Source organism: Microcebus murinus, chromosome 1, assembly GCF_040939455.1.
Source record: "Microcebus murinus isolate Inina chromosome 1, M.murinus_Inina_mat1.0, whole genome shotgun sequence".
Lineage (NCBI taxonomy): Eukaryota > Metazoa > Chordata > Mammalia > Primates > Cheirogaleidae > Microcebus > Microcebus murinus.
This window is the reverse complement of record NC_134104.1, coordinates 37,708,025-37,780,113: the sequence shown is the minus strand read 5'-3', so window position 1 is coordinate 37,780,113 and position 72,089 is coordinate 37,708,025. Positions and strand designations below refer to the sequence as shown.

At 33.5% G+C, this 72,089-nt stretch overlaps 2 protein-coding genes across 3 annotated transcripts; one reads left to right on the top strand and one right to left on the bottom strand.

The window, feature by feature from the left end:
* Positions 1 to 26,429: 26,429 nt before the first annotated feature.
* On the top strand, positions 26,430 to 40,870 carry POU1F1 (POU class 1 homeobox 1). Its single transcript, XM_012743028.3, has 6 exons — positions 26,430 to 26,693; positions 29,507 to 29,656; positions 36,575 to 36,799; positions 38,830 to 38,994; positions 39,734 to 39,794; positions 40,660 to 40,870. Exons 1-6 carry the CDS (start codon positions 26,552 to 26,554, stop codon positions 40,868 to 40,870), a joined length of 954 nt encoding a protein of 317 aa, XP_012598482.2. The 5' UTR covers positions 26,430 to 26,551.
* A 4,689-nt stretch (positions 40,871 to 45,559) lies between these two features.
* Positions 45,560 to 71,762, bottom strand: CHMP2B (charged multivesicular body protein 2B). Of its 2 annotated transcripts, XM_012743027.2 has the most exons (6): positions 70,850 to 71,019; positions 59,489 to 59,580; positions 53,149 to 53,343; positions 50,497 to 50,599; positions 46,516 to 46,622; positions 45,560 to 46,322 (listed from the first exon to the last, which is right to left on the bottom strand). In XM_012743027.2, exons 1-6 carry the CDS (start codon positions 70,881 to 70,883, stop codon positions 46,209 to 46,211), a joined length of 645 nt encoding a protein of 214 aa, XP_012598481.1. In that variant the 5' UTR covers positions 70,884 to 71,019; the 3' UTR covers positions 45,560 to 46,208. The 2 variants fall into 2 exon arrangements, with proteins under 2 accessions (XP_012598481.1, XP_075857057.1); XM_076000942.1 differs by lacking the exons at positions 45,560 to 46,322; positions 46,516 to 46,622; positions 50,497 to 50,599; positions 53,149 to 53,343 and having other exon boundaries at positions 59,488 to 59,580; positions 70,850 to 71,762.
* Positions 71,763 to 72,089: the final 327 nt, after the last annotated feature.

Sequence of the window (72,089 nt, the reverse complement as noted above, 5' to 3'; positions counted from 1 at the left end):
AAATTGTAGTCATTTATTTGTTCTTTCATGTATTCAACAAATGCATTTTCACTGAGTGCCTTCTCTATGCTGAGCAATATTCTCTGTTCTAGCAATATATACATAAACCAAATCCCTTCCCTCTTGGAGCTTCTATTTTTAGTGAGAGATGGGGTTGAGGGGATTGACAAACAAAATAATTATGATTCATAGAATATTAGTAGGGATAAGTGCTATGGAGAAAAATAAAGCAGAAATAATGTAGAAAGAATACAATTTTAAATAGAATGATCAGGGAAGCATAATATAGAAGGTGAAATTTGAGTAAAGACAGAAGGGAGAAGGGTTCAGCAGCATGGTTCCCTCCAGCAAGGGCACTGCAGACAGAGAAATTGCCTGCCAGGGATTCTGCCTTGGATGCTCCAGGAAGCCTGAGTGAGTAAAGGAGGAGTAGAGAATATGAGGGTAGGGAGTTCATGGATAGATTGAGAAAAGGTTTTTGAGCTGTTGTAAGGACTTCAGCTCTCATTCAGAGTAAACTTAACAGCCACTGACAGTTATGAGCAGTGGATGGGCCTGGCTTATGGTTTAAGAGAGACCATTTTAGCATCCCTTTTGAGAATAAAATGAAAAGGGCCTGACCGGTTAGGAAACCGTAGCATAAATCCTTGTGGGCAAGGATGATAACCTAGACCGGGATGATAGCCACAAAGGTACCAGAAGGTAGAGCCTACAGGATTTTCTGATAATTTGGTAAGAGCAAAGGGGAATCTGAGATGACTCTAGTATTTGGGGCTGAGTAACTGAAAGCATGAAGTTGCAGATAAGAGTGGGTGAAGGTAGGATTTTTGAGGTTCATTCACTGGTGACAAGAACAGTTTCAATGAAGACGCAAAGATTAAGGAAGCATGTAGTGAATTTGAAGAGGACGGGAGTGTAGGAATTAGAGTGAGTGAGTTTGCCCAACACTTAGTTTTACTATAAAGAAAATAGTTTTATTGTAAAGGAAAGAAAAAGAATGGGGTAGCAGTTGGAGGGCAAAGAAGTGTCAAAACATTTCATCCATGGAATATGTAAGAGAATGTTTGCTTGTCGATGGGGCAAAACCTAAGGTAGGGAAATTTTTTTTTTATTATTTTAGCGTATTATGGGGGTACAAGTGTTAAGGTTACTTATATTGCCCATGCTCCCCTCCCCCCTCGAGTAAGAGCTTCAAGCATGTCCATCCCCAAAATGTTGCACATCTTACTCGTTGTGGAAATATTTTTAAAGAGAGAAGACAAAGTGGGCTTACCAACAGATGTGCTGTAATGCCAACGAAGCTTAAACTTCAGGAGGCCTGCTTTCACAGGCCACTTCCAAGTCCTTAGGAGGTGCTCTAGCAACACACTTACATAGTGACATGTTTTTTGAAAATTTTCACATGCAAGGTATTTTAAATACAAATGATTAAGACCAGTATTGCTCCCCATCTCAACTTCCCATCTATCTGTGGTAGGTGGTGTCAGAGTGGACATAGCTATCTTGGGGGATTAGGCTAGGTAGAAATATAATTGGGGGGATACATTTGGTTTGGGTTTAGCAAGACATATTTTTGTAGTTGGCAGTCACTTATGATCTAATGTAGAATGCTTGCAGAATTTCTATCTGCTTCTCTTACCACAGTGCTGACTCACCGGCATCCTGACATAGAGGTACAGGATCAGAGGTTACATCTCAATAAGAAAAAGACATAAATGCCCAGCACCTGAATTATGTTAGTATTTGGTGAGTAAGAAGTTTACCGTGTGTGGAATCAGAACGTAGTCTTTAGAAAATTCTTTGAATTATCACATATATAAAATTGGAGGTGGAGGATTTGATTCGCGTTGACAGTCACAAGTATTCTCCTGTCTGGGGTACACATGATAATACAATATGTATAATCATGATTGTACTATGTAATAAAAATTTTTTTATTTGTATATTTAGGCAATAGAAGTTAGAAATATATTTCTATATTAAGGCAATAGAAGTTATTTCTGACCTTGAAAAGCCAAATTGCTTCAAAATTTTTTAATCATATCAAAATCAATAATTCAGCAAGAAAAGATATGCTTTCTAATAGAAGTGATAAATAGATGGATCATTTGATAGTCAAACATAAAAAGAAGTCAATCATATGAACACATTGAAAATATTTAAATTTCTTCAAATTTTGGAAAAAAACAATGATATCAATAAAGAAACATGTAACTTATGACATCATTAACAAACTGATTACTGTCATCCACTCAGAGCACAAATATTTCCAATTTGTCACTTGCAAGAGTGAAATCTTATAACTCATATGTGAAAAATAAACCTAATAGATATTGTCTCAATTTGACAACCATCTTTAAAATTTATACAATGTTACCAATCTCAAGTTGGAATAAATTTCTCCAAGCTATCAATAATAAATTCAAATTTTGATCAATAATGCTAACAGAATGATTGGATTACTATTCCATTCACTTTAATCTATTTAAGTTATTCTAAAATATACTGTTGTCATATGAAGAAGCAATCAAAAAGTATGCAACAAAAATATGAGGAAAAAGCATTATAGAAATACATCAAACTATTAATAAAAATATTACTTTTTGAATTTAAAGATTCTTGTAGCACTCTCCAAACTTTTTATATTTGAAATGTGTTATGATTTTTTAAATTTTATCTTAAATATATATTCACATTTGTATCTGATTTTATATTTATTATTTTGTACTGACTCTTCCCTATAGAGGGTCCCCAAATTTATCAGCTCAAGTCCTACAAAAACTGGATCTATTCTGTCTACAATGTGTCCTTGAGAGGTTAAAAGGAATAGTATCTAGAATACAAGAAGAGAGGTTCATTATCTGAAATTGGAGTGGGTAGGCTACATGAACAAATATGCCAGAAAGTGGGTAGGAGAGTTGACAGGAGTTCCTAAAAGTTTCTGATTGCTTATATTTTCTCAATGAAATAGGAGGCAAGGAGGTCAGCAGAGAATGAAGGTAAGAAAGGAGGTGTTAGAACATTAAGGATTGAGATAATGGCATGAAATCATTTCAAACAGTGGGAAAGTGAATGAACTGGAGAAATGTTTGATTCCTGAGCAGCATTAAGAGCACATTTAAGGCTGGAGTTGATACGTTTGAAGGGAGACCACTCAGCATAGTCTGTGAGTTCCCTGTGTGTGGAAGGATGCACAAAATTGGAAGAGTGGCTTTATCTGTGTGATTTCATCAACCCTTGAGAAAAGGGACGGATAGTTGAAGAAGTATACCCGAGACTGATTAGAACACTTGATAAGAAAGCTCAGGTGTGTAAGGAGGGCAATGAGAACACAAGAAAGCAAGGAACAATCAAAAGTAGTGGTATTGATAGATTATTGGTCCTTTTGGGGCACAAGCAATGGTGAAGTTGAGTTACAAAAATACAGTATGTGACACATGGAAAGCTGGATATTTCTGATAGAGGTAACAGAGATGTTATGGTTGTTAGCAATGACGTAGTGAGTTGTGAATATTTTGGGAGGAGCAGGTAGAAGATAATCTTAAAGCTAGAATGAGGAACACAGGGAAAGCCTTCTTTATCTCCTGGCTTGATAGCACCTAAGGAATAGAAAAGAAAACTTCCCTGCAGAGAAAGCCTTGTTCCCACTGGATGTCAGCAGAAAGTGAAAGCCACAATAAGGGAAGTAAAATTATGTAGTAGAGAAAAATTAAACAAAACAGATTAGTGGTGCTATATTAATTCAGCCAAAGCTGACTAAGACAAATGTTGAAACGATATTAGGGATGGTTTTAAAACTTTTTCTATTCCATCCACTCCTATAGACATTGCCAAATTCCACACAGGAGTTGAAACTAAGGCTCAAGCAGCATAACTCTCACTTCCTGCCCTCCAGAGAGCCTACCTGCGAGGCCACAAATGTACATCCCAGAAGTGTGAGAGAGTTAATACTAATTCGTCCATCCTTGACCAGTGAGGATGGAAGTGCTTACATTTCCTGGCCAACAGTTCTCAGATGCATTCACAAATTAATTCAGAACCTGCTACAAGCGATCAGGGGCAACACACAACTCCATAAGGCATCCTTGATTGGCTTTTGCCCCTTTCTGCTGCACTATTTCTCTCTCACTGACATTCCCTAGAATCATTTCCAAATAAACTACCTGCCTGTGAGCCTTTGTCTCAGGCTGTGCTTTTGGTGGAAGCCAGGACAAGCATGTGATAGTAAATTTTGTATCTAGTTTATATGTGTGAATATATAGATAGAAATAAGGTCTTATTATGATCATTTTTGTCTAATTTGTGTAATTTTGTTTCAAACACTTAAGAGAACCTGATATATTAGTCATGTGGTTTTAAATTAATATTCCAATGAATAGTTAGGAGAATTTGATTAAATATGTCTAATAGAGTCAAGATGTTAAGCACTCGGCCAGGTAATGGCAGCTCCTCTTTGTACAACATTTATGCCCCCATACCCAGATACTGAAGATTTTGCAACAATTCTAATCATTAGGTATAAAGGGAAGTTCTAGTCTTCCTTGAAAATTTATAACAGCCCAGAAGAAGAGTAATCCAGGGAGCTAAATGTGTGCTCTGGGTCTCAGAGCATCAAAGTGGCACCGTCCTTAGGAATCCTCAGGGGAGGGATATGCTCCTCCAGTGGCCCCCAGTCTCTCCATGTTAAATTCAGTCTGGGGTCCCCCATAACATATGAACGCTTCACTTATTCCTATCCCCTTCTTAGTTTCTTGAAAGCCTAGGACCTCCACTTTCGTAGAGGTATCAGTTGAGGTCCAACTTCCATAGCATTCTGTTGTCTGCGCTCTCTCTCTGCTCTTTCTCATAATATTCTGAAATTTTTTCTAAATTATTTGAACATCAAGCAAATAGAAGCAGCCCGTTGTTTGTATACTGTACTCATCTGAAACAAAAATTGTTATTTAATTACATCATTCTCTTTATTCAACTTGCTCTCCCTTATGCAAGAAGCCCAGAACAAAGATTACAAAATACTTATGAGAGAAGAGAGGGTTAAAAGAATGATTTTTGTTATTAATCCACAATGGCAAAATAACCGACAAGGTGGGGTACTGGCAACAGAAGACTCAATCAATTTGTTAGTATGTTACCTAGTAATGAACATTTTATACTATTTTAAGTATTTATTTAAGAGAGACTCTCAGAAGTGGACTACTAAAGCAAAATTACAAAAACAAATATGCTGTGTTTGATACACCTTGGCAAATTAAACCCCTTAAAGGTACTCGTAGGAACCAATAAATACATATTTGCCTTTAATATAACTGGCATTATCTTTTTAAAGAATTTGCTGATTTATTAGTAAAAAAAATCTGACCTCAAAACCAACAGTAGACTCTCTTACTTTTGCTGCTTTCTCATAATATTCTGAAATTTTTCTAAGTTATTTGAACATCAAGCAAATAGAAGCAGCCTGTTGTTTGTATACTGTACTCATCTGAAACAAAAATTGTTATTTAATTACATCATCATCCATTGAGAATAGTCATCTGAGCAATTTACAACCAGGGTGTCCTCATTATCTGTAAAAGCCAAGTGTAATCAATTAAGTTAAATGCTTCAGTGAAGCTGAAAGAATTGCCCCCTAAATATTTATTCTGATCACTTGCCAAGAGTGTAATGTATACATAACTAAGGCACAAACTTCAGAAAGATATCCTTAATAAGATTTGTCTTCCTAAATCTTAGCATTAAGTAGTTAACAATGACCACAACACTTAATTATTATCAGCTAATATTGACTAATAATATGAATAGTAGATTAAAATCATTAAATTTGTCAAATAATAAGTAGCAGCAAGTTTACTCTCCTTCTAAATCATGTAGTGCATCTCATTTGGGCAAAGTTAAGTCCATAAGAATTACTGCTGAAGCCACTTTCCCTGTTCATTAACATTTAATAGAAATGTTTTTGTGAATGCTACATTTATCTTCATACGGCCAAGATACAATTGGGAAACCTACGAAGTATAAGTGTTTCTGAATTATTCTAATCTATATTTGTAAAAAATCTACATATCTAATCTTGATATCTCTTTGAAATTCAGGTTTCTATATTCAATTACCTACTGGCTATACATAGGAGATGCAAATTGAAAATATACGATATGGAGGCTTCATCTTTCTAGCCTTTGCCCATCTGTGGTGTTTCCTATTTTCTTGAGTGACTCCACCACCCTCCCAATTGCATAAACCAGAAACCCAAAAAATCATTTACCATCCTTGATGTCTTCCTTAGCTCCATCTCTATGCTCAGATCATGGCCATATGCTGTAACTTCATGCTGTCATCCAGTATTTATTGAAGATCTAAAGTGTGCTAGCCCAGTGCTTCATATAGACTTTAATGAATACGTGAATCACCTGAGATCTTGTTAAACTTGATCAGCTACCAATTCAGTAGTTCTGGAGCGGGGCCTGAAATTCTGCATTTTTAATACATTCTCAGGTGATGGCAGTGTTGCTGGTCCACAGACCATACTTTGAGTAGCAAGTTGCTTGAACTCTTTAAGAATGCAGGGATGATACAATGACCCCAAATTCCTGTCCGTAAGCAGCTGACATTCTAGTGAGAGAGACAGAAAACACACAAATGACAGAGGAAAAGAAATATTATTACTATGAAAAAATAAAGCAGAGAACAGGTGTACAGTGTGAAAACAGGGTAGGAAGTGATACTCGAGATATTTTGTAGGGTTCTCAGGGGTCAAGTGATAAGGTGACATTTGAGCTGAGACACATAAAAGCGAGAGGCTGAGTCATTTGGAAATATAGGGCTGAGGATCCCAGGCAGTTGCTGTCTGTCGTCTTCTCTCTATCTCCACCACCTGGGTTGAAGCACATTCATTCCTACCTCAGACCACTGCTGAAGGCCTCCTTCCACTTGTGCTTGCCTCTGACCCATTCTCTACACTATATTCTGAATGGTCTTTCTAAAATATAAATACGATTATGTCATTCTTCTATAATCCCTTGTTGGCTTCTATTGCTCTTAGTATAAAATATGATTACATCACACTTTGTTAAGAGTACTGCATTAACTTTTCCCCTTTTCCAATACTACCATGATAAAGTAAATAGAGGCTGGGTATTTTTTAATGTAGAAAAGATTCCTTTTAACTTTTAAATAACTCCCTGCTGTATCATTGCCATTTTTTAGATCAATACCAAATCTTTCCATGCATTGTTAAAATGCTCAACTGAATTTAAGACTTTTTTCCTCACTAATTTCTGTATTTACAGAGAATATATAGATTATTTCTACTCTAAATGCAAATCTTTTTATATTCAAATTTCAGTTTTTATGAGAGGTGGATGGGCAACAAATTTAGAACTTGTTTAAGCACTTGCAAATTCCCAAGGCCCCTTATTTGGTATGAGAAAATGTATTATTTGATATAGTTTTTAGTAAATCGAAAGCATAGCACTATAAGTAAATGATTTATCCTTTTAAAAGTATTATTTATTTTATACTTCTTTATGTGCTTCTATGTATGGTTAACTCACAGCTGTAGCCCTAGAAGCCAAAAAAATAAAAACAAAACAAAACAAAAACTTTAATATATGCATTATCAAGATCTTATTGAGAACAAAGTAATAGGCATACCAAATCCTATATTGATATCCACTTATATATCCACAGATACTTATCTCCTGACATATAGAATAAGTTATTCTGCATAAGAAGTATGTATAAAGATGAGCACTTTGGAAAATTGAGGCTTTTTGAGTCTAGTGTTTCTCCTATTTAAGTTCCATCAAATGTCCACAGTATTTCAAGTGGGATATCGGCCAAGTCAAAGAAAGTTGGGTTCTTTTACTTTTGTAGTTTTCATATCACTTGGCAATTTGAATACAAGACAATAAATGTACCCTAGCAAAACACAAAATTTAGAAATACCTGAATTGTATTATATAGGGCTCAGAAACTCAACTGCTGACTCATATGGTTTAAGTCAGTCTCTCTTTTCTGGAAACTTCCACAGAATACAAAAAAAAAAAAAAACATTAAAAAAGTTAATATCAACTTCAGACACACCAGGATCAGAATTCTGGGCTTGTTCCCTGCCTCCATTGTACTCTTTCCCTCTCTTTTCAATTTTAATTCAATTTAATTAATATTCCCAGAAAAGTTCTGACATTATAATTTCATTAAATACTGTCAGTTGTTTCATAAAACTTAATGGACTAAAAAACAATTTCTTAATTTTCATGGTATTTTGGATTGCCTTAGATCAGCTGGGTAGTTCTTCAGCTCCAGGGGGGTATCAGTTGAGGTAATTTATGCAAATGTATTTAGCTGGAAGTTAGTCTGTAGCTGGACATTTAAGTCGGCCTCTATTACATTGCTGGTACCTCTGCTAGGGTGGATAGAACTGCTAGAGACTAGCTGGTTCTATCTTTCCAACAAGATTCAGCTTATTGTATGGTACTTAGCATTCGCAGCAGCAAAAATAGAAGCTGTCGGGTCTCTTAAACCCTAGTCCTAGAACTGATATAGGATCAAAGCAAGTCACAAGATGAAGAGAGATGAAAGGAGGGAGGTTATAGACCCCATCTCTTGATGAGAGGAGCAGTAAACATGCATAGGAATAGGAGGATTTGCTGGTGCCTATGTTTGGAGACAGTCTACAAAAAGTAATTTCCCCCATAGATTTCTACATTTTCAACTTTATTTCTAACCATAAAATAAAACATATTGTGCTACTTTTTATTAAAGAAATTCCATACCTTATCAAATTAGTAGCAAAATTCATTAGTGGCAGTATACTGGGTGCTTCCTGGAGCCACGTAATTCAGAAACAGGTAACATTGATCTCTTGTCTAGAAGTGACTCCAGAATTTCTATGATTTACAACTCCACTCTGAATTATTCATGTATAAAATCTAAGTGACTTTTACCACCATCAATTTTCAATAACAAGCTTTATGCTTTATTCATGACTTATGGATAAATAAAAGCTAAAGTCAGCAAAAATAACATCTTTGGTTTATGCACAATATCTTTTTGTATTAGTGAGTTATTACTGAAATTCAATGGCTCACAAGAGCAGCAACAAATATTTATTCTTGCTCATAGATCTATATGGGGCAGCTGGGGCAGCTCTGCCTCAGGCTATGGGCCCACTGGGCTGGGATCCAGACTGTGGGTTGAGCTCCTATGAGCTCCACAGGTCTCCTGCTAGGACAAGCAGCTATTCTGGGCATATTATCCTTTTGCAATTTAACAAAAGCATAAGACAGCAATTAGAAATACATAATGTTTCTTAAGACCTACCTATATTGCATCTGACCAAAGGAGTTTCTTGACCAAGTCCAGCTTGGAATGAACCAGGGCAACATATTAGTATTTCACAGCCTCTAGTGCACTGCAAGATCACATGACAGAGGAAGTGAAGAAAGGCAAATAATATTCCTGTCTGTTACTTTTGTCCAAATCCGTTTTGTCCTTCTAATTGGAGTGGGAGATAGGACTGCTGTTGCCTAATAAGATAACTGATATTCATAATACTGACTTTGATCTATCTAGAAAACATTACATAATGTTCCAGAATCTTAGCTCTTTAAAAAATCAAAATGTTTTAAAAATGTTTTAACACCAAACGAATTGTATGTAATTTCACACACAAAAAAAAATTATTTCTTTCCACTACATCCTAGTATGGTGTCACTGTACCCAATTATAATTTCCTTCTTCCAATATTCTACTTAAACTTATAATTTCTTTACTCCAAAGTCTTATTCTTCAGGGCTTTGTCTATATTCACACTGTAAAACTATACTAGAAGCACATTCTAAGAAGAGTTATTTTTTTATTCTAAATTTCAAATTTGTCCAAGAAAACCCACTGTATTCTAAAATAAGCAAAGAGTAAGCCATCAAAACTGCCCAGTATTTCCACTCAAGATAGAACATATTCTATCATACTAAAATAGCATTTAATGTTTTTTAGTATAAGTTATTTTTCTCTGAATTTATAGTAGAATTAAGTGTTTAAAACATTGAATACCCCAAGTTTCACTCCAAAGGCAATTTATTATATATTTTTTAAATAAACTTTTGAATAATTATAGCCACTGAAATGGAAGCACATGGATTAAGTTGAAGATAAAACACATAGTACCCTACTCTCTCCTTTATTAACAAACTCTACTTCCTTGAACTATCTTTCTTGACATGCTTAGATAAAATATTACGATACCTACATACTTAAAATCTAGGAGAAATTGTATATAAGCTATATTATTGCATTTCACTAAATTAAAAAAAATATTCTTTTTTGAAGAAGAAGGGAATTAGGCACCACATAAACTATAGGTTTTTATATTCATCTTGCAGTTATCATTTCTCTATAGAAAACATAATGTCTCTTGTAAGACTTATCCTTTATAAATTAGTAACAAATTTTCATTGTAAGTTAAAAACATCAACAAATGTACAAAAACTCAAGAATATATTAACATATTAATATTAAAATAAACCATATAAAGCCCTGAATACAGGCACCCATATCAAGATCATTCAAGCTATTCCCTTTGTCTGGAATGTCCTTTCTTAACTTCCCCAAACTTGTGACTCCTCCTACTTATGACAATGCAAATTCAACAGCTGTAAAATTGTTGTTGATAATATAGCCTCCTAATTTAGTTACCTTAAACAATAATCTCTCCTTTCCCTGATGCTATGGCATTTGTTGATTATACCTTCTCTTTGGAATTTAGCTTAAGCTGATTTGTATTAGTAGTTATCTTTTTTAAGTGTACTATCTCTCCCAAAGACTTTAAGCCCTTAGATCTGAGGAACGGAGTCTTATATAACTGTTTGTATACTTTGGACCTCACATGGTATCCACTAGAAATTATTTGAAGTCAGAGGAATTCAGGATTAATTAATAAATTTTGAGGCTTCCTTAAATTATTTTTATGATGATTGGTAGAGAAATCACAAGCATATACTGGATTGTCATTATAATTTTTGTTCATGCAATTTCTTCATATAATTTGAAGGGGAAAAGATAAATCAAGCTTGTATTTTAGATCTAGGTTGGCAAACTGTTTGATAAAGGGCTAGATAATAAGTATTTTAGATTTTGTGGGCCATACCATTTCTGTCATAGTTGCTTAATTCAGCTGTTACAGTGAAAACATCAACAGATAATACACAAACAAATGAACATAGCTATGTTCCAATAAAACCTTGTTTATCAAAATGGGTAGTGGGCTAGATTTGGCTGTCTAAAGAAAGAGTTTTTCTAGTGTGTTGTTCTAGAGTGTTGACCAAGCTGTATTAAACTAAAAAACATATATCTTATTTTACTTGTACTTAAAATAAATGGTTGTTACATTTTTCTTGAAAATTGACATATGTAATTATAATTTATTGATGATTCAGTATTTATTCTAACAGCTTCATCATAGAGTATAATTTTTTTTAAATCAATAAGTACATTTGGAAACCTTCAAATATCATTTTAAGGATTATTTCAGGAACCAGGCAATACTTTTCACAACCATCTACCTTCATCCTATTTGTTCTAGAAAAACACTTAATATATGTCAGGGAGGGGAGCTTGTACCATGGGATGAAAAAGAATTCTCGACTCAAAGATTAGGATAGGTATTGAAGCAAGAAGTTTATTTTACTTTCCAAAGGAGGAAAAGGAACAGGACTAAAGAAAGAAGTAATGTCTCTGCTAGGCTGGCTTTATCTGAGTTCTAGGAACATAGTCTGGCAGAAATGGAGGTGGCCCACACACCCTTTTCTGTCTTCTTAGTACTTTTCAAGTTCTGTAAAACAAACTCTTAAAACAAGTTAAGCCACAGCTGGTTATGCAAACAAAGGGGCATTGTGTGTAGTGATTTTTTTTTCTTTTTTTCATGTTAGATGGTTTGCTAGCAATGCCACCCTTTCAATATGTTATTCTGGTTGCTTCTCTTTTGTGTGGCTCCAAATTTTCTGAAGAAACAATTGTATACCTTTCATCATCTCTGTATAATTCATAAAAAGTACTCATAAATCAAGATTTAACTTTTTATTTACAGATTTTATTAAAGAAAAATAATAAAATTGGACTTGTCTTTGAGAAAAGTTTATTTTTCTGACAATAATCAGTAGTCTTAGCTAAATGTAACACTTCATTTTATTTTCCTGGCTCTAGGTGTGTGATAGTGCCACCTGCTGGCTTACTTGAAGCAAATGTCAGTATCATGGAAAAAAAACAAGCTATGACATGTTGAACAATAGTATAAAAGTGGATTATGAGGAGCTAGAAAATAAAATACTAAATAGCAATAAAACTATCCATCTAGGACACTTAGTAAACTTTTTATAATAGCAAAATTTTTCTAGTGAGGAGTTGACAACTTTAGGTACAAGAATTAATTTTACTCAAATTTTTGCTTGAAATTTTTCTAAAATTTTTTATACAGTTCAGCTTTTTTAGAATATTCAGAATGAAATTTATCTGATGCACACTCATTAATAATATCAAACATCGGCCGGGTGCTGTGGCTCACGCCTGTAATCCTAGCTCTTGGGAGGCCGAGGCGGGCGGATTGCTCAAGGTCAGGAGTTCAAAACCAGCCTGAGCAAGAGCGAGACCCCGTCTCTACTATAAATAGAAAGAAATTAATTGGCCAACTGATATATATATAAAAAATTAGCCGGGCATGGTGGCGCATGCCTGTAGTCCCAGCTACTCGGGAGGCTGAGGCAGAAGGATCACTCAAGCCCAGGAGTTTGAGGTTGCTGTGAGCTAGGCTGACGCCACGGCACTCACTCTAGCCTGGACAACAAAGTGAGACTCTGTCTCAAAAAAAAAAAAAAAAAAAAAAAAAAATAATAGCAAACATGCCTTTAATAAGCTTTCCATTCTTTTTTCTGAGTCTGTGGTTACAATTCTAAGTCTATACTTGGAGATAGAGGGCCTAGCCCATCCTTGGCACCCTGTAATGTAGAATCTTTTGGTGAATAAACCACTCTTGAGGACTATACTCAGTACCTTTTAAAGATACATGGATTACCAAAAGCTAGTCCAATGAAATTTAATAAAAATGAATACAATTTCTGAAAAGTACCTGCGGATATGATTAAAGATTATTGCCTCTAAGAATATAGTGACAGCTTTTCTGCTTGTGTGTTATTAATGCTGACTCTGACTAAATAGCGGTGCTAGACCAATTCAAAGACTGAAATATCTGGTTGTTATTCACAGAAGTGTGACAGTGCCTATAGTGTGGTGAATGTGAAGGTCCACTAAATGTCATAACAGCCAAAGCCAGAAATTAGGACTGGAAAGCACAATAAGCATTTCTCAAGTCATGAAGAACCTGTCCTAGGAAATACAGAGACTCACGTGTAAATCCATTAAGCTGAATAGAATTTGCTCTTATGGGATACCTATTTAATACATAAAGTTTTAACACTTAGTTATATTACTTGCTATGAGATTATAGTTAAATTTAGACTCCACCAAACTTTAAAGCAGCTTATGACATGTAGTAAGTAACCCTTAATTCTGAAAAGACTCAAGTGTTTTCTGATCAAGTCTTTGCTGCTTATAACCACTTCGGTCCGAGCGTCGACTATAGTTGATAGCCACAGATGAACGCGCACAGCCCAGCGTCGACTTTAGCCAACAGCCATGATATGACTTTTCTAATTTTTCATTTATCAAAATAAAATTGTGAACATTTAAAAATAACATAATAAAAACATATATGTATATGTTACCTATTCTGATTTACAAGTAAAGCTGCCTGTAAAGTAAAACAAGCTTTCGGTGCTTTAAAGCTTTCCTCATCACGCAAGAGCAAAACAGATTCACCGTCAATGCACAGCACAAAGTATCGTGCAGATTATGAGTGCCGCTGTGGGCAAGCTTTCGCTGCCGGTGAGCGCCGTACTGAAGTGGTTAAGACTGCCAGTTAAACCAAGGGAGATATGCACATTAAGAATGAAATAGAGTATTTAGATAACTTTCTTAGCAATATTTATTTTTAAAAATACCTTCAAAGAATACTTAACATTATATATAAATGTGACAATGTTAATAGATTTTTCTTTCATTTTATAAATATATTTATTCTCTCCCTGACATTTACTATATCCACAAATTGGATATTTCCTGGGTTACATTTGACATATGATGATGGTTTGGCAAAATTTGCACTTTGAGAGGAAATTGTAAAGAATGTTTCAAGCAAACATGTAGATGGCCTGAGTCATAGCTTATGAAAAGGGGCTAAATAGTAGCTCTGGAGGATGCTTCATTCCAGGCATGACATTTGCAGAGTCAGGTTGTAAGATATCATGACAACATTGGTGGTTTGGTATTTTCACTTCAAATCGTTGTTTCACAGTAACATTTTGGTGTAGGCTTGTGTTATCATGAGTTTATTTATTATCTTATTCCACTGAGAGAATAGAGTGGTGTTAGTACTTGGAGAAGACAGAACTTGTAGACAACTCTTGGGCAGGACCCAAAGACTTCAGAAAGGAGGAACACAACTGCTTAAGAAGGTCCAGTCTATACCCAGAGCCTTGCACTAAAGATTTCTTTGTCTCAAGCATGGCATAAATGTAATAATGAAGGCTTGAAGTGACTACGTAGGTGGAACTAAAGGTGTCTCACCAGCAACCACCATGATGAGACGATTATTCCTTCAGAGACTGAAGCTCCTGGAAGAGAGTAAAGATGCAGATCTCTAAGAATTTACGTTTAATTTCCCACCAATCTTATTATATAAGATGGGGTCTTTGAGTTAAAAAGAACATGACTCTCATAAATTAAGAAATACAGTATTTTTTGTACAGCCAAATTTATGAATGGAAATTCATATATGCTTTGAAATCATTTCAAGGAACCTCATGGGAATAAATTATGCTTATCATGATTCTTTATTTTATGGTAGAGTATATAAACTTTTTGGTGCTTCAACCTGAGGGAGGAAGTACACTCTTAAAGTCCAGACACCTAATTGTTAGTTCCAGCTGGGCCACTTGCACACTGAGAACTTCATGAAGCTGTTTAGCCTCTATGGACTTGTTTGATTTGATTTCTTTTTGGTCTTTATAACATGGATAGGGCTGAGATCTCACACTCCTTCATACCAATTACTTTTCCCCAACTTGATCTCTGGGTGGTAGGGGAAGGAAGAGGGAAGAGGGGGGCTTTTAGAATAAATATTCCCTAAAGTTATACTATGACAGGTCATTGTTATTTAGAGAACTTGCTTTGCCTTGTAGATACCCAATGCCACATGTACTGTAACCCTTCCCGGGTGCATCCAGGAAGTGTCTCCCAGATCATAGATGCCTTCAAAAGGCACAGGATGGAGCCAGCTCCTAGTGATAAGAGAAATATAAAAGGAAATATGGAATAGGGTAAGCCAAAAGCCTCCCATCCACAGCTGTCTCTATAAGGTTTGCTTCCTTTGAGGATTACTTCCCACACCAACTATCCAACAATCTCTTCATTTTCCTCTACTCCGAACTTTCTTTAAAAACAGTCTGAGTTTTAGCTTCCAAGTTCTGATCTCCCTTTATTATTGAGTAATTGGTTTTGTATTGGCTAGCTCTTGATTTTTGTTTTCTTTACCAATGTCTTTCTTTTCTTTTTTAATTGAACCTCAGCGTTTCTTTGTATTGTACTTTCTGTTGAGCGCATATATGTAGTGTCAACCAAGATAGTCTGCCCTCCTTCAGTCTAGTCACACCAAAACAACTCTGTTCAGCAGACAGACAATGCCCTTTCTCATGTCCTCTTCCTTACATTCGTCTGTTCTCCTCATTTCTTTCATTGGTACTAAACCTTGGATATATGCCACAAAAACAAACAAGCAGAAAATTCACAGGGAACGAGCAAGCAGGGAACTGTTTGCTGTCTAATGAATAAGCAGGGAACACACTACCCTATTGTTCCTGAGGTACTGAGATTCTTCCACAGTCTGCCATTTTCCCTTTTTTTATCTTCTTATGTTTGTTTTGTTTTCAATGTCCAGGTTTTTTTGTGGTACTTAGTGGGAGGAATAGGGAGAACTGTGTCTACCCCATCTTGTCCTGGAACCAGAACCAGAAAGCTGAGTTGGCATTTTTATTATTATTAAATATCCATATTTCTGGTTATACCCCTTGACTTAAAGACTACTTTTCTTGATATTGATATGGGCACTGAAGTTAACTTATTTTTTCTTAGAACTTGGAAGATGTTATTCTGCTGTGATTATTCAGAAGTATTTTTTCAGTTCAGTTCAAGTGTTGCCTTTTTTTTTCCCCCCTGTTTTTACAATTCATTTGCTTCTGGAACCATCAATTGTCTTAGTTGCTGTACAATTTTACTTCCAAGTTCTCTGGGCTTGTACTTTATAGTAGTGACTTGGTTGAGGCCTATTTTTCTTCTTGAATATGAACATTCAGATCTGCCAGCAATTCTAGAAATTTTTTAGCCATAATCTCTTTGAATATTGCTCCTCACAGATCTTACGTGGTTTCTTTTTGTTCTTAGAACTCTTATTAATAATATATATAATAGACCTTCTCACTTTATATCTCATGTCTCTTAAATTTTGTAGGCTATTTAGCATTTCTTTATTTCGTTGTATTCCATTGTGAATGATGCCCGTGAATAAGTTCTCTTTTCAGTTGAGTCTGTTTATGCTATCCCCACTATCCTCAAAGATTTTTATTTCAGTTATTTTATTTTCATTTCTAGAATCCAAACTTAGTTCTTTTAAAAATATGTGTGTTGGTTGCCTTGTTCTTTTTTACAGTTTCACCTTTTCCTTTTAGTCCTTCATATTTATAATTTATTTTCAATAATATTTATATTAGCTCAAGGTCTTGGGTTGCTCACTCAGTCCTTGATTTGTTGATTTTGCACACTCTTGCTCATGGTTGATTTCTTTCTCTTGTGATTTGTAATTTTTAGTTACCAGCTTTATTTTCAGTGGTGATGGTGACTGTGCAGGAGTATGAATCCCAGGTGGCCATCATTGTGGGTGAGTCCCTGACATTGTCACAAGACCATGGCTATAACTCTCATACAGATAATTTTTAGGGTTATTTCTTAGAGTGACAAAAATACTATATTTGAAAAATTTTCTTGGTGGAAGCTTTTGTTTTTACTTGTGTTTTTCACCAACAGCCCTCTCATAAATAGGCTGTTTTGTCATCTTTTTTTTCACAATGGACATATATTTTTTTTTAATCCCTCTTTCCAGTGAGAGTGCAGGCCTTATAAGACTACAAAGTAATAAAGCTGTCTAAAATCCAAGTTTTTATCACATATGGATATATACCTTTGTCTTCTGTACATTAAATGTGTGGCCACTAAAATCTAAGGCCCTGAGTATTACTGAGCCAGACATTTGCTCTACTACACCAGTAACCCAGGTCTCATATAAATTCACCAACGTATTTACACAGCTCTGTTTCTAGTATCTGGAGATTTTGCTTTCTCTCTTTCTCTTTCTTTCTTTCTAAGCCCCATTGTACATTTTTAAAAAATTCATTTCATCCACCATTTCTATTTGTGACTGAAAGTTTTCTACCTTATAAGATTGCTATCTTTTGAGAACTGAAAGTCTGGAAGTGTTAACATTAATGAGTGTATGATTTTAACACACAGACTTTTTGATGTGTATATGTAACCAAATATGTATGTCTTTTCTAAGCGAAATCCTTATTTTTTTCTTTAACTATCAATTTACATCATGAAATCAGATAATCTCCTATAAATTCTACTTGTGTGACTATATTTTTTATAACAGACATTTGAATCCATTTTTATTTAGTTGGTATATGGTCAGAAGTAAAGCTCTTATTCCAGTATGTTTTTTAAAAGTAAACCAAGTGTCACAGTACCATTTATTACTCTTTTCTACTGATTTTAAAGACACTTTCATCAAAAACTAAATGTTCACAATGAGATTTGTATAAGTGATATTGAAATTAATAGTAGAATTGGACAAATTATTATAAATATGAAATATTAAGAACTACTTTATTAGAAAAATCTCCATTATAATGTTTTTATGTTAAAATCTTGCCTTCTATGTCTTAGGTTTCAAAGTATTACAGGTGACCTTTAATAAGTGCTGGGCATCAATTTGAATATGTTGATGAAATCACTTGGCTTGCAAAATGTTTGATAGAAAAATGAAACCTTAAACTGCCAACTGTGTTTGAACAGATGATGTTTTTCTGCCTAATGCATTAATATTCATTAAACAGAAGTATGTTCCCAAAGTTCAGGTATGAATAAAAATGAAATGGATTTTCTGAGTGCTTACCTGTTAATCTCCATTTGGTCCTTGTTTCTCAACATCATCATGGTTTGTATGTTGTTCTTCAATCTAAAAGAAGCCATTAAAATATTACAAAGCCCCCATGAACTCCAGAGAACTTTTGTTCTTATTACTAGTCATTTTTAAACTAGAATTCTGTAGTTAGCTTTACAAACTTGCGTAATTGACTAATCCTAGGAACTCGTTTTAATCCTTCTATTTTCATCCTTTTTGCCTCCCTACTTTTTCTTTCCAGATTATGGATACAAAGTACAAATAGTGTAGATACTAAGAAGAATAAATTAAGACATCAAAAACAACATTCTTATATTTTACATTGTGCTTTCTATTATTAATATGTTACAATGTATCTCATATAGTATATTTTTCTTTTACATATGTTACATGTGATACATGAACAGCATTTTTTCCTGTGTGTGTTCTGTGTATCTGTTCCTACCTGCCATGACACTAGTTTCTCAATGGGTCTTTTATATCCATAGTATATGGTCAATCCTTCCAGTCTCTCCACCTCTCTCTCCCAGCTCCCTCTTCCCTTCCTTTTTTTTCTCTTTTCCCCTCACCCTCTCCAATCTATTTAATCTCTTGCAAGTGTGAAGAGTTAAAGTAAGACAAGTAAGGTACATGCTTCACTATGTATTAACTAGTCAATAAACGTGCTTATTAAGGGGGAATATATTTTACAAAACAATTCTTACGTGTTTTTTATATTTTTAAAATATCAATATTTTAATTATTTGCAACTTTTGAATCACTAATTCAATTTTTCATTCCAAAAATAATTATCATATAACATATAAAATATAATGGACTTTAAAATTATCTTACTTCATAGAGTAATTAGATTGTCTGGTTTAATTTTGTATTTCTGTATCTGACTCCACAGAAACTTCCTTTTTAATGTTCACTTATCCATAGTGCCCTAAGCATATGAATAACATTGATTTCATTTATATTATGCATTTAAATTTGTCTACAAACATTTTCAGGTCAGTTAATTATCTTATTCAGATTGATTATTTATCATCCTTTAAAATTCAGAATTTAGCTAACCTAGTTTTTAAAAATTCTGTCAAGGCACTTTGTTTACATCCTACATGTTCTTTGAGAACCGTGGGAAGAATGGCTTTAGCCCCAGAGATAGTTCCTTTCTGCAATGTACAACAGAGTGGTTTTCATTTGCAGATTCAATCTAGTACAAGGCAGGTGTCTCAGTGAGAGAAATTCTAATTTTATTTACCCTTTATTGAATCCTTCAATTTTTCTTAATTAAACTTACAGGCTTCTGTCAAGATTAATGTAATTATATTTGATTCATTCAGAGCTTTAAGATCTAGACAGCAATTAATCATACACACACAAACACACATATACACATGTACAGATATACACACATACATGTATATTTCATTGCTATTGTTTGGGGCATGAAGAAGTATTCTCCTATAAATTGTCTGAATCTATTCTCTCCATTTTCCCTGGCATAGACAAGCACATTTCACTTGCTCAGAATGACATTTAAATAAAGAATTAAACTTATGTTTATCTCCACATTAAGCTGCGCAGCAATTGTTCACTTGCTGCATTGAAAGAATTCTGGTACTTGATAAAAATGTATGTGGAGAGATTAGGATTTTTCAATTAAGTATAAATCAGAATATTTGGATATCTCTGTGATAGTAACACTATAAAAATATATAGTAGCATGTTCTTTTTCAACCAAAGGAATGTAATTGACAAATTTATATTTTATTAATCTATCTGTCCAAAAAGGTTTTGAAAATGTAGGAGAGATAGTAGTATATCATTTGGAGAGTACTCAAATTATAACAATTTAAATAACTTATGATGGAATAACAGTGAATTTCAAAGTGCTTTGCAGAAATGTGTCACAAAGTAGATGTTCAATAAATAGTAGCTAAATCTGAATTTGAATTCAGAGAAAAAATTTTATTATGAAAGAAGCAATTCTCTTTTCTAATAATCAGTCACTAAAGAGTACTGCAAGCCTATGCCTACATGCCAGGAACAGCCCTCAGCACTATATTTCAATAGTGTCCCTCAGTCACTGGGATTTTTTTAATTCATTTACTTATGCTGCCATTTATCACTTTCACATCCATCAAAGCATTTTTTTCCTGTTTGAATCATAATTTGATAAAACTTAGCTATATGTCTTTTCCATAGTGATTTAGAATAATATAGATTTATGAAAGTTTAAATTATTAGACATTCTGTTTTTCAACAGAATTAGCAGAAATTATAAACACTTCATCTGCCCATGACATTCCAGTTTGATAGGTAGGAAAGAAGAAAACAGCATAAATTATACTTTTAGACATAGTAGTTAAAAAAAACCAATGATAAGCAGAAATTGTATAGACAATTTATTTTAGAATAGTCTTCAAGCAGAATCTGTCTTCTGCAAGCCTTCTGGTTCATCGTGATCTGTGATAAGTCTTACTTACTTTCACTTTTATGAATTTTTTTCTTAGCAAGCATTGTGGATTATACAGAAATGACTTAATGTACCTAGATAATAATGATAGGTGGCTGAATTATTTTAGTAAAAATAGTCCAGGCCCTTTCAAAAAAAGAAAAGAAAAGAAAACAAAATACTGGGGCAATCCCGAATAATCAGATGTATCCTTTGATCTCCATCAGAGGAAACGAAACACCTTTCGTTTCCCACTTTGAACTGCTGTTTAGCTTTTCTCCCTTCTTCAACCCCTACATGAGATTATCTTGTGTCTTGAACTAACTAAGCCATAGCTAGATGATTATAATTAAATTATCTCATTGCGGTAACTAAGGAGTCATTCTGCTTCTTTCATCTCTAGAGATGCCTAAATGAATAAAGGTGGCAGACTCACTCTGCACAATATCAATTAATTTGCTGTGTTCTGCATTCATTTCTTGTTACATCATATGATATCCTTGTGTTACCAGTTAAGACTACCAAGAAGCTAATCATTTTTCCTTTCTTTTACATCACGAGTTTAAAGAACGGGAATCTTGCTGCTTATTCAAGTGCAATAGCAAACGTATCTCTTGTGAAAGATTTATACACTCTAAAATATACCTCTATGCATTATCTATTAATGTGATGTAAGGAAATTCAGAGCAAAGAGGTTTGCCAACTAAATTAACTCAGGCACAGCAGTACATTGTTTTGATAAGACTGGATCTATTTAAGTGAGTGAGACAAATGATAAATCTACCCATGAGCTATAGTACAACAGGGATGTAGCCCTTATGGGCAAGCATCATTTCTAAGTCAATGTCTCACCTTGACGTTTATTTTCCATAAGTTACAAACTTACCCTTTAGACAGCATTAAGAGAGCATTCATCTTCAGCAAGGTTGCAAGCGGTTGGCATTATCTCTTCCTAGGGCAATAAAGAACCTTGATTTCTGGATAGGAAAGAATTAAAGCAGGAATGAACTGCATAATACATACATTCATTGCTGCTTTCACAATCAATAAAGAGTCAAACATGGCATGCATGACTGATATGTGCTTTAAATAATGTCTTTTTCCAATGTGACAGAGTCCCCTTTCAAGCCATATGGCTGTATAATCTTTTCCTTAAAAATCTGCTTTGAGAAAAATTCATCATCTTTTCAAAAGTTATGAGTTGCGAGAATACTCCATTTTATTGCCACTTAAGCTAACTGAATAAATTATTTTAGGTTCATATTCACTTTGTTATCCTAATGGGAGTTCCCAAGCTCAATTCCCTCTTCTTCACATTATGTATGCGCACACACACACACACACACACACACACACACACATATGTGTATTTTTTCCCACAGCTTGTAATCAGTTCAAAATGATTTGAATTACAAGTTGGTGGGAAAAAGAATTATTTGCACCATCTGAACATATTATTGAATAGGGTTAAATTATTCAGCAGCTTCAGTTCATTATCCACAAGAAGTATGTGCCCATATCATTCATGTAATATAGCTAGGAACGAATACAGGCTTATATAGAGATGTGAATGCTGAAAAGGTGTGAGAATACCATATCTTTTAGAGAATCAGCCATCTTTCCATGTTTTCTCTCTGAAGCTAGGTGACAAACAAAATATAGAGATACATAGGCATATAGAACTAGAGTTAGATAAATCTCTATATCAATATAGATTTTCCTTATACAATAGAAGAGAGTATGGTGTAGGCTTGCTCAGGCTTTAAGTGGTTTGGATTCCTATACTCGTTTCACCACTTAATTGCATGACCTTTGGCAAGAATTTAAGCTGTCTGCCTCAGTTTCCCAGTCTGTACAATAGTGCCTACCTAACCAGGATCAAATGAGATAACATATGTGTGTATATATATATATATATATATATATATATATGTGTGTGTGTGTATATATATATATATATACAGCACATAGACTAAATAAGCATAAACAAGTATTATTATAAAGCTTTGCATATGACTAATTGCTAACATTTATTGAAAGCTTATTACCCGCCAGGCATTTTTCTACGTGACTGTAATATTAGTCTCCATTTTACAGATAAAATAACTTGAAACACTGAAAGGTGAATTACTTGCCCATCATTACATAGCAATTAAGGTATAAAGTTTGGGTTTTTGCCCAGATAGTGAGCTCCAGGATCTATCTACATGCTGAATGTACTATACTGCTTCTGAACTCATGTAAAAACTGTTGAAAAATTAGAAAACATAAATATGAAAAAGAAAAACAAGTTTTAAACTCTGTAACCTAGAGATAAATAGATGTGGGTATTATTTCTCAACAGGATATTTTTTCTGGGCTTATATATTTTTCTCAAAATGTGATCATTCTTTCAAACCTCAGAGTATTTTTAAAAAAATTCTTTGCTTAATTGAACAACAGTTACAATTAATGAATCAGGCTAACAAATACGCCTGACCGGGACTACTTTTCTTCTGTGTATTCTCTTTTATTGCCTTAATTTAAAGTAGATTTATTTCTTATTTATCTGATAGCTTTCAAATTAAGCTACAATTTTCATTATTATCTAAGCAATTATAAATGAGTTCTAGAAATATAATTAATATGGCAGCTTAAAATGTCAAGAGGAACTTCTTTTAAGGCTCCAAAATAAAACAAAACTAAAAACTAAATAAACCTTTGCATATGGGAGGACTTTAAATTCTAAAATCATTAAGAAATACACATGAAAAAGATCAACATGTTTAGCTCTTACATAAAACATTATGTATGTCAAAGACCAGTATAAATTTATAAAACAAATAATTAGGAAAATTTTAATCATAAGATGATGAAAATTAACATTGTTAATATATTTACAAAACACACAAATGGATAATAAAACTGTCAGAATGGCATTTAAATAGAATCAGTTTATTAACAAAGTGATAAATACAAAAAGCTATAATAATATAATATGAAAAGATAGCATATTAGTAATCAAAATGCAGATTAAAATAATAAAATGCCATTGTTCAGCAGATTAACAAAGCCTTAGTATTTAGACTTTATTATTCACAAGAATACAAGACAACTGTCAATTTCACACTATTAGTGCTAATGTAAGATAAGATGATATAACTGTCACATTTTACAGAAGCCTTCCCAGGCAATAGTCTATCCCTCTTTGTCTACAAATGCTCAAACACATAGGGCGAACCCACCCATTCAGAAGCATGGGCTTCTAGGAACCGTGTTTGTGCCTCTGGGACACACCAGTAGCTGTGGCCACTAGAAACGTTTTTCTCATAAATGTAGACTGATAAGCTACAAGATAGTCTCTGCCTGTTTGAAACTTTAAGGCATGATCTGGAGATTTGTGAGGTGATTATGGATGGGGAATTGGCCTAAGCTATTCTACAGAGGGTAAGAAAAGTGAGAGACACAGAAAAAGGCAGATGGAAGAATCAGATGGTTGCGCCAAAGGGCTTCCCATTTCCTGTTCAGTCCTTCCCTCTGCCCTGACTTCCTTTTCTGTGAGTTCCAAGAAACTTCCATGTCTCCTGATAATAGACAATTCTTTTTGGCTCAACTTGTTCCTGATATTTGAAACCAATATCAAAAGAAAACAAATTATTTGAAAAGTAAATTGGTAATGATTTTGAAATGATAAAAAAGTTTGTAAGACTTAAACTCAATGATTCCATGTCTAAGAATCTATCCCAAAGAGGCACATTCTAAACAATCCTACAGATATATTATAGTAAACTATATAATTCACACAGCTGTTTCCTAGCTTTACCCCATTTCAACTGTAACATTCTGGTTTGCATTTCACATAACAAATATTTAGTTTTCTAAAGCCATTATTAAAGAAATTCTGTCCCATATTGTAATTTTATAATTTTACATATCATGATAAATTACTGAGAAAGTTTAGTATTGTTTGATAGGCAGGTTTTAGGGTACTCTCTCATAATCTATCATTAAGTTGATATACTTTCCCAATATATTCCAATGACTATGTAACAATAGTAAAATCATTAAGGGTGATTTTCAGATTCTATTCTCTGTAAATATCATTTAGCTTAATTTTTTAAAACACATAACACTCAATAAACTTATTTTTATTTAATTTCTTTTAAAAAGTCTCTTTATAAACATACTGAAAAACCACTTTTTTGTATATGTGAAGTCTGAAAATTACCAGAATTCTGTAAGAGTATAATATTTGTACCTCCCTAATATGATGAAATAAAAGGAAGGAAAAAAAAGAGTAAAATAAATACTTTTGATTAACTGAAACCTTCTCTCATTAGAGAAGACTAATAGAGTTTCAAGATACAGACATCAGAATGGAAAAAGGTGTCATTTTTAGAATAAATATTTTTCATTCACTATCTAGTGATTTGGGCAACTTTTCACATACTTTCCTACAAAATACCAGCTGGTTACTAACAAAGTATTCAAGTTTTTTTGAGAATGTATTAACATTAAACTTAGTACCAAGCAACCAATTTCAAGTTCTTTTGAAACATTTCATAATACAAAATTTGAATCTAATGTGGCATGGTCCTCATTTATCAGTAATGTCTACACCTGTTTAGCTACTTCTGTTTGCTCTATTACCCTGGTATACATTCTATAAATAGTATTGAGTTCACTCAGTTTATAAATCATGATAGTTGTAAAATCTTGATGCTGATAATATGTATCTTCGAATCATTTGTAGTATTTTTCATTCTCATATAATGTCAGAATATCTGTGTGAGAATTTTGCATTCAGTGCTACCATGTTTACTTCAGGCTCTGTGGCAAAATGGCCAGGATCTCACCCTCCAGCACAGCCCAACTTAGTGAGGATGAGATGATTCATAACTCACAGAGGTGTTGTGAGATTTGCATGACATAACTATAGAAATACCTAGAATATTGCTAGCATCTAATAAGAGCTTACTAAATTTTGGTTCTTTATAAGTAAATTAAAATCAAGGAAAAGATACAATCATTCATGTTCATCTTCTTTATACATTACTATACTTTATTCAATATTTTCCCATTTATAATATAGTAAAAACTAAATTGGTTGTTATAACAGTTTTTCAAAACTGTGCATTGTTCAGTGTGAATCAGTAATTGACAACATATTCACTCTCATCTTACATGGTTCTCTCAATATAAATTTTCTTTTCTCAGTTTTCTTTTTCAGTTTCTTTTTCAGTTTTCTTTTCTCAGTTTCTTAAAACTAGCATGCACTTCTCTTGTTTCATGTTATTTTGCAGATTTAATGAGAAGTTATCAAACAAAAAAAGAAAAACCTCTCACATTTATAAATTTGCAATTGTGTTAGTAGCAAAAAGACAACCAGTTCATTGTGGCATTATTCTTTGAGGGACACTTTTTCAAAATTCTTGATTCTTCTCTATAAGGTCTGAATTACTGAAGTTGTTAAATAAAGTTTCAGATTTCTCTCTTTGCCTCAATCTATACCCCAGAACCAGCTTCCTTCTAGGGCATGGATTATGTTTGGGGAAGAAAGGAAGACGGTTCAGATTGATAAAGCAATACTCCTGGGAAAAGACTATTAACATGTATAAAGGGATTTCCTTGCAGTATAAATGCTAGCACGCGCCCTCCTGGTGCCTCAGAGCCTTTCTGATGTATATATGCAGGTACTGAGAATTAAATTGGCCCTTTGAGACAGTAATATAATAAAACTCTGATTTAGGGAGCAGTGTTTCTCTTTATTTTTCTACTCTCTGGTGGGAATGAGTTGCCAATCTTTTACTTCAGCTGATACTTTTATACCTCTGAATTCTGACGCTTCTGCAACTTTGCCTCTGATAATGCATCACAGTGCCGCCGAGTGTCTACCAGTCTCCAACCATGCCACCAATGTGATGTCTGCAGGTACTGACTCCTATGACAGTTTACATATGGCTGGGCCTAAAGATTTCAGAATAGATGCTTTGAGCCTTGTTAGTTAATCTCTTTGCTACTTTTATTTTTCCACTTTAATTTAATTTGTTTTAAGTTAAATATTAAGAACATTAAAGAAGCCAAAATGCCTAAGAATTGTAAAATAAATATTAGCAAGAGCAATAATTTAAAGTATTGTTGGTTTTATCATAATAAAAAAGATCTCTTTTCTACATACAGTGAGCTTGGGTATTTGTAATCTGAAAGCCATATTAATGGAAATGTTTATGGAATAAGGAGCAAAATGAAATAAATATGATAAAATAATTTAATATTTAAAAGATGCTACTTCTTTATCTTAAAAATTTATTTGGTTTTTAGGTTACATTTGCTACTGTCTAAAAACAATTATAAACCTTATATTAAACACAACCGAGTAATTCCCAATACCAACTATAGTTTTCAAAGAATAAAATAATTAGATTAGTTTTAATAAATTTACATTTTTAGCATAATATAAAACTCAAGAATCAAAGCTAGAAGTAATATGGCATTTAAAGCCCATGAACTTAGTTAAATTTTCTCAAGATTGAGTCTGAAGAGACTTTACTTCTAACCAAATTTTAACATTTGCCTCACATAACTTTTAAAAATAGAAATCAAGCTTGAGAATTCAAAACTACCATCTCAACACAGTGAACGAATTACTTATGTTTTGCCGATGTGTTCATTCTTTATGAAATAACAAACTGTTTTCAAACTGATTTATAAATGGACAAAGCCTTGAATTCAGTAAATTTCTTCTATTAAATAGCAAAATACTGCTCACTCTCCATTAGTTTTAAATGCAATCTGCCTCACAATTAGAAATGAAATAAAATTTTATACATTTAGAAATCAAAATTTGAGTTGATACATTAATATTCGCATTTAAAGGATTTAAGCTTTATTTTTTATTATAATTAGGTAGGTTCCCAACATTTATGCAAGTTTGGCATAAACCTGCTGAATTTCAAAAAATCTAGAGATCAGATATTTGGACTTTGGTAAAATCATTTAATGTAGAGATATTTTTTCATCCACCAAAGATTTCCATAATTTAATTTAAAAGGTAATAATGGAAGTATACTCAAACATATTGTTTGGAAAATACAATACATTGTTTTTATCAAAAATATACATTATAAATAAATCTAAACAATTACCACACAGCTAATCATATATTTAAATAACAGATATTTCTATACACTGGGGATTAGGAGAATGATATATTGTTTCTTTAATCTACTATATTTGAAAAGAATTTGGCTAGCATGAAAATAAAATTTAGAATTGAGTAATGAACTAGCAAAATGATCTAGTTTTAGGCTCAAAATCCTATTTATTAAAATATCAGTAACATATTTAGTAAACTAGCCTCTTTGTAGGCAACTTCCTAAAATCAGAAAAACAAAAATTATTTAAACCTTAGAAGTAAAAAAAAATTCATAATCAGGGAAAATGGCCTAAAATGTTTTAAATGATAACAGCATTGATTTACAATATTTCCATGAAATTATAAGCATATGGATCTAATTGTCTAAGAAATTAGAAATACCGATTTTAATGAGAACATTTGTTTAATTTTGGAGTGCACAGTAAGATTTTTATGTGTAATTATTATGTTGCAAAATGACTTCAATTCTTTCTACTTGTTAGTTATAAAATGAAAATTTGTGCAGATATTTAAAAATTAAAGAATGTTCTATATTTTTAAGAAATGCATTTTGCTTTATAAAGAGACAGTATGTCCTGGGTCACTAGATTATAATTTCAATATTCTCAAATGATCTTAATTCTATACTTTATTCCAGAAAGCATAATTATATTATATTTATGAAACTCCACCAATATATCCAGAATATGAAGGCAAAATGAGAAAATAAAATATATGAAGAAACATTGACAAGTACTTTTATTGTCATGCTGCTAATCATTGACAAGTAGTTTTGCTGTTCATGCTCCTAATCATCTTGGTTATTTGTGTTTAAAACTCGATAAAAGTTTAGTAATTCAAATTTACTTTTAAAAAAACAGATTGATTCCATGAAGCATATAATCAGTTTTGAACAATGATGTTTATGAAAGGCTTTATGGATGTCAAGTCACCCGACAATCAATGGAACTCATTTTTTGACCAGCTTTATCATTAGAACGGCTGAATCAATTGTGTGCATGGCGAAAACATGCAACTTTGTGATTTCAACATTGGAATAAATAGATCATACATTGTCCCAACACTCTGAATGTATTCGAATTTTTATGATTGTATCTAATAGGAGGCTAGTTGCTCTGCCATTTCCTCTTTGATGAAAGAAATTTGTTAGGAAAATAAACAATAGTACAGACTGTTATGTGCCCATTTCTGCATGCTTTCTTCCAGAGAAAGACCTCTTTATACACAAGAGACTATTTTTAAGAGACTATTCCTCTAGTCAGTTTGTTGTAATGTCTGTATTGGAAAGAACCTGCAAGAATTCTGCAGCTCCTCAAAAGACAAGCTCCAGAGTAGTCAGTAATGCTTTCATGGGGCACTCCTAGTGGCAGCACAGAAAGCAGGATAATTAATGAAGGATATAGTCCACTTTGATGCTGTATGATCTCATTACTTGAGATAAACTTTGATCCCTAGTTTTAACCTACTCATCAGAGAACTTTCCCCAAATGAGAATAAAATAATAGGCATATAACTTTAATAATTGCATAAATGTGTATTTTTGAAATGAGATGAATGTGTCTTGAATCTTCATACATTTTCTTACCAGTCTTGCCTATTTTGTCTTTGATTCAAACTCCTAAATGTTTGGGCACACATTCCTCGGTGAAAACGTTGGGAAACACAGCAACAGGACTTCATTATTCTGTTCCTTCCTGTCATTATGGAAACCAGCCATCAACCTATGGAGTGATGGCAGGTAAGAAAAATTGTCTTTATACATGATATTGAATTTGGGGACACTTAGATGGATTTTCTGGGCCTGAGAGAATTATGACCAGAGTATGACATAAAATTCTGATCTCTTAACTTTGGAAATTGTTTAAAACCACCACTTATTTATATATTCCCTGAGCTGTGGAACCCTCAGACACCTAGGAGTTATACATAATTGCCCTATTTTTTGCAACCCTGAACTGCTGTGTTTCTTAATTCTTGTTTTTTCTTTGTATGATTTTTATTTGAGTTAGCTACTGTCAAACTGCTGATTGTCATTTTTGGGTGCTATTGGCAGCCTTGCCCACACTAATAATATAGTAGCTACTAGCCTCATGTAGCTATTCAATTTTAACTGTAAATAACTAAAATAAAATAAAATTTAAAATTCAGTTGCACTAGTTACATGTCAAATGCTCAATAACCACATGTGGCTAGTGGCTATCATATAGCCAGCACAGATTTATAGAACATCCCACTCATCCCAGTATTTCTTCTGGACATTTGGCTTATAAAGATAAATAGGACATGATTAAAGGCAAAGAGTGATTGGTAGGGGCTTTAGTGATAGCTGTTTCAGAATTTAGCAGCCCTTTCTGAATTGTTTCTGAGTCTTAAGTGGGATTGAAATAGTTGAAGCTACATACTTTTCTACTGTGGATAAGTAAAGCATCACTATATCAAGTGTAACTACCTATGTTCATGATTCTTACATGGAGGAATTGAAGCATGGCTTTTGAGGAATGGGAAAACCTGGCTGATGAAATCCACTCATCACAAAATTCATTGCTTAATTTCAGGACATGACCATATAAAAGACTTTAATCGTTTTAAAAAGTGCATAGTGTTGTTGTGCACAGATTTTCTTATTTGTTGGTTTGTTTTTAAAGAAATTATTTGATTTTTTATATTTATTACTGCAACAGGAAGAGAACTGTTAGCAATAACAAATTAAGACTGTGTGAGAGAATTTGTCTGTGTGATACTGAGAGAAATTATTGATAACCGAATCACATGTTAGAGAAATCTTTTCTGACTTGTGTTTTGTTATTATCCATATAAGCAATGAAAAAGAAACCCATGGATTAAGCTCATCATTTTCAAATAAAATGGAGCAAAGAATTTAACTTTTTAATTACTTAATTTTTAATTTCTCAAAATTTCTCAGTTTAAGACCAAATAAAACATTAAAACTTTAAAATAAAACAATATTTCAGAAAAATGTTAGCTCCCCTTACATTCTATGAAGAATGTTCTGAATAAACTGATATCCTCACATTTATGATAAAATGAAAACTGATGTTTTTAACAATTACCTGTAAATCCTGATGTCTTTTTTTAATGATTAAGAAATAAAGAAAGTTGTATATTTTTTTCTTCCTCTCTGGAAATTGATTATTTATGATCCATGTGCTTAATCAATATTCACAGTTAATGAGAACAGCCCTCTTGGATGATGAACTGGTTTCATTATAAAATAGTAAAATATATACAGTTAGCTATTAGAGGTGCAGGTGGAATGCTTGCTGTGGCCTTCACACCATTTTGATTATGCAGACAGGAGATGACCAACACATGCTGCTGTTCCCTGGAGGAAAGGCCTTGCAGTTTATGTGAAATGATTCCCAGGAACCAAGATACACTTTTAGTTTTTTCTCTTAATCCAGCCCAGAGGTAATCTCTGTCATTTGACAGAGGTTGGCACAAAGATAACAATCAGTCACAGGCCAGTGGCCAATAAACTCTGGCCCAAATACTATAAGACGGTTTTACCAGCACCTCCATCCCCAGCAAATCAAAGAGAACTGGCTGTTGGCCTCCTGAGTTCTCAGCTGGCCTGGGAATTCTAACACCTTCCTGCTCAGAACTGGAGCCAACAGGGCCATGTTTACCATGACAGTCAGCGGGCAGCTCGGGGTTTGCTGATACACATTTCCTCAAGAAGGAACTCGGAAAACCTCTTCTATGAACCCCATCATCATTACAGTTAAAAAGGAAAGGCCTCCGGAAAAGCCTTTTAAAATGATTCAAAGCCTGGCTTAGTGACACCAAGAGCAAAAGGTGTCTTATGCCAAGATTCAGAGATATCATTTTAGTCTTAAAATAAATATAGTTTGTTACTGAAAGAAAAACTCGCCATGGCAAGCATAGAGATTATAGTTGAATATTTTTTTGAGAGGAATATTATTAAATTGTGATATGCTTTCTAATTTGTCAGAATGTGAATATTTTGACATATATTTAGTGTTAGCATTTGCTTTATGGGAGATTAAATCTTACAGAATCTAAACTCTCCTGCCTTCCTCCACAGAGAAGCTGCACGAATTAAATTACAAAATATAGGAATTAAAAAATAACAGAAAAAAACTATGAAATACACATTAAAAACCTGGTTATGGCATTTGAATTTTCTGAGAAGTCTTAAGGTGTTAATCAAATCAGCCACTTTCACACAATCCACAGAGACATCTCCTCAATAGCACAGCCTGTTCAGTGACACTCTAGATAAAAGTGAAAACATGATTTCTAAATGATGTGAAATTACTTTATTTTAATATGATTATTTTATTACCCAGACTCTGATGCTTACATTTAGTTAGTGCATTTTATTAAATTAACTCACATGAAGGGACTATAGCTAATATTTTGTCAGGTTTGTAGGGAGCACTTTGTCACCTGTATCCACTGGACTTAATAGTCCAGATGCAGACAAACTAAAGAGAGGAATTAATTGGGAGCAATGAATTAGTTACAATGAATTATAGTTATACCATTAACTAATTACTAACCTTACTCAAGTCACTGAACACCTGAGTTTCAATCTCTTCATATCTAAATTGTGGTGGGTGCTAAACTCTGTCAGGATTGAATTGTGGCAGATTTGTACCAATTCAACCTACTTTCTCTTTTGATCTTCTCTTTAAATACACTTAAAGCTAAATTCCTTCTTCTGTTCCTTCACTCCTGAGAATTTAGATAATTCAACTGACTACAGTACTAATAACAGGAAAGAGAATCACAAATGCCATTCAAAATTTCACCTAGATAAACACAAAACAAAACATCAAGTCCTAAAAACACTGATTCTTGGGTGTCTGAGATTGTTTCTGTTCCCCAGTATTTAAAGCTGAGTGAAATTTAGGAAACAATCTTATTGGGCTGTTCACTCTTTCCATTGTCCTGTGGAAACTGAGCAAATCCACCTCAGGTAATGAATGTTAAACCCAGCATGGTTAGATGACATAATGGTCAAACCAAGAAGTGGTGTGAAAGTCCTTGTTTAAAAGTTCATTTTAAGAGGAAAGCACCATCAGCTGATGAGTAGATAAAGAAAATGTGGTGTGTGTGTGTGTGTACACACACACATAGATACACAAATATGTATATACCATATATATATTATATATGTATACATATATATATATATATATAAACCATGCAATACTACTCAGCCATCAAAAAGAAGAAGAAAAAATATTGTGGATTTTATACAACAACCTGCAATGACCAGCTCAGTGGCTGGACCTAGAAGCAGCTCCAAAGCACTTCCCAAAGCGAAACTTGCACCAAAAAAAGGTCATGGTCATTGGTTGGTCTGCTGCCAGTCCAATCCACTGCAGCTTTCCGTATCCCAGAGAAACCATTACATCTGAGAAGTATGCTCTGAAAATCAATGAGATGTACCGAAAACTGCAACACCTGCAGACAGCATTGGTCAACAGAAAGGGCCCAATTCTCCATGACAATGCCCGATAGCTCATGCTTCAAAAGTTGAACAAATTGGGCTAGATACAAAGTTTTGCCACATCCGCCATATTCGCCTGCCCTCCTGCCAACTGACTACCACTTCTTCAAGCATCTCGACACCTTTTTGCAGGGAAAATGCTTCCACAACCAGCAGGATGCAGAAAATGATTTCCAAGAGTTCCTCAAGTCCCAAAGCACTGATTTTTACACTATGGGAATAAACAAACTTATTTCTCATTGGCCAAAAATATGTTAATTGTAATGGTTCCTATTTTGATTAATAAAGATGTGTTCGAACCTAGTCATAATGATTTAAAATTCACTGTCCAAAACTGCTATTACTTTTGCACCAACCTAATATTTAATGTAGCCAAATGTGTTTAAATGCAGGATAAAATCTTTAAAGAAAAGTCATTTATCTGAGTATAGAATGCCTGGAAAATAAACTAGGTAATTATTCTGATGTGGTTTATCACAATACTTATTGGACTTCATTTCTAGTTTCAACTGCATCATTAGTTCATCATGGAACTGGAGGAAAGTTATGTAATTTCTTTCTACTTAAATTTTCTAAATTGTAAATTAGTGGGAAATATATATTTATATACTTTATAACTCATTTGTTTATTTAAGGATAAGTAAGATGAAAAATGTGAACTGAATACAGGACAAAGTACTGCATAGAAGATTTATATAATAGTAGTGCATGATTATGATTGGCCAGAAAAATTAAAAATAATGCTCAGCATTGTTAACAAATTCAGACTTATGGAATACTATGTAAAAATATGCAACAAATTACTTATGTTAAATCAACAATCTGACATAGGTTAAATGAAATATCTAATGTCTTAAATATATTAAATGTACAAAATCAAACAGTAGCTTTTTTTTTCTTTTGTTTTTTTCTCAGGGTATCCCATTATTATTAATAAATGTATTAAGTAATGTCTGATATATGGGGAGGAAGAAAGAAATGATTTTTTTATATGTTTAAGAATCAACTCTGAAAACATAGTAAAAAAAAAGACAAGTCTTGAGATAAATATTATGTATTAATAGATGCTAAAATGTTGGTTTTCTTTTTACATAATTAGTCTTTTACTTTAACTGGCAGAAATCCAAAACTAATGGGGAGCTAAAAATGAACCCCAGAAGCAATGAACGTTTTCAAAGTAATGCTATATAATTAAAAGTTGATACAATTGCTTTACAAAATGTTCTCTGTACCAATCAATATACTATACACTAAAGCATAAAGCGGATAGTTACCTGACTTTTTAAAAAGTAAACCTGGATAATTTTGGTTTGTAAAACTAGTATGGAGTTTTCAAGGCAAAAAATAGTTTCTTTCAAATCTTTTCTACATTTGTGAAGCAGAAAAATTTATGTTATGCCATTTTGTTTGACCTCTTACTTGTATGTTTATTTTGCTTCAGAAAAGTAATATATTCTATTAGATGGGGTACACTTTATAATTACATATTCTTATATAAATAATACAAGTCAATAATTTGCTGAGTTACACTATTCTTTGCTCATTACATATTGATATATTAATGCAAGATTTATATATTCTGGCAAAAATAATTATTACTCATGTTTTTGATTTATTAATACATTTGTGGAGAAATTATGAGTAGCATGAACTCAATGTATTTTTTCAGCACGTTTCCAAGAGTGATTATTGCGTGTATTCCATATTAATTATTTTTAAATATTTATTTATACTTATAAGAAAAATGATTAATTACTCAATATCTTTATATCAAAATGTCTAGGTTATACAGTCATTCCTCGATAGCCATGGAGTATTGGTTCCAGGATCCCCAAGGATGCCAAAATCCATAGCTGCTCAAATGCCTTATACAAAATCTTATAATATGTGTGTATAACCCTTGTGCATCTTCCTGTACATTTTAAATCATTTCTAAATTATTTATAATACCTAGTACAATGTAAATGCTATATGGTTTTTAATTTGCATTATTTTTTATTTTTTAAATTGTTTTTTAAAAAAATGTTTTTGAGCCATGGTTGGTTGAATCCATGAATGTGGAATCCATGGATACAGAGGGCTGACTGTACATGTCATTTAATACAAATTGAAGTAAAATCTTTATCAATAAAAATTGTAGTATATCAATGAAGAAATCAAGAAACAAAATGTTTTGGACTTTGGCTTAAATGTCATCCCCTTACTTATGCTTCTCAACTGAGAGAGATTTTTTTTTTCATGATAAAGAATAAAATCTGGAAGTAATTTTCTTTTTAATTTCATAATATTTTAAATGTTCTGTGATTTATCATTTAACTCATTCAATAGAGTCAATGCTTCATCTTTTACAGGTGATTACCTGTCATATTTAGAATTGCATCTTTTCTTACCACTTATTTTTGCTTCTCCTTAAATAGTAATCAAGAAGGAATTCCATGATATGGTATATTTTTCAAGAATTCATGTTGCTAACTTTTTAATAGAAATTTTAAAGTTACCTTTTGTTAATTTCTATTCACTCTTCAAATCTATTTAACCAATTTAATGTATTGTATATTCTCATAATTCTCTTCTTACCTACATTTGTTAAATTAAAAAAGACACAATTATTTTTCTATTAAAATCAAGCATTTACCAGAAACAGTGGGATTTTTTAATATTGCAAAATGAAATTTCTCAATCACAAGAAAACTTCCCAGCACAGCATTTTGCCCAAAGCATTTAGTGCCTTGGTTATAGCAAACATCACAGATTATTTGTTCAATGATTTAAGGATACAGAGATCAATGTGTAAATTCTGGTTAGAGTAGAACCTCAGATTCCTTGGAAATAGGTGTCTTTTAAGAGAAAAATGATGGAAACTTACACTTCTGAGAGAATTTGCTTATATTTGTTTTAATTATTCCCAATCCCCTGCTTCTTTCCTTTAACATTATCTTTGCTTTTGCTGCTCTGGAGTAGGTGGGAGAAAAATAACCCCAAATTGACTAAGCTACTTTGACTCCTCCTTTGGAAGACTGAATGTAAGTAAGGTAACTTTTAAGTAGTAAGAATGTCTATAGCAGAATAATGGGCTCTTGCCGGCAAAACTGTTCCCTGTATAGAAATAAGGAATAATTACAAATGGTCCTTTTTTTTTTCTTTGTTTACTCACAGGTAGTTTAACCCCTTGTCTTTATAAATTTCCTGACCACACCTTGAGTCATGGATTTCCTCCCATTCACCAGCCTCTCCTGGCAGAAGACCCCACAGCTGCCGATTTCAAGCAGGAACTCAGGCGGAAAAGTAAATTGGTTGAAGAGCCAATAGATATGGATTCTCCAGAAATCCGAGAACTTGAAAAGTTTGCCAATGAATTTAAAGTGAGAAGAATTAAGTTAGGTATGCACTTAATAGGAGCAATGGGCCAAATAACTTGGTCTGCAAATCCTTACTCTATTACTGTTAAATCTCTTATAATCTGACTCAGAAGTCTAAGGCAGCTCTCAGCCTACATCTCTACTGTGGACTTAAATTAGTCAAATTATAACAATCCTGCCAAAGCCTCTATTTTCTTATAAATTCTTAATAGTCAAAATACACAGATTTTTAAATTGATGGCGTCCTTTCCCAATTTTACCCACATCAAGGTTAGTTTTGATGTGCCCATTTTTATCTGTATTTTATTTGAACTTTTGAATAAATAATATATTCATGATTAAAAAGAATGAAACCATATAAGTGATGTGTATCTCTTCTGATTGTCCTTCATTTTAATTTTGCTAGTTTGTTCTGTATCTTTCTAGAGATACATTATGCATATAAGCAAATATAGATATTGCTTCATACAGATGTATTTTGGAGAGATTTCAGTATTAATTTTTCTAGAGCTCTTTTTCTTTTATGGCGCTGTTAAATTCTACTTTATGAATATACTACCATTTATTAAACCAGTTCTCTACTAGTGGAATTTAGGTGATTTCTAATCTTGTGATGTTGAAACCATGTAATTAGCCCCAAAATGTCATTTTGCCTTGATGTAAATACTAATATATGTGTAGGAAAAATGTTAGAAGCACAATTGCTTGATCAAAGAGTATATGTATTTGTTATTTTGATAAATGTTGCCAAACTGGTCTCTATAGAAGTTGTACCAAATTTTACTACCACCATGAGTGTCTCTTACACCACCTTGAGAATGTAAACCCCATGAAGGCACAAGAATTTTGTTTGTTGATTTTGTTTGTTTTCTCACTAATGGTATCCCCCAGTACCTAAAAACAGTGTGTCTAGAACATAAAATAAACAAATACTGATAGAGAAATAATATGCTATTAGTCTTTTGGATCTTTGCAATTAGATAGGTCAAAGCAGCACCTCATTGTAGTTTTATTTTAAATTTATTTTATTATGAGTGTAGAGTGAAGAGCATTCTTTTACATATTTGACAATAATTTGTATTTCCTTTTCTGTGAACTGTCTTTTCAGAGAATTTACTCATTGTTTTTAATATAACAATTAACTTTGGTTAAAATTTATGAAGTTGTATATTGTTTTTTAATAGATTGAAATGATAGTTCAAACCTCGCACTTGGGGAATGAACGATAGGTAATTTTATAATAATATTTATTTATGGCCATCATATGTAATCATTTTTACACATATAGGTATATAGCCTTAGGCCCTAAAATAATATGTCGTTATTGCATGTAATAAACATAGCAGTAGGCATCTTTATAACATTCATTTTCAATTTTCTATTTATATTGCTATGAATGTTTCAAATTATATATTGATGGTTTATTTCAGCTTGTCCTCTAAAAATGTTTGAGAAACTCAATAAGGACCTTTGTGTGAAGATAGAAGCATTACCAAACAATACAATAAATGTATTCATAGGTATACATGAAATGTGTGATCATAGCTTCATAATAAACATGATTTTAGGAAAATTAAGCATAATTCTTAGTTTTATTTGGTACTCAACAATATAGTTGAATTTTCCCTCCTCCAGTTGAAACAAAAATTATATGATATATCACCATATATTTTATGCATTATAATTAATATATTAAAGGTTTTTGAACAAATATCATCAGATATTTAATAATAATGATAAAAAGAACGAGAATGTTTAAGTGTCTTATAAAGTGTTTAGGACACACCTGTGCAGATTGGCTAGATAGCATGAATGGCAGGTGTTCCCATCTGAATTCTTTTGACTTCTAGAAAAAAGTAATTTATTAACTCGAAAAAGTACTGGATAATCCTACACTGAACCTTATTAATTAATTCTAATATGCCAAACTGTATGATTAAAAAACATTATTTAATAATTGAGGAAGAAAAATACACAGCTTTGTTTCATAATAGACCAAAATTAATGCTTTTTGAAAAGCTGGAGGTAAGGATCTTTATTGTCTTTTCACAGGATACACCCAAACAAATGTTGGGGAAGCCCTGGCAGCTGTGCATGGCTCTGAATTCAGTCAAACAACTATCTGCCGATTTGAAAATCTGCAGCTCAGCTTTAAAAACGCATGCAAACTGAAAGCAATATTATCGAAATGGCTGGAGGAAGCTGAGCAAGTAGGAGGTACTAAAGCTATATCTCCAAAGGCTGTGCTGTGTTTTAACCTAAAAATAATGGCTTCAATTGGTGGGACTAATGCTAAAGTGGGAGGTTTGATGGAGTTTTTTGCCCTTTTCTCTTTGAGGTGAAAAACCAGTATCTTGTCATATCACACTAGAAAAAAAGGAAGGCCAATATAAGTTTGGCAAGAATCTACTGAGGAGAGAATAAGCTATATAAGGAAAGTTTTCTGGATACTATGGCACCAGTGTCAAGTGGTGAAATATTTATTTTTTAATATATTTAGATTTTTTGCCTCTGTGCTATACTGAAGTAACTGTACATGAATCACTTTTATAATCTAATAGTGTACACAGCACATATGTGCACACTAGTCTTCAAAGTGAAATAAGCAATCACTAGATGAGCAACTTAATGAGATAAAATTGTCTACTCATACTACTGTCAAACCTGGATAGAGAGCAAAGTCTGAAAACATTACAGCAAGTATTCCAACAAAAGTAAGGTGAGGATATTATGTATAGAAAATTCTGTGCAAAATTAATATATAGTTCTGCATTAACATTTTTCTCCAGGGCCTATAATATATTAATAAAATGACTTAGACTGCAAAAATTCAAGACAAAAACTTATGGCATTTTAATTTTTCATTGTTTTATAAAGAAAATTTAAAACCCAAATGTAATGGTTAAAAAATTAATCTACTCTGTGTTCCTAATTATGCCTCTTTTCCACATTATAGCTTTGTACAATGAAAAAGTAGGAGCAAATGAAAGGAAAAGGAAACGAAGAACAACTATAAGGTATTTTTTTATATTTTATACATTATGTTTATTTTATAGCATTTGAGTGTAATAGACATGCAACATAACATATAAATGTAAAGTGAATAAAGGCAACTGAAGAAACAAGATAGGTTTTTAAAAAGTGTAATTTAATAGCTTAATTGTGAGAAATGGAGAGCAAGTAATTTTTAACATTTGATGGAAAAATTTATATTGTTTGATTCAAGAACACTTTTGCTCCAGAAGTTTTGGATAAATACAGAAACCAAACAATCACTTCTAAAAGAGGGACCATCTCTACTGTCCTCTTATATACATGCTCTTGCTTTGACAATAAGGTATCTATGGTATCTGTGTTATTACAAATAGCAACACTGCTAATCAATATTTCAATCTCTTAAAATTTCAACATGACATTTTGCCTTTCAACCCAGAAAGATTTTTCATGATCTTTTTGTAGTTTCTATGAGGCCCACATAGGAAATGCTAAAACATAGGTTTTGTTTTGAATGGTTGGTTTTTCACTCCACATTTTACCTGTTGTGAACAACCTAAATTTTAGGAGGATATTTAGGAAGGCTTATGGAAGTGTTCATTTCCTTTTCAAGAACACAGTGCCCTCTGGTGGTGCAAAGTGGGATAAACATAGAAGGTCTGGGTACCCCTACTTATTTCCTCTGGTAATGTTACCCTGCATTAAGACAAGCATCTAAATATTTAACAAATTGTACATTTGTTCTTGTTGAAGTGCTCTGCAAGTGTGTTCAGAGTCTTTAAGTTTCCTTTTCATGTTAATATTTGGGAGTTCAACCTTATTTAATTTTCATCTGCTGAAAACTTCACTAAAAACATAATTTCACCCCTTACTCCCACCCCACCCCAGTATTGCTGCTAAAGATGCTCTGGAGAGACACTTTGGAGAACAGAATAAACCCTCCTCTCAAGAGATCATGCGGATGGCTGAAGAACTGAATCTTGAAAAAGAAGTAGTAAGAGTTTGGTTTTGCAACCGAAGGCAGAGAGAAAAACGGGTGAAAACAAGTCTGAATCAGAGTTTATTTTCTATTTCTAAAGAGCATCTTGAATGCAGATAAAATTTGTTAGTGTGCAATCACCATTTTTTTCCTACTTTTCATTCCTTTCTATTCCTCAACAAAAATAGAAATTACTTAGTTGACTTCAAATAATTTTATACCAATAAATGTAGCAGCAGTTTTTCTTTACTACTATTTTTTTAAAAGAATCCGACAATTTAAATGATATTGGTAAGTTATTTTATTTAAAATAATTATTCTGAAAAGTCACATTATACATTTTAAGCCAAAGATACTAACAGGAATAAAACAATGAGTCTCTTTCTCTCTCTTTCTCTCCCTCTCTCTCTCCCCCCCCTCCCACCCCCACATACAAACACACACACAAACACACATATGAGTGTCCATATAAGTCTTTTGGCTTAAAAGTTTCTTTTCTAAGCCTATTAGCTTAACATTTTAGTCAATACTGTCACATATTTAAAGAATTTCACCAGGGAAGGTTCAATTAGAAAATTCATTAACCAATGTCCTACTCTCCACCAGCTGTTTGTTTGAACTAAATGTTTTGAACTTAAGAGCTGGAGGTGTCTTAGAGTTTTATCATTGTATTTAGGAATAAGCCACAATCAGAATTGATACCTTTGAAGCTAATATTTATGGCATAGAACCCAAAGAACTGTTTCCAAAGAGATTTGTAGAAACATTAATTCATGATATTTTAATTCTTCCCCCAAATTAACTTTTTGATGTTTAGCTATAGCAAATATGCTTTGTGGATTCTTCAGCCCCAAACCATTAGCCTGCAAGCCACAACAGAGCTGGACAAGACCTGGCTTGTTTGCTGCAATGCTTGGGAAAGTGTCTGCTCATAACAGACATGCAATCTTTCTTAAATGAATGAAAGGGTGTGTTGTTAACAATGACTACAAACATGAATGGTGTCACCTAATTTGAACATGTACCCTATCTTTGAAATCTCACAATCCAGAAAATCATCTGAGATCCGACAACAACAGATGATCGCTTTTGGTATAATTTGTTACAATCTATTATTAATACAAAAACTTTGATATATTGAGCTTTTTAATTCCAAGAATTTTATCTCAAAGAATATGTTTATTTAACTTTTAAGAATGCACTTCTTTGAAACTTGCAAATAGAAGCAAACTGTAGTGTGATATTTAGAAGTGACCTTTTTTGCATTTTGAATGTAAATTTGCTGCCATTGTTTAACTTATTTTATATAAAAAATGGAAACAATTAGACCACATTTTATTGTTTAGAATGCTTACTAAATAAATTATACTACTCAGTCTCTTTTTATATTATTAAAGACCTAGCATTTTTATAGATAATCTACATAGATCACATAAATATATACACACATAATTACCATCAATTGGATGGGTAGAAATTTGATAAGGTTACTCACAAAGATAGATATTTAATTAACAAAAGATAGTTTTTAGTGACCTAATCATCCATGCTTAAAAACATACTTAGCATCCAAATGGTAATAAATATAAAAATCTTATTTAAGAGTAAATTTCCAAATTATTCAGCAATGCAAGTGTTTAAATTCCTTTTCTGGATAATACAGTATTTCTTCAGCTCCTTAAAACATACATTAAATGGGGAGGGGATTCTTTAGTTTGCAAAAGGCAAGATCATGTACACGAACATGTATACATATATGCAATAATGCATATAAGCTCTTTGAAACTTGCAAAGAGAAGCAAAATATAATGCAATATAAATCTAGATTAGTGATTTTCTTGCATTTTAAATATGAATCTGCTGGTAATGTTTACTCTTACTTTTTATGTAACAAAAATAATCATGTGTATGTACTTAGATCATCTATCTATATATTTAAGTTTAGATCATGATAGATATTATCAGACATTCATCCACAAGGTCATTCTCTTCAAATTCAGACACAACCAGCATTGGAAATTAATTTTTCTCCCTAAAAGAAATTATGTTGAATAATATTGAAATAGACACTCCTTACTCATTTAGCTATTCATAAGTTAGTTGTCAATACACTAGTATTTACTCATTTGTACTAATGAGTTTTGAGACTATTTTCTACCTATATTGTGGTATTTTAATATAGATTAAAATTTTAATAGAAAATGGTTAATGTTATTTACAATCTTAAACTACAATTTAGCAAATGATAAATGTAATTTACTGTGCAGAATTAATGTTTATACTTTTGGAAATAAATATCAAAGGCTAACTTTAGCCATACGTCTTTCCATCCTATGTCCCTGTAAGTGCCTCAGGGCAGTGGCCCATCAAAATGGAGAGATGTTTGTCATTTATGTCAACTGGTAAATTCAACTTTACCTAGTAGAGGTGGTTGACAAACTCATTCATATAATTTACCTTTCCATCTCTAATGGTGGAAAAGATTTCTCTAGTTAAAAAAATATTTTCAGTTTTGGAGGATGGGGGGCTGTGTACTTACAAGTTGTTGGGGGAGTTGCGCGGTGGTGTGGTGTTCCAACAGTAGGGTACCTGAAATCATACTTCCTCTAAGGCAATGCTAATTCAATTGAGTCGTAAAGAAATTAAGCTTAGAAGAATGGTTTTAAGTCTGTTTATGGGACTCAGCTTATACGGAGATGAAATTGGAAAGTTGATCTCTGTTTCTGAAAATGCAAAAACCTTTTCATGCAGAGTATCAGGGAACATTATCATAGGTTTCTTTGCAGACCTGGACAGATCCTGTTTTAACATAAAGTGTTTAAGAGTACATATTTAAATTAGACCCAGAAGGATTAGGTAAGAATTGTGGCAACTGGGCTTATAGGGAAAGTGCATTTGGCCAAAGAGAGTGCCAGGTTTCCTCTAAAAGCACTCAAACGCAAATGATAAAATATACATCACTGTACAGGTCAAATAACACAAAGCCCATAGGCTGCCAGCTTCCGCCTTCTCGCCAATAGGTCTCACACTTAAGCCCCTTTCCATTAGCCCCTGCCATAACCAGAGACTCCCCTCAGAGCATACAGTCTGTACAACACAATCATCTAACAGATGGTCACGTTATGTTTTCTAAGAACAGGTGTTACCATTGACATTTTGTATCACATTCTACTTCTGTGGTACTCTGAAATCTCCCCCATCCATGACTTTTTCATCTGGTAGCAAAATGTGACATTGGACTGCATCCTTTTCAATAACAGAGATACTTTTCTACTCTCTTTCTATGGCCAACCTCTTGTTGTTTGAATATAATTATTAAAGAAATTCTTTTGCCAAGAAAAAGGGAAGTTAGAAAAACCAGGTTTTTTTTTTAATAAAAATCAATATTTTCATTGAGCTCAATCTAGAAGAATCCTCATTTCCTATTCTTTAAGGAACTGTTTTATTTTTAGCAAAGCATATGGTAATACTACAAATTTATAGTGACTGTGAAAACTGTCACCAGAACATTTTATAAATATAGCCAAATAAGAATGACTATCTTTTGGGTCCAAACGTCTTTGTGGTAAGTGGAAGAAATCACTGAGATTTATAATTTTAAAAATAAAACTTCAAAATGTTTAGTTTCTGGAAATGTTATGAAAGAAATTATCACATTAATTTAATGTGAAACCACTAATTCTTAGATTTATTAACATTCAAAAACATCAGGCTGGTGGTACCAATATTAATTCTTAAAAGATACTTATTTTAGTTAAAAATGTAAGTAGCAGAGTTATCTACTGGTACTTCTGGGAAAATAATAAAGATCATTCTTTTGAAAAATTATCAAATTTGGGTAAAATTTTTAATTTTAGCAGAAGCCAAAAACAGAATAAAAGAGATAAGGAATAACAGTAATAAAATCTTTATTGGAATTTTTTTAACAAAATAATTTTGAAAAACAAAAGCCCCCACATGTACACAAGAAAGTAAATAAGTTAGATGTCATTATTATGTACATCCAAGAATCAAAACATGTTCCCGGTAAACATTCAATAATCCAGTAAAATGTTTTGACCCATCACTGTTCAGAAAAATTATGTTGTTAATACTAACAATGAAACCTAATCTTTGAACATTATAAAATGACTTACGGAGTGTAAACTATACAGTTTAGTTTTTCTTTCCTCCCACCAATCCATATGTCACATGTATTCTAGTCGTCAAATGTATTTTGTCAACATTAGTCCAAAATGTCCATCATCCCAAATTAAACAGGTTATACATACCTGATCTCCTTCAGTTTTTATGGTGGGATGTGCTAGAACCCATATTACCTCATTTTTCAAAACTAACCTAATCCTAAATTCTATTCCTAACTAATTTGGCACTCCTTCATTTTCTCTCACGCTCTATACATAATATTAAATACCACAGCAACTTTACCTTTAAAAATACTGCTAATACATTACTACACATTTAGGCAGTAATTTCTAACAAAATTGTAATTTTACCAAAAAAAGTTAACTTTTATATTAAAAACTTAGTTTGAGTATTGTCATAGTAGTAGTACTTGAGAATGGCTTCAATTTAGAGAAGTCAATATACACACTAATAGAGTTAAAAATTAAACAGATTAAATTATAACTCACATGGACAAAATTTCCTCAGTTTTCGGAAGGCCAAAATATGTTGTTTTATTGCTGTAAAATATTGTTAATTCAGTGTCCCTTTTTTGCTAATTATATTCAATTCACTTTTATAAGCTTTATTAAAGAAAGCCTGGAAAATCTTTGTACAAGGCCTCAATTTTAGTTTAAGATATAATTCTTTTTTTGCCAGTCAAAATAATTTAACGATGTGTACAAAATGTCTGTGCTATTTAAGGCAGGTGCCAAGCACATTTGGAAAGGTAATAAACTTACCAAATAGAATGTTCTCCCAAAGGAAAAAAAAAAGCCATGGCAGTTTTTTGCTTAAGACAGATGTTTAAATAGCACTCTTCTTTTAGATCATTTAAAAATAATTTGGCAGCTGAACTGCCTATGGTCATAACACACAATCGCTTACGAAAGACAAGCAACAGATACAGAATTAATGATATACTTTTAATATTTTTACAAGTCTCTTTAAGTTGATGCCTACTGGCATTTAACAAGATTTTTATATTCAGTGTAAAAAGATTTAGAACATAAACCAACACTAAGTAATGAATATAATTTCTCTGTGCCATGCAGAAAAGAAGTCAACTTTTTACACATCATCACTCCTAAATAGTTCTAATTAAAATCCAAACTGTTCCCACTTTTGCATCATTGTCATTCTTTGGCAAAAGATTCAAAATAGCCATGGGTTAGGAAACAACTGTTCAATCATGTTCTTTATTTTTGCAAAATAAATGTGTTTTGTAAAAGGAATCTGCACTGTGCCTGGTTTATACTACATAAGCAAAAATATTATGACTTTTTTTTTTTTACTAATCTACTCCTAAAGCTTTGAGTTGCCTTTCAATCTCTTCATCGGAGATTGTAGCCTTTGAAGTAGAGGCAGATGGTAATAAGCTTCGAGCAGCTGACGGAGCTTTGGCCATCTATATTAAAGAAAGGAAAAGAGGAAAAATATGTGTGTTAACAAACATTTGGGCTAGGACATCAAGCATGTGATGTAATTTACTTTTGAAACAAATATAAAAACATGCACCTAATAGTAAAAAACAACCTGTAACAATTAACTGACAAAAGTGGTAGAAACTATTTCCAACTAAGAAAAGAACATGTTCATACCTTTCCAGAGATTTCAATTCCAATTTCATCAAGGACTTGATTCACAATATCCTGGCTTTCTTCTTCATCATCAGAGCCCTCAAAGATGTCATCAAGCGTATCGTTGACTGGGGGACGGGGAAAGGAGGAAACAAAGCAATTACAGTCAAACAAATTCCAGGTTAGATTTATTAATACATTTTTAGAAACTAGCCCAGCTATGTGTATATATTTTTTATATTTATATTATTGAAAGTAAATTTAGTGAATCAATCATCTACAAAAGTCACTTTAAGATATCAGTAAAGTACATTGGTAAATACATTTTTGAGCCACTAAATTTGTAATAATTTTCATTCCAACACAAATGTACTTGTTTTACTTCTATAGTAAAATAAGTCTACTCTGATTTTTTTAAAAATTATGCCTAATAGAAAAAAATCTATGTGATATTTACAGTTACAGGCTTAAGATTTTAAAATACAATTCCACAAACTGTATCCATTGAGCTGGTAGCCATTACACCTAACCAGAGAAGAATATGCAAGAATTAAATATCCTGTTATAATTTAAAGGCAATTTACTCTTATTATAATCATTTTCATATTTCTTAAACTTATATTAAACATATAAGAATGATATTCTAATAAAATTTAAGGTTCAATCTTTTATTAAATTTGCCCAAACAATGATGTCCAATTTAACCTTGAAGGAATATTATTTCCCTGGCCCTTCCTCCCTTCCCTTCCTAAAATATTTATTGAAAGCATTCTGTATAGAAGGCATCATGTTGAGTTGTGGGGAAAGAATTTTTGAAAGCTTGGTATTATGTCTTACTTATCTTTGAAACTGGACACTTAAGTGCCTGGCATGCAATATAAATACAATGGATGGATAGATGGAGAAAAATAAAGACCTTAGGTAGTAATAAGCACTTGAGTACAAAAGGAAAAAAATAATAAACAGATTGTGGTATGTGAAAAGATAGTGATTATGAAGTTTCAGACAAAAAAGATGACATCCAACTGGGAGGAAGGAACGTGTGAGGTAGTCCTGCAGAACATAGAGGGAACAGCGAGAGCAAAGACATGGTGAGGCAACAGGGATACAAACAAGAAAGAGTAAATTATTCTGTTTGGTTGTTATTCAAGGTCCATGAATGGACAATGTCTAGAAGAAAAAAAAAAAAATTAAAGCAGCTGGTTTGTAACCATTTCCCTCCTGATTACAGGGGATGTCTCCAGAAAAAGAAAGACAGCCTAAAACCTAGTCTGATCTCCTTGTATTCATGTTAATAACTGGGACTCCTGGTAAATAGACTAATATTTGCTAGAAAGAGAGCCCTTTTCTATGGAATGCTCTCAGCAGGATGTCCTAGTTTAGGATACTATAATAGCAAACATACAATCTATGGGTTTATGAGCCATGACTCCCTGGAAAATGTCACATAAAGTAGGTACTGTCTGGGGTACTGGAGATGTTTCATAATCTAAATAGTCCCTTCAACATGAGATGAAAAGCAACCTCATTAGACACATTAGCTATTATTCCAGGTCAGAGAACCTGTATTTGAAATAGGGAGAAAAGATTTGGAGGTTGATTTGGGATGTTCAGCCCTCTCACTGCTTTGTCTGTCCATTTTAATTGTCTGTATCCTTGACATTATTAATAAAGGTTAATATTGGTTAAGATCTTTGATTTGTATGAGCATGATTTGACAGTTTAATTTTCTGAGTTAGCTTAATAGTATAAATTTGGAAAATGCTAAAGACCTTAAGGATTAAAAAAATGGAATATCATCTTGGAAGAAATAAAGTGAATGTTAAGATTTGAATTAGAATCTCATTTATTCCATTAAGTACCCGGGCAACTTTGGGGGAAATCATTTTACCTCTCTCTGGGACTCAGTATTCTCATTGGCAAAATTTTAAAGGGGCTTGACCAGAAAATTATTTTTGATTTATGATTAGGGGATTTTACTTTGTAGTCAGCAGAAAGCCACTGAAGGAATCTGATCAGCATGCTCAGAGGTTTCTGGAAAAAGAATTCAGTAGTGTGTTACTTGGATGGTAGTTGCAAGCGAGGTGGGGAGTTTACAAGGGTCTGAATGAAGAGGTAGTTGCAGAAAAAAATGAATGAAGGGGATAGACAAAAAACACCAGAGAGGTGTAATCATAGATTAATAAAGAACGCTTTTAGGAAAAGTGTAACGAAACTAATCACAGGTATAAGAGAGATTTCCCAATGATCTTATCTCTAAAACTTGAATGTGAACAAGTTTTGGAGCAACATGGCAGAATATAAATTCTAATGGTAAAAAGATATGTTCATTTATACCTTGAATTTAACTTTGGATGACAATATTGTTAGTTTACTTTCCTAGGTTATTAAAAAAATGAGTAATCATCAATAACTATTATTTCAGACTAACTTACAAATAAAATACAAATGATAACAATTGTGATAGATACAATAGATATATGATCAAATAAAATAAATGATTATTGATTCTTTTCATTATAGCTTAATGGAAAATTTAATTTCTCTTATAAGATCTGCTCATACCTGTGCCATCATTGGAAATCACATAAACACGTTAAATCGTGTGATCATTATATAAACGACAATTCTCTTAGTCACTAAAAATTCATTGATGTTTCAAGAGCCTTGAAAGAATCATACTTATCAAAGTAAAGCCTTGAAGTAAAAACTAAAGAACTTCTGGAACTATAAAATATACAGATACAGTATCATTACACCCTAGAAGAAAAATGGGTACTCTGAAAGAGAATACTACAACAATGATGAGTTTAATAACCCTGGTAATTTAGTTAGATACTATTTTACACATTAAATGCTATTAAATTAAAATGCAAGCAGATAAGCAGAGCTAAACTGGCATATCTCTACATAAATGTAAAGCAATTAGAAAATATCTTTCAAAAGAATGATGCCAGTTTTTGACATATAAAAAAAGTAATGATTTAATGTTGACCAGGGTGCTATGAAGGGGTCACTCATTCATTACTGGTAAAATAAAAATTCTTTCTGGGAAATTTTTGGTTTTTGGTAGCATGAACCACAAGTCTTACAGAAGTTAATATTCTAAGGAGTTTTAAGAAATTAAGTCAAAGATAATATATAAACATATTTTTCAAATAATTATCAAATATACTGATAATTTGAAAACAATCTTATTGACCAATGTAAGAATGGTTTGATAAATTCGCATATATTGATGTTATGTAATGTTAAAGCTATTTTTAGAAAAGACTTCAGTGATGATTTACAGTTATGAGTACGTGCTTATGTTATATTATTACATTTTGAAAAAGCAGGATAATATTCGCTATTGTACATATAACATGATCTCACTTTTATAAACTATGGGAAAATACAGGAAGGAAATGTACAACATTATCAGTAACTATATCTGGTGGTGTGAGGTGAGATGTTTTTTATATGCTCTGTTTCTTTGTATTCTCCATATTTCCACAATAACATATAATTAGTTTATATTCAAAAAGAAGAGAACTAAATACTAAATGACTCTTATAAGGGGAAAAAAGATAAAAGAATAAAAACAAAAGGAAGAGCTCTACCATCTCTACCTCCAATATAAACAGATCTTCCATAGTATGAAAGAGTCAACATAACTCTGAAACTACCTAACTTATACCATGAAGAATTATTTTATTCACAAGTTGGTTTGGGTAAACTAATCAATAAGTAAAACTGCTGAGGCCAATGTGTAATAGAAATATGGCATAATATATTTCGTATTTTTCCCTCAGCTAAATGCGAATAGAATTTTGAGACACATACATTGCCAATTTAAAAATATACTGAATTATAATATAATATTTATTATAAGGTTTCTCTATTATATTTTGTTTCATTACTTCTGACTTCATAGATGAGAATAAGAGAATGTTACTAAATAAACTTGGCTAATTCAAAGAGGAGAAAACTATAAATTTCATTACAACTTCTTAAACTTACTCATTTCTTCAGTCATTTCCATTTTCATGTTTTCCTTCTGGAAATTCTGCATTGTTTGTAATGTCTTTTGTGGATCCATCTTCTTGTTAACTGCCTGCATTGTCTTTTAAATATATTAAAAGAATTCATGTTGGGTTCATAATTATGAAAGTTTTACCATGGAATAAATCAAAAGGGAATACATCAAACATAGACAGGCTTTTAAAAGATATGTCCTGCCATAATCAAACATAGTGTTAAGTATTCTAGGAAAAAAATGAAATATTCATTTGTAAACTATCTGCTTAACATCTATATGTTACAGATAAAAGCCAGTGTGAAAAAAACCTTATCTGAACTGTAGGCAAAAAATTATAAAAAATATTTTCAATATAAAATCCAGGCTATTCAAACAGGAAAAATAAATTTATCTATTATGTGGCAGGTATATAAATATATGTGCATATATATGTAGGTAAGGTCAATAAATTAAAAATAATTTTAAATTTAATTCTTAAAAATTTTCATTAAAATTTTTATAGTCTAAATTATTAAAAAGATTAGAGGATATTTTAGCATATATCCTTAATCTTATTAACACATTTTAAACCATGGTTTAAAGAAATTTAAAAAATTGAGTTTTATAAAATTATGTAAAAACAATTCTCTTATACAATATATTCCCAACTTATTTCAATAGAAGAGATTAATACTACCTAGTATGTTCAAAATTTATTTATAGCCACATAACATATGCTGATGTTTTGATCAACAATGGACTGCAAATACAACGGTGGTCCCATAAGATTATAATACTGTATTTTTACTGAACATGGTCTATGTTTAGATACACAAATACTTACCATTGTCTTACAATTGCCTACAGTATTCAATATAGTGTAGCCTAATAGCAATAGGCTCTACCATATAGTCTAGTATGTAAATAGGGTATACCACTTAGGTTTGTGAAAATACGTTCCAATATGTTCGCGTAATGATGAAATTGCCTAAGGATGAATTTCTCAGAATATAATCCCGTTGTTAAGTGAAACGTTATTATATTTATATATATGATGTATACGTATGTATTATATAGTTAATTCAGTATATTAAAGACACCATACAATAGAAAATATGTTGGTTTCAAAGATATGAAGTAAACACAATCCTTTCTCAATCTGTAAGCAATGCTGTAGCCAAAGTAATCTTTCCAAGTACGACACTGCACTCTCCCTATTTCTATTGCTCTTAGTGCTAAAAGCCAAACTCTATAATTTGCCTATGAGACCTAACATTGAGTGAACTCTGCTTAATAAGATAGTCCCCTTTTGCACCACAGTCCTCTATGTTCTTTTATTCCCTCAAATGTGCTATGTTCTCTCCTGCCACCTTCATATATAGTAGTCCCTCACCTGGAATGCTCTTCTCCACTTGCTTTTCCTATCAATAATACTTCAGATTTCAGTTTATATATCACTGCCTTAGGGAAATCGCCACTGACACCCCAGATTAGAATATATACTACCATTAAATCCTACTCACTATAGATGAAATTTTACATTTATTAGTGTAAATTATATTACTTTAATTGCAACCTATACTATTGTTATAAACAATACTAATAACAATAATGATGATGATGATAGTGGGGTAGCTAATGCCTATATAACCTTATTGTATGCCAGGTGGTGCTCTAAGCACCTTACATATAATAATATTAATTAAAGTTAAATAACATTTAAACCTAATGCAAACTTTATGTGCTAGGTATCATCATTTTCAGTGTGTTACAAATGAAGAATGAAGGCACAGGAAACCTAAATAACTTGCCTAAGATCACACAGCTACTAAGAAAAATGAGATATGAACCCAAGTAGTCTGGCTCTAGAGCTTATGTTCCTAACCACTGTACAAACTACCTTTCAAATGGGCTGCCTCTTAAATAGACTGTAAGCTTCATGAAGGTTAGGCTCATGCCTGGTTTTGCTTCCCATTTCATCCTCATCACTTCTTATAGTTTCTAACTAGAGGACATAAATATTTGCTGTGTTAACACATTTCTATGAAATTTAAGTGAGAATTCCAATTCAGACATCTCTGTAGGGCAGGATCACATTAAGCACCTTTTCCTAGGCTACCAATTGCAGAAGTTTGCAAAATGAGTAATCTTTACCTCAAGACTACTATTTAATAAAAAGTTTCCAGCCTAGGTATTTAAGTTAAACTAAAGTTCCAGAAAAACAGTAACTGATAAATCCTTCTGATAGTATTCTTGTGTCCTTCTGACACACTTATAAATATGAATCAAGAGGAAATTATTACACAAAAGAAATCAGACTTACAGCTTAATGAAAGAAGCAGCCCAAAAATCTTCTGACAGTTTAAGGGAAGAGAGCAAACACTTTTAAAAGTCAATTTTATAAATTTAGAAGCTACATGAGATCTTAGGAAGATGAAAATGTCCTAAAAGAAGAAATTTCATATTAAAACATATCAATAAAGAATCTAAAAGTAAAATTACTTGGATTATCTAGTATTATAACTCATTTTACTAAAATTACAGACTCTGCACCACATATACACAAGGAGATGCTTTTAAATTTGACTTGAATATCAATATTTAAATATCTTTGATAAAGGTATAAATTCATAGATATAAAGGCTCCAACTTACTTTTGCTGTGGTAGACATTGCTCCAGCCATCTTCATCTGGGAATTCATCACTTTTGTTTGTGTTGACATAGAAGTAACTTTTGAACTTACAGCAAAAGTTCTTGTTTTCTGTTTTCGTAGATGTACAAGCTGTTTGGCTAAAACTCGACAAGCTTCTTTATTACCAATCTTGGCCATTTTCTTAATTTCTAATTCCTATGAGAAGAAATAAAAGGAGGGGAATAAAATTATTACAGAGTAGTCCTCAATAATTTATTTCAGAAGAACAGACCTATTGTATATAATATACTCCTTCTCCCTGATCATGAGGAAGGGAAGAGGTTATCATAAAGTCACAGAGAGAAAGAGTAATCTGAGAGGGCAATTCCTCCACATGTTTAAATGGAAAAAAGAAAACTATGACCTTCATCCACAAATACAAAACAAATCTTCAAAAGAGTATACATATACAGCCTAGAAGAAAAATTTACCTACAAAACTAGGTAGGAAAAAAGGAACAAACAAATTAAGCAAAGAGTTGGTGAGACAGAGCAAATAAAGAGCAAAGTGTTAGAGATTTAAAGCTAATAATATGGATAATTATATTAAGCAAAATGGTCCATTTTATATCTCAATTAAAAGGCAGCTTGTCAGAAAAGAAAGCATACCCAACTATATGCTATCTCAACACTCCAACTTTAAATATAAAACAAAACTAGCTAAAAGATGAAAAAATAAACACTATATAAATATTTACCAATATCCAGAAATCTGAAGTGGCTATGTTAATATCCAATCACCTAAATTTGAGATCAATGACTACTACTAGAAATAAAAAGCATTACATAATAAGAACTCAATACATATAGATGTCATGATAATGTTAAATATGCATAGAGCTAATAAAAGTGCTTCAAGGTGGGGCGCAGTGGCTCACACCTGTAATCCTAGCACTCTAGGAGGCCAAGGCGGGCAGATTGCTCGAGGTCAGGAGTTCGAAACCACCCTGAGCAAGAGCAAGACCCCATCTCTACTAAAAATAGAAAGAAAATTAATTGGCCAACTAAAATATACAGAAAAAAATTAGCCAGGCATGGTGGTGCATGCCTGTAGTCCCAGCTACTCGGGAGGCTGAGGCAGGAGGACTGCTTGAGCCCAGGAGTCTGGGGTTGCTGTGAGCTAGGCTGACACTACGGCACTCTAGTCTAGTCCGGGCAACAGAGACAGACTCCATTTCAAAAAAAAAAAAAAAAAGTGCTTCAAAATATATGGAACACAACTGACAGAACTGAAAAGAGAAATAGACAAATATACAATTATCATGAGAGATATCAACAATTCCTCTCTTAAGTATACAACCTATGATTATTACAAGTAGAAAATCGATGCCAATACAGAAGACTTTAAAGCACTATCACCAATTTGACCTAACTGACATTTATAAGAAACTCAATCACCTACACCTGAAGCAGAATATACATTCTTTACAAGTGTACACTAAACAATCACCAAAATATTTCATATTCTGCAATAGAAAATAGGCTCAATAAATTTTAGAGGCCTGAAATCACACAAATACATCTCTAATCACAGTGAAATTAAACTGGAAATTAATAAGAAAAGCAGGGGAGGAAAATTACAAATAAGCAGAAATTTAAAAATACAGTTCTAGGCCGGGCGCTGTGGCTCACGCCTGTAATCCTAGCTCTTGGGAGGCCGAGGCGGGCGGATTGCTCAAGGTCAGGAGTTCAAAACCAGCCTGAGCAAGAGTGAGACCCCGTCTCTACTATAAATAGAAAGAAATTAATTGGCCAACTGATATATATATATAAAAAATTAGCCGGGCATGGTGGCGCATGCCTGTAGTCCCAGCTACCCGGGAGGCTGAGGCAGAAGGATCACTCGAGCCCAGGAGTTTGAGGTTTGCTGTGAGCTAGGCTGACGCCACGGCACTCACTCTAGCCTGGACAACAAAGTGAGACTCTGTCTCAAAAAAAAAAAAAAAAAAAAATGCAGTTCTAAATAAGTCATGGGTTAAAGAAAAAAATCACAGAGAAAATAAGATAACATTTTGAACTTAAAGTGAAAATGCAACACATCAAAATGTGTGAGCTGCAATTAAAACAGTTCCTGGAAGGCAATTAATAGCATTAAATCTTATATTAAAAAAAATGAGGCCGGGCGCGGTGGCTCACGCCTGTAATCCTAGCACTCTGGGAGGCCGAGGAGGGCGGATTGCTCGAGGTCAGGAGTTCGAAACCAGCCTGAGCAAGAGCGAGACCCCATCTCTACTATAAATAGAAAGAAATTAATTGGCCAACTAATACATATACAGAAAAAATTAGCCGGGCATGGTGGCACATGCCTGTAGTCCCAGCTACTTGGGAGGCTGAGGCAGGAGGATTGCTTGAGCCCAGGAGTTTGAGGTTGCTGTGAGCTAGGCTGACGCCACGGCACTCACTCTAGCCTGGGCAACAAAGTGAGACTCTATCTCAAAAACAAACAAACAAAAAATGAATAACTGGTAAGCTTCAACATAAAGTAGAAGGAAGAACAAATGAAACACAAAGCAATAAACCATAAGAAGGAAACAATATAAATAAGAAATCTACAAACTAAAAAAGAAAAACCAGTACATGAAATCAATGAAACCAAAAGCTGTTTTTGTTATGAGATCAATCAAACTAATAAACCACCAGCCAGACTGATCAAGACGAAAACCAAAACAGACAGAAAAATAGAGAACACACAAATAAATATTGAGACCACAAAGGAGAACATCACATCTTAAAGATGTTAAAGAGTAATATTAAGGGAATATTATAAATGATATATCATTACATTTTAAAATTTAGTAGAAATGGACAAATTACTTGACAGACTCAAACTATCAAAGCTCATTCAATGACAGATAACTTAATCTACTCTATATCTATTTTTTAAAAATGGGCCAGGCGGGGTGGGTGGTTCACACCTGCAATCCTAGCACTCTGGGAGGCCGAGGCAGGCAGATTGCTCGAGGTCAGGAGTTCGAAACCAGCCTGAGAAAGAGCAAGACCCTGTCTCTACTATAAAGAGAAAGAAATTAATTGGCCAACTAATATATACAGAAAAAATTAGCCGGGCATGGTGGCGCATGCCTGTAGTCCCAGCCACTCAGGAGGCTGAGGCAGTAGGGTTGCTTGAGCCCAGGAGTTTGAGGTTGCTGTGAGCTAGGCTGACACAACAGCACTCACTCAAGCCTGGGCAACAAAGCGAGACTCTGTCTCAAAAAAAAAAATGTAGTTTAAAAAACCTATCCACTAGGAAAACTTCACTCATAGATGACTGTACTGATGAATTCTATCAAAAAATTTAAGGTAAAATATACAAACCCTTCCAGCAAAGAAAAGACTGTGGGATCTCTGCCAACTCATGCTACGAGGCCAACATTATTAATCTGATATCAGATCAAATAAAAACACTACACAAAAACCCCTACAAATCAGTATCCTTCATGAACATAGATAAAAATATTCTTAAAATTTCAGTAAATTAAAAATACATCCCCCAAAATACATCATTACCAAGTAGCGTGTATCCCAGAAACAAAAGGTTGCTTCAACTTTTGATAATCAATCGATGTAATTCACTACATTAACAGACTAAAGAAAAACTACACAATCATTTCTACAGATACAAAAAATGCCAAACAAAATATTTGACAAAATTTATTCTTGATAAAAACTCTCAGCAAACTAGACAAAAGGGAATTTAAGGGCATCTACAAAAAGCCTATACTTAATATCATACTTTATTGTGAAAGACGATTTTTTTCCCCTAACATAAGTAAAAAGATAAGGATGTCTGTTCTCACCTCTTCTACATTTTATGGGAGGTTCTAGCCAGTGTAAAACAGGTCAGAAAAAGAAATGAAAAAAGGTTTCAAGATTGGAAAAGAAGATGTAGTTTTATTTATTCACATTACATGATTATCTATATGTAGAAATCTATAAAAAGTCTACAAGAACAAGTGAGATTATGAAGATTACGGGATTCAAGATGAATACACAAAAATTTAACATAGCTCTATATACAAAAACCCAACATCAGAAATTGAATTTGTTCTTAAAATATCATTTGGCATCAAAAATATGAAATACTCAGGGATAAATCTGACAAAAGAAATGCAAAACCTTTAAACGTACAAGTACAAAACACTGCTAAGAAAAATTAAAGATCTAAATAAGAAGAAAGAAATACTATCTTCATGGGTCAGAAGACTTAATATTAAGATGTTAATTCTTCCCAAATTGACTTACATATTCAAAGTAATCCAAATCAAACTCTAATCCAAATACAAAATCAAAATCAAAATCAAACTTTAGATCTTATTTGTAGAAATTACCAGTGCATTCTAAAGTTCATAGGAAAAATGGAAATCACCTAAAATAGTCAAAATAATCATGAAAAAAGAAGTACAAAGTTGAAGGATTAACACTTTCTAGCTAGAAGATTTACTTTAAAGCTACAGTAAAAGAACAACGTAGTATTGGCTTAAGAACTGTCATATAGACCAATGGAATAGCACAGAACCAGGAAGATGCCCACATGTATTTAGACAACTAATTCAAATGACAAGGGTTGACAAGGGAGAGGTGCCAGCAACAAATTATGTTGGAATAACTAAATTTCCATATGCAAAAAGTGAACCTCTACCCTTACCTGACACCAGACTGAAACTTAATTCAATATGGTTCACATTTTTAAATGTAAGCAGTAAAATTGTAATACTTCTAGAAGAAAACATAAAAGAAAATATTAGTGACTTTGAGTTAGGCAAAGATTTCTTAGATAGGACTACACACACTAACCACAGAAAAAAAGAATAAATTGTACCTGACCAAAATACAAAAACAAAAGCAATTTTGTTCCTCGAAAGACACTTAGGAAAATGAAAGACAAGGCCAAGAACTTGGAAAGAATATTTGAAAAACAGATACTTAATAAATACTTGTATCTAGAATAAAGAACTATTACAACTAATCAATAAAAAAACAATTTTATGAAAAAAAGTAGGTAAAATATTTGAATAGACAATGGCAAAGAATATATGTAAATGGCAAACAGGTACATGAAAAGCAGCTCAGCATCGTTAGTAAACAGGGAGATGTGATTTAAAATGATAATCTACTACAAACCCACCATGATGGCTTAAAATTAAAGACTGCCAATTCCAAGTATATTGTTAAGTCTCACATTTCTAGTGGGAAGAAAAATATAGTTGCTTTGCAAACTGTTTAACATTTGCTTATACAGTGAAACACATTTATCCTATAACATAGCTTCTCAATCTTAGGAATATGCCCATGATAAGTAAAAACTCATGTTCACACACAGACTTTACTTGAATGTTTATAGTAACTTTATTACAAATAATCAAAACCTGGAAATTACACAAATGTCCACTTGCTAGTAAAGATATAAATAAATTGTAATATACACACACTATGGAATAACATGCATGAATAAAAAATATAATTAATACTGATGCATTTAACATTGATTAACATCAAAATAATCATGCTAAGTGAAAGAAGACACATAAAAGTTATTTATTATAAAATTCCATTTATATAAAATTCTAGATATGTAAACTAATCTACAGTGACAGATCAGTATTTGCCTCACTGAGGAGGACGGAGACAGAAAGGGATGGGTAGGAGGGATTTCCAAAGGCATAAGAAAATTTTTAGAGATGGTGGATATGTACAAGCTTGACTGTAATAATGGTTTCATGAGTTTATACATATGTCAAATATATCAAATTGCATGCTTTAAACATATACTGTTTATTGCATGTCAATTACTCAATAAAGCTGTTTTTTTAAAAAAGATTTGAGGCAACATATGTTTAAAAACATAACATACAGAAAATTAAAGATGAAGTAGATGAGTCTATTAAAAAAAGGATATTCATTGTCACAGACACACTGATCTTTAAAATACCAAGTAAGATACCTATGAGCTAACGTAATTATTTTTTTTATAACTCTCTCTTGTTTTCCATGACTATTTTATCTTTGCTGTTAACTAAGAGGAAGGGGCTTCCATTTTAAGCAGTATTTCTTCCTAGGCATTCATGACTTTCATAAACTGAAGAATAATTTGATTCAGAATACACAGAATCCTGATAAAAGTCAGCAGAATGATACAATAAACAAAGGTAAGCAGAAGATGCAGGAAGTCATTAAATGCCATTTCTTAGTCAAGTAAATCACTTACCACCTGCCATGTGCCTTTTTCCTAGTTAGCTAATTATTCCAACACTAATTTCCAAATTTGTTTGAAAAGTTACACTGAAATTTAATGTTCTACTTACCAGCTGTTTTTCTTGTTTCTCTAAAGCTGCTCGATCTCTGATTATAGCCCTCTGTGTACCACGTAACTCTCGATTCTGTTCCTTTATTACATCTAAGAGAATCACAAAAGAAATCTAAATTTATGGGTTGTAAAATTTTCAATACCATTTAAAATACTGGACTCAGAGATCATGATTTAAAAAAAAAACCCTATACTTAGTAGATGTTACACATTTTTATTTCAATTTAATATATTAAAAAGTTAAATATTAAAATTTGGATCATAATATCAATTATATGAAGAACTGACAGAAGGTGAATATAAATATAGTCTGAGATTTAATCAAAAGTATGCATTAAATTATAATAAAATATTCCCCCAGAGAACTGATTTGTACATAACATTTTATGTGGCACATATACATGTCTGTCTGTCTCTCTCTCTCACACACACACACACACTCCCATGCTTTTCATCTCTCCATACTCTAATACTACATGAAATTTCAGGAAGGCAGACAAGTCTTGTATTTATTGAATCTTTTTTTTTCCTACAGTAAGTCATAACAGTGAAACAGCAGACTTTCTAATGAGGCAGATACAGATTTAAATGCCACTTCTGCCACTTGATCATTATATGATTGTATCTTGGAAATGTTAGTCCATACCCTAAACCTTAGGTTTCTTATTCAAAAGAAAGGAATTATTTTAAGGAGTAAATAACACCCCAATGTCTGGATATAGTATAAACATCTACTCAATCATAATGTTTTTCTAATTTATCTCATCATTTGGATTCTTTAGTCCTACCTTTTGAAGAATTACAGTATTTACTCTAGGCTTGATCAACTGTAATTTTGGGTTAGTTGCTACTAAATAATAATTTCTTCAAAAATCACAGAATCAATGTCAATTCTTGCAAACACTGAACTCTCATAATCAACAATCTTGCTACATAAAAAAACTACCCTTTTCAGTAAAGGGGCACAAGGCAAGAACTAGGGTAAGGGCCTGAAAACTCTACGAAGGCACAGTCCTAGCTAAAAGTAATGATAATAATTAGTTGCTGTACTCTTGTTTGCTTCTCTATAATTGCTACTCTGGAGTCACATAGTTGGTAGTCATAAAGATTCTCTTGATTTTGTCCTTAGATAACGTCACCTTTTCAAAACCCAAAGGTAGTTTCTGAGATATCTTCCACATCCCGCATTCCAGTGGATTGGCTGATCTACAGACCAGCCGCCCATACCAAGAAACTGATTCAAGTGGAAATTGTGAACTCAATCCAGGAACAAATTCAAAGATTTGCCCCTATTGCCTAATCCTTTGCCTGCCAATCTGTCTTAAACACCTTGTCTCCCAAATTCTCAAGGAGGCGGATTTTAAGAATTCCTTCCCTTTCCCACTTAACACTCTGTGGAATTAACCCATTTCTCTGCCATAACACCTGCTATCTCAGGGTATTGGCTTCCTCTTGGGCAGTGGGCAATGAACCTGGCCCGGTGATAACACCTATATTATTCCATTTAAAGTTCATAATAATAATACTATGGAGTTTCTATTATTTGATAAATAAGAAAATTAAGTGTTAGGTTAAATAACTTGTCCAATGTCATGTAGGTAGCAAACAGTAACACCAGATTTGGATCCAAGCATCTGTCTCCCAGTGATCTTAACCATTTCACTAGAGTAACTTTTTAATAAAGAGGTAGATTAAAAATAACAACAGAAAAAACAGTTTATTTATCAAATAGTACCACGACAATTGGATATCCATGTAAAAAAAGAATACAGTTGGACTCCTATCTTATACTGTATACAAAAATTAATTCAAAAAAGATCAATGATCCAAATATAAGAGCTAAAATCATAAAATTCTTAGAATACATAAAAGTATATCTTCATGACTTGGAATTTGACAACAGATTCTTAGATATGACACTAAAAGCATAAGGAACAAAAAAATTATACTTCATAAAATTAAAAACGTCTGTACATCAAAGAACATTATCAAATGAAAAGACAACCTACAGAATAGGAAAAAATATATGCAAATCATATATCTGATAAGAGTCTAGTATCCAGAATATATAAGGAATTCTTATAACTCAAGAACAAAAAACAACACAATTTTAAAATGGCTTAAAAAATACAAGCAATTTCAAGGCTTGAAAGATACAAAGGTCATAACTTATGATTACATTCATAAGAAATATCCAGAAAAGGTAAATCCATAGAGACAGAAAGCAGATTGGTAGTTGCCAAGGGTTGGGGTTGCTGTGAGGTAGGCTGACACCAGGGCACTCTAGCCCTGGCAACAAAGTGCAACTCTGTATCAAAAAAATAAAATAAAATAAAATAAAATAAAATAAAATAAAATAAAATAAAATAAAATAAAATAAAATGAAAACCCTTCCTTGTAAGTCATAGGGGAGTTTGGGTCTTAAGCACTAGCTGCCTGTTACCCTTGCATGGTACCATACAATAAAAATGTCTCTTCCTCCCACTACAATTCTTGGCTTCCGTGTCTGGCTTTGCTGTGCCAGAAGAGTGGACCCCAGTTTGGTTTCATAACAATGTTGTGTAGACAAATATATTGGGGAAATGTTGAAATTGAATAAAAATAAATAGACTTCTTTGCTTCAAAGCTTCTGAGAATGTTTAATTATGACTATGCACTGTCAATCCTTAAAAGGAGATTACAGATTATTGCTCAAATTTATTAAGTTAAGAATCCTTTTTAGGAAATATCTATTAACATTTCCTTGACATTAGTGTTTCATAGAGCACTGGTTGAGATCCTATTCTAAAATAACATGCCATGTTAGTTTGCTAGGGCTGCCATGGGCTGTCATAACAAAATATCATAAACTGTGTGGTTTAAACAATAGAAATTTATTTTGTCATAGTTCTGGAGGCTGAAAGTCCAAGGAGAAGGTGCCAGCAGGTTTAATTTCTCCTGAGGCTTCTCTCCTTGTCTTATAGATGTCCACCTCCTTGTGATGTCCTCAGATGGCCTTTTCTCAGTGTGTGCCTCTTCCTGGTGGATCTTTCTCTTCTTGTAAGGACACCAGTCATATTGGATGAGGGCCCCATCCTTATAACCTCATTTAGCCTTAATTATCTCTTTACTGGCCCTATTTCCAACTACAGTCACATTACAGGTCAAAGCTTTATCATATGAATTTGGGGGTGGGGGTGGGGCAATTCAGCCCCATAACACATTATATCTTTCCTCACTTAGACATCTATAAACTGACCCCAAACAACAAAAAAAGCTGTTGTTTTCCCTATTTTTCAAAAGAATTATTAACCTCTTCACCCTCAACACTGAAACACCCAATTTTCTTCTTTTGGACTTAGTTCCCTATCTAGTCAAAGCCAATAGATTGGTCTGAAAACATTTATCACTTACCTCACTGTTTTGACAGAAAATGTGTTCTAAATTTAAAACTATGAAATTACAAATGAACTTCTAGAGTACAACCCCTTCAGGTACTAAGGACCCCCTAAACTAGTACAGAAGAAGTGATAGTATCCAAGAGTAAAGGCAGTCTGCTACAGCTACAATAGTACTACTCAGAAAGAGAAGCAATTATCCTGAAAAGTTAAACTGGGGGCAGATAATTAACATAGGCACACAGCAATTGCTGAAAGCCTTGATTGCTAAAACCTAAAATTCTATCAACATGTATTTTTCTACATTACTAGGGTATCAATACAAATTTGGTCTTTATCCTGGGTTCCTGCCAGAGAGAGACTAAAACCCTTGGAATTTCCTAAATGATAAAAGTGTCTTTTGTTAGTCATAACAAACCCCTTTCCACCACACCTAAGTATATGGTGTGGAGTGGCTGGTGGCTGATAGCTTCAGGATGGAGTTGGTCACCAGAAAGACCAGGCACTTGATTAGAGAATAGGAACATTCAGCTCCACCCCTAGACCTGAGGGGAGGGAGGGACTTGAGATTCAGGGAGCCTTCCAGTTGGTGAATACATTGATGTGCTAGAAAGATGGTGCACCCAGAGAGGACATGGAAGCTCTGTTCCCCCTCCCAACCTTGACCTACATAACTCTTCCATTTGAGTGTTCCTTAATTGTATACTTCATAATAAACCAGTAATAGTAAGTAAAACACTTTCCTGAGTTCTGAGAGTTGTCCTAGCAAATTATCAAACCTGAAGACGGAGTTATAGAAACAAGTGGTCAGTCAGAAGTATGGATGACAATGTGGGACTTGTGAGTAGCATTTGAAGTAGAGGCAGTCTTGTGGGACTGAGCCCTTAACCTAGAGGATCTGCTCTAACTCTAGATAATTAGTGTCAGAATTGAATTGAATTGCTGAACACCAAATAGGTGTCTCAGAATCAGAGTTGAGACTAGATATAGTCATGTTTATTAAAAAATAATTATTACATGCAATTTCAAAAACACATGTAATGTAATTAAAATAGTTTGATTATACTTTTCTTAATTTTATATAATTATTAATATATGTACCATAACTGTCACTGTATATCATAAAAGGAAAAATAAAGCAAATTAACTACTGCACATTCCACAGCCTCATAATTGATAAAAGACCTATTAATATTTAAACAGTTCTAAGCTATAAACTCAGAGTATCTAATATTACATACTAAAACATAATAACACTTTAAAACATATTATGGTAAGTAGGAAAATATAGTAAAACATCTTTTCATATGAGACGATAAGAACACCCTATAAAACAAACTGATTACTCTACAATTCTTTTAAAACAATTCCTACATCAAACCCACATTTAATGATTTGGTCTTCTACATAATTCAGAAGGAATAACATAAGAACAGTTCTGAGACACCTTTAATGTTCTTATGGCCAAGTTTATTTTCTATTAGATTTATTTCTTAGTAGGTATGATTTTATCCCAATATTACAATCTCTTTAAGGGTAGGGAATACATGCACTTTATTTGCTGTCTTCCCACCTTACTTCATGCTAGATACTACTCCAGTAAGTCATAGTTAGCAGTGATCTAAAGGAGTTCAAACACATATACTGAAATGTCAAAGAGTTTGTCTTATAGGCATATTTAACACATTCTTTTAAAACATACATTAATAATAAAATCTATTGGTTGTCAAGAAAGATAATTTAACAACAGTAAAATCTAAACTATGATAGATAACTTTCTACAATGGAAAACACAGCACTGAAATAATCAGCCATTTCCCTTATAATTTTTTGCTCTCCTCTCTTTTTCTTTTTTCTTTTTCTTTCTTTTTGAGACAGTCTCACCAATGAACAATAAAATGGGAAGGCATCCTGGCTATGTGGGGATTTGTGAGGAGAAAAAAAATTTTCAAAAATGCTACAAACTTTAAAGCTAAGCAATAAAAAAGAAACATTAAAGGTCAGTAAAATGTTGGTTCTAAGAACCAGATTTACTCAGAGAACGAAGAACAATGACAGAGAGAGAGTAGGTAAGGAGAGATCAGAATTTGATATGAAAACCAAATTTGTTTCTCACCTTTAGAAATGTTGTATCAGAAATTCAGGGATGAATATTATCAGCTTAATTAACCAGTTTTAATACATAGCAAAGAAAAACAAAAACAAGCAAAAAGCAACAATGGGAAACAGAAAGAATAGTGGAAGAACATATCAACAGCTTTACTGTTCATACAGTCAATGGAGCCAACCAACTTAAGAACCAGGTTGAAGATGAAAACCTCAGTAAGACTTGGAAGGAAAAGGCACGATATTAATGAGAAAACAGGAGAGGCAAAGAAAACAGGAAAGATGCATCTTATGCATCTATGGCTGCATAAGATGAAGCAAAAAGAAATGTATGGATCCTACCAGTAAGTCTTAAAGTCTCACTTAACCCCTGAGGAATTCATTCAAATGAATTTATTTTATTATTAGCAAAATGTCAGTGTTTTTGAGAGCTGAAGGAAGGTATTGAGATGAACATGCATCAGTGGACCTTTAGGTCTCATTTGGTACCCAAGGACAAAGTCTTTGGCAACGTCATCAATAACAGCTTCAGTACAGAAAACTATCAAAGGGCATATTTTATCTTAGATAAATGAGAGAATGAGAGGGACGGTGTCCCTCGAAGAAATGTCTCACAAACCTACAAACTTGAAGATAGGAAAGAGTAGTATGAAAAGAAACATGTGTCTTTAGTGTCATGCTAGGGATGGAGAACACAGAGGAAAGAGATTTTTCTACAGAAATAGCTGTTCTAAAATTATGGAGAACTTTTGCTAAGAAAAATGCTGAGAAGAACATACTCTGCTTCTGAAACCCACACTCGATTAGTTTTCTTTGGTGTAACAAGAATGTAGGGGTTAAATAGAAAGTAAAATTTGAGTTTTTAAATATTCAGAATAAGGAGCACTACATGGACACACAGTATCCTAGGAAAGATCTGAATACTGTAGGTTCCACCACAAGAATGTTGTATTGTATTCTGGAAAAAAGAAGAGATGTGTCAGAGGGTATTCAGTTTATACAGATTATAGACATATTTTCTCTTAACATATCAAAAATGTGACATAACAACTGACCTGTTGACAGAAGATTTATCCTAACTTAGTCAAAACTTCACAAATTCTAAGCTCTAGAAAACTAACACATATGAATATCATTCCAATGAGGCAAATCCCAAAAATCTCTGTTCCTCTTTTGTCTGTAACATTTCTCAAATTGTCTTTAAGTTTGTACTAAGGCTTACAATGGATGACAATAATGTGGATGTATACTATACTAAGCTCTGAATTCTGGAAACACTACCTTTGACTAGTAAATGCTATCATTTTAATAACTGAGTCTCTAAGTTATACACTACTGCAGAGATATTTTCAGATATGCTAAAAACTCTGAAACTTGAAATTATGAAATATAGGAAAGCTTTAGAATAAAGATAATCCAACTTTGGAAGTGTAGAAGGATCTACTTTGGTTCTAGTGAATGCACATCAGAAAGCAAAAGTTACAAACCAGGAATATGAGTGAGGTTCTTAACACAGTTTGAGGTAGCATCAGAGAAGACTTACTGGAGAAGGAAAAAACCTGAGATACTTCATGTTAGCTAGAGGAAGGTAAAATGAGAACTCTAGGTATAAGGCCATCATAAGCAAAAATATGCCAAGGTAAGAAAGAGTATGGCATATACTGATGAACAGAAGAACCGTGTTGCTGGACCGTAAAATGTCGATAGACATGGCTGGAAAGAAGACAAGGGCCAGATCAAGGAGATTCATATATGCATTATTAAAATGCTCACACTTGGTGCTAGCAGTACCTGAGATTCAATAAATGGGTTTACACTGAGGAGCAGCATAGTCAGTTTTAGGCTGCAGGTTTATCAATCACATAGCCAACTTTGTTGATGAAGGATTTAAAGCCCATGAAGTTACAGAGAAACAAAGTAAATTAGGTAATGTAGTAAAGTGGAAGATGAGTAGGACGTGAATTACAGCAAAGAGTTACAGACACACAGAGGAAAATCATACGTGTCAAATATTTAAAAGGCAAAAGAAGAGAGATTTGGTAATTAGTTGAAAGCAGAGGACAACCTCAAGTACTGCCAACACTGGAAGAGGAAAACTCAGGAAAGAAACTTTAAAGGAGATGATGCTGAATTCTATCTGGGATTTTTAAATTGAGGTACTGTGGGACATCCAGGTACAGATATTCAGCAAATTGTTGGACACACTGGTCTGAAACTCAGAAAGTATATCTAGAGATATAAATTGGGGATCCAGCAGCACTTAGGTTATAACTAAAATTGAAGTGATATGAATAAAGAGCATACAGGTAGAGAATGTTCAATTAAAACAGTGGTAGCCAAGGATGAAACCAAGAAGAACACTAACATTTAAAGAGTACGTTAAAAAAAGAAAAGAAAAACTTGAAAGAAGAAAGAAAAAGATTGGTCAGAAGAAAATTAAGAGAGATATGTCATGGAAGTCAAGAAAGAGAATTTCAAAGAAAAAATTATCAGAACAAAATGCAAAACCCAGACTCGAGATGGTCACTAAAAAATGGCCATTAGATTTGACAATCTAGAGGTCATTCATGATCTAAGCAAGATCTACCTCATTATATGCAATATAAAGCAAACTGCTATACAATGGGAGGAATCTGAGAAGAAGTAGGGATAGGATACATCACTACTCCTTCAAGAGGTTCGCATGAAGAGCAAAAAGAGACTGGACCATACTTCCTAAGTAATGCTGGGTCTAGGGAGAATTAGGAAAAGGATAAGTATTTCCGGTTCTACCACCACTAGAAATTAAAGTTCTGCTACTAATTCCAAAATAAAAGAGTCTGGTTCACATACAAAATGTAAGCACTGCATGGCACCCACCAAAAGTTAAGAATTCCAACTGTAATGTATTTACTGAAGCTAATTATGTACTTGCTGTACTCAACAAAAACAACAAAATTAAACTGTGCCATGGATTGATCTCTAATAAGAAAAAATAAATGATGATAATACATAAAGTGACAAGGTCATGGCTCTGACACTTAGTAGCTGTATGATCTTGGGCAAGTTACTGAGTCCTTTTCTTCTAAATTTCCTTATCTATAAAATGAGGATAATAATAGTACTTATCTCAGGTTTTATGAGAATTAAGCAAGAGTGCATGCAAAATGCTTAACACAATGATGCTTTAAGAGGTGGACCTCAAATTTGTCTTTACTGAGGACAACAGACAAAAATTATATAATGCTTAAAGAACTTCACTTTTTAAAAGGCATGTTTGGTTATGCATTTATGACAAGTTCTCATGGCATCTTGATTTACAGGTTCATAATCAGCTTCATTAAATAGGTCACAATTAGTCTCATAGGAAAAAAATAAACACTGTTCATGAACATCTTAACAATATATATGCATATTATCTTACAGTCAGTAAAAGGAAAACCAGATAGTACTCAATTGTAATTTCAATTCACAAGAATCCTTCTCTTCAATGGCATAGAGGTACATCTCTCATTAATTTCTGTAACAAAGTATACACTGCAGAGACTTGTTCATCTTTGTGTCAAAAATGAATTAAACATAACTCTGAATAGTAATAAGGGCTGTAATGTTGTCACCCTTTTTAATTTACATGTGCAGTAGTCTTTAATGATACAGTATATAACTCTTCCAGCCAATCCAAAGAGACAAAAAGATTCAATTATTCTCCAGATCTATAAGCAGTTACATATTTTGCTTATCTATCATAATTTTATTACTGCTGGAACAGATAAAAAGTCAGCATACAATAAAAGATCTTATGATCAATAATCAACACATCCAAGGATCTGAGAGAAATGCATAAAAATACATTAAATTTCATAATACATAGCCTCATTACTGCTAAGAAGAATGCTGCCACCTTTTATGCAAAACTCAAAATCTTTCTTATGATAAAACAAGAAGTAAAAACAGTGAAGCTTTATATCAAAATAATGAAAATATAGATCTATAATTAAAATGTCAGTAAATGATTTGAATTGACATAATTTTTAAAAAACATCAAGTATGCAGGTTGGTAGTTATAGTAAGTATACATGGTGGCCAAATTTACATTCAGAAATCTCACATATAGAGCTTTAATTTAGTGGCATAGTTCCTAGCAAAAGGTCTTAAGACTTTTTTCACAAATAAGTCTATTCAGCAAAAACATTATTTCTTAGAAAAATTAACTCAAAACACTCTTACTGCACATCCTCATTGTCTTTTTCCTCTACACTTTAGGTACAATAGTCCCTAGATTGCCAAAATCACCAGGAAGCACAGAAATGAGATTTATGTCTTTGAAAATATTTGACAGACAGAAAGCAGTTAAAACTAGGATATTTGGCTTTTGATGTTAAAAAAATTAAATCTATGTGTAACATCACAGTAAGAGAGATGAAACCACTTTTCCTCTGTTTAGTAAATTCTCACTATATAAAACTCAAGCAACAATAAAAAAAATCCTAGCCCCTTCCCCATGCCCAGAGTACTGTATAATAAGTGAAGATCACAATATTGGTGCTGAAACAGTGATAAAATAAAGTGCCATGTTAAAGATTAAACAGCATTCTCATGAAAAACACACATAAAACCCATTTCTCATAATTGTGTTACATTATATACCAAGTTGGTAGTTATTTCAGGTATTGTAAATAGTACTTCTCAATTAATAAAAAGTTAATAAACCAAAAAAATTTTTTTCAATTGTTTTTAATTACCCAGAATAAGCCAAAATGCATAATGCTGTGTGATGAATTACAGTTAAGGTGGTATTTATGTGGTGCACTGAAGGGCAAAGCAGTAGGGTAAAGATGATGTCTTTGTTGTCCTTCCCAAAATAATTTTGCTGGCATTGGAACAGTCAACACAAAGGAATGAAGGAGTTACTCGCAGGTCTGGACTGAGCACCCTATTTGTACCAATCACTGTCTAGCTACCACTGCTCCTTTTGTGGCAGAGTTAGACCCTTACAAAGAAGTGATTCTTTAGTTGAACCAGCAACAACCTAGACTCAACATGTATTGGGAAACAATTTATAAATAATTTGAATAAATTTAAGTCCTGGCAGCAGTCAATGAAAATTACGACTAATTAATCAGTGGTATATAAATACATTACAGGCATTGCATTTGAACACCACAAAATGTGTACATTGCTGTATTCACTTTTTTTTCCTCTTAAGATGATGCTGAGCTAAATGTCTGAAACAATGCAGATACCTAAAATTTAAACTTCTGTGCGGATAATACATACCCCATCTTTTACTATAGTTAGCAAAAGATGATTATAAGGTGAAAAATCCATTATGAAAACTAAATCTGGGCACTTCCCTTAGGTTCCTTTTATTTTTTTTTTTTTACTGGAGTCAATCAAGAAGCATTTGTTTCACACCTCTACTGACAGTGTCCTAAAGGGGCAACCTGCCCAGACCCAAGTCCATTTTGTAACTGGAGCCTATTATCCCCTCCCCCTACTCCAAGACAGGTTTCCTGGCTGGATGCCTAGAAGTACATCCCCAAACTGAAGAGTAACAAATCAAGCAGAAGAAACCAACAACAAATACATTAAATCACCGAGTCCAATGACCCTCAAGGGCTAGCAGTACCCTGCCTCATGCGAAATAGGGTCCCGCTGAGGAAAATACGAGGGCGGTGAAGTGTGATCAGAGGGAAGCAGCCAGATCAGCCAGGTGAGGTTGAGGTGGGGTCAGAAGAAATGCGGGAGCAGAGGAGTGACGCAGCGACAGCGGTCACCTGTGGGGCCACTCGAACCAGCTCCGCCACAGGGACAGCAGCAAGAATCGCAGCCGAAAGCCCCCCAAAGACGCCGGGGAACCAGAGAGCTGGGCCCTTTCAGCCCGGCCTGGAACTCACCATCCACGGTTTTCTTCTTGAAGAGGGACGCCATGGTCAGGGACCGCGCCCTGGCGGCCCGGCTCGGCCCGGTCCGGCCCGAGACAGGGAAAGGACAGGAGGAAAAGGACAGGCCCTTGGCGAGTTCGGGGTGGCGGAGCGAAGGGCCAGGGGGCGGAGGGCAGGGTCGCCAAGCAGGACCCGGCGAAGGGGCGTATCCACGAGGCTACCGCAGCCGCGTCGCCGGGAGCTCAGGTGACTAGGAACTAAGACACTTTTTGGAGAAGTCACTTCTGGGCGGCGCCTGCGCATTCGGAGCGCGCGCCTGCGCACTGCGACGCCTGAAGCCGCTGCCACTTCCCTCGCCTCCGCGGCTGCCCGGTCTTCCCGCTTACGGGGTCGCCGCGGGGCGAGGCCGGGGCTTGTACGGGCGGGAGAGCGCGGGACACGGCGAGCGGTGGCAGGGGCCTCTCCGTTCAGGTCCTCTGCAGACTGAGAACAGAGATCAGCCTTGCTTGGTGCTTTCCTCCTTGCCCCGGGAGAAGCTGGAATGAGGGGTACCCCGGGGACAGCAGAACAAGCGGGGGTCGTCCCGGAACCGCCTGGACCCGCTCCGCGTTGCTTTTTCACCGTCCCGTTGCTGTCAGTATTATTTTCTTGCGTGCCTAAGAGCAGGGGCAGGTAGTAACGCTGAGTTCCTAGAAGTCGTGCTCTTTTCGGCACCGACTCGCCGGGCGGTGCCCGCGGGACCGAGGCGCTCGCTCTCCCGCCACCCTCGGCCGCCGACTGCGACGACCCGGCGCGGGTTTCCGGGAGTGCGGTGTCTGGAGTTGGGGGTGGCGCGAGGAGGAAGGGAATGGGAGCAAGTTTCTTCATGGAACACTTTAATGTTCTTGGCCGGAAACATTAAGAAAATAAAAAATCCACACGTTTGTAAACCGGTTTGCGTGTCTCCAACTCTCTTGATTTCTTGTAAATCATGACTCAGAAAAATGTTAAGGTTATACCGTGACCCTATTAGAATTCTGCATGGCTGTATATTGGTGTTTGATGGCGGAGGAGCAGGGGGGAAACAACTCCATATCATATTAAAGGAATACTGTAATGAATCATTTAAAGAATCCTTGCATGTAGGACTATAAATATGGAAATCATGTATGTGTACATGTAAACACACATATCTCTGTTGAATGTATTGTTTTGTTATTTAGAATCTGAATTTAGCATTGAACTTTTCTTCCCAGTCCACTGCTGCTTTGAA

Coding starts and splice junctions, on each gene's coding strand:
- POU1F1 (XM_012743028.3), top strand. CDS start 26,552: ATGAGTTGCCAATCTTTTACTTCAGCTGATACTTTTATACCTCTGAAT. Junction 26,694..29,506: donor CACCAATGTGATGTCTGCAG/GTACTGACTCCT, acceptor TTTTCTTACCAG/TCTTGCCTATTTTGTCTTTG. Junction 29,657..36,574: donor AACCTATGGAGTGATGGCAG/GTAAGAAAAATT, acceptor GTTTACTCACAG/GTAGTTTAACCCCTTGTCTT.
- CHMP2B (XM_076000942.1), bottom strand. CDS start 71,704: ATGAAGAAACTTGCTCCCATTCCCTTCCTCCTCGCGCCACCCCCAACT.